This window comes from Corylus avellana, chromosome ca10 (assembly GCF_901000735.1).
Source record: "Corylus avellana chromosome ca10, CavTom2PMs-1.0".
Lineage (NCBI taxonomy): Eukaryota > Viridiplantae > Streptophyta > Magnoliopsida > Fagales > Betulaceae > Corylus > Corylus avellana.
The window spans coordinates 19,322,373-19,393,516 of record NC_081550.1 but is presented as its reverse complement, the minus strand read 5'-3'; the positions used below and the strand labels follow the sequence as shown (position 1 = coordinate 19,393,516).

General features: G+C 35.3%; 7 protein-coding genes and 1 non-coding gene across 8 annotated transcripts in view; 4 read left to right on the top strand and 4 right to left on the bottom strand.

Annotated features, from left to right (window-relative positions):
• Positions 1-12,694: 12,694 nt before the first annotated feature.
• LOC132163100 (receptor-like protein 6) lies at positions 12,695-14,051 on the bottom strand. The gene is made up of 2 exons (XM_059573297.1): positions 13,334-14,051; positions 12,695-13,233 (listed from the first exon to the last, which is right to left on the bottom strand). Exons 1-2 carry the CDS (start codon positions 14,049-14,051, stop codon positions 12,695-12,697), a joined length of 1,257 nt encoding a protein of 418 aa, XP_059429280.1.
• A 12,422-nt stretch (positions 14,052-26,473) lies between these two features.
• On the top strand, positions 26,474-28,768 carry LOC132163696 (pentatricopeptide repeat-containing protein CRR2, chloroplastic). The gene has a single exon (XM_059574064.1). The coding sequence runs from the start codon at positions 26,652-26,654 to the stop codon at positions 28,620-28,622; it is 1,971 nt and encodes a 656-aa protein (XP_059430047.1). The 5' UTR covers positions 26,474-26,651; the 3' UTR covers positions 28,623-28,768.
• Positions 28,769-29,186: 418 nt separating this feature from the next.
• TRNAV-CAC (transfer RNA valine (anticodon CAC)) lies at positions 29,187-29,260 on the bottom strand. The gene has a single exon. It is a non-coding gene; the product is annotated as a tRNA-Val (tRNA).
• Positions 29,261-29,349: 89 nt separating this feature from the next.
• Positions 29,350-36,169, top strand: LOC132164341 (uncharacterized). Its single transcript, XM_059574838.1, has 15 exons — positions 29,350-29,520; positions 29,663-29,750; positions 29,836-29,882; positions 30,478-30,567; positions 30,693-30,746; positions 31,209-31,286; positions 31,378-31,446; positions 31,522-31,674; positions 31,756-31,882; positions 32,698-32,738; positions 33,366-33,455; positions 33,539-33,643; positions 35,262-35,411; positions 35,639-35,748; positions 35,857-36,169. The coding sequence occupies exons 1-15, from the start codon at positions 29,479-29,481 to the stop codon at positions 35,930-35,932; spliced, it is 1,320 nt and encodes a 439-aa protein (XP_059430821.1). The 5' UTR covers positions 29,350-29,478; the 3' UTR covers positions 35,933-36,169.
• Positions 36,170-42,776: 6,607 nt separating this feature from the next.
• LOC132164413 (uncharacterized) lies at positions 42,777-46,351 on the top strand. The gene is made up of 2 exons (XM_059574920.1): positions 42,777-43,203; positions 45,702-46,351. Exons 1-2 carry the CDS (start codon positions 42,870-42,872, stop codon positions 46,235-46,237), a joined length of 870 nt encoding a protein of 289 aa, XP_059430903.1. The 5' UTR covers positions 42,777-42,869; the 3' UTR covers positions 46,238-46,351.
• A 3,133-nt stretch (positions 46,352-49,484) lies between these two features.
• On the top strand, positions 49,485-54,850 carry LOC132164527 (methylsterol monooxygenase 2-2). Its single transcript, XM_059575049.1, has 7 exons — positions 49,485-49,738; positions 51,201-51,338; positions 52,355-52,500; positions 52,665-52,784; positions 52,888-53,100; positions 53,204-53,284; positions 54,440-54,850. The coding sequence occupies exons 1-7, from the start codon at positions 49,709-49,711 to the stop codon at positions 54,519-54,521; spliced, it is 810 nt and encodes a 269-aa protein (XP_059431032.1). The 5' UTR covers positions 49,485-49,708; the 3' UTR covers positions 54,522-54,850.
• Positions 54,851-59,015: 4,165 nt separating this feature from the next.
• Positions 59,016-61,168, bottom strand: LOC132163544 (probable protein phosphatase 2C 24). Its single transcript, XM_059573864.1, has 4 exons — positions 60,489-61,168; positions 60,076-60,381; positions 59,616-59,721; positions 59,016-59,525 (listed from the first exon to the last, which is right to left on the bottom strand). The coding sequence occupies exons 1-4, from the start codon at positions 60,993-60,995 to the stop codon at positions 59,200-59,202; spliced, it is 1,245 nt and encodes a 414-aa protein (XP_059429847.1). The 5' UTR covers positions 60,996-61,168; the 3' UTR covers positions 59,016-59,199.
• Positions 61,169-65,863: 4,695 nt separating this feature from the next.
• LOC132163361 (tropinone reductase homolog At2g29150-like) overlaps positions 65,864-71,144 on the bottom strand; it is a 10,245-nt gene continuing 4,964 nt past the window's right edge. Inside the window, exons 6-10 of the mRNA XM_059573623.1 lie at positions 70,840-70,895; positions 67,287-67,494; positions 66,982-67,201; positions 66,803-66,909; positions 65,864-66,286 (exon numbers count right to left, since the gene is read on the bottom strand). Of these exons, the coding sequence (XP_059429606.1) occupies positions 66,104-66,286; positions 66,803-66,909; positions 66,982-67,201; positions 67,287-67,494; positions 70,840-70,895 (774 nt within the window). The 3' untranslated portion in view covers positions 65,864-66,103. The remainder of the gene's footprint in view (positions 66,287-66,802; positions 66,910-66,981; positions 67,202-67,286; positions 67,495-70,839; positions 70,896-71,144) is intronic.

Here is a 71,144-nt window from a genome sequence, read left to right as displayed (position 1 = left end):
CGTTCATCTCATCTAAACGTTTAAAATAAATCATATTTTATCATTTAATAAAGAAGTTACTCTAAAGGAATTTAATAAATCATATTTTTTCATTAAATACTGAAATATGATTTATTTTAGATGCTTAGATAAAATGAACCGTTAAAATTTATAAATTTAAAAAAATCAAATTTTAAAAAAATTTTAAGACATCTCAATGCATTAGTGTACGGTGTATACCAAAAGGTATGGGTGCCAGTGCGCCACTCCCCTCGTGGCCGGTGGTATCTTTCAATACAGGAATTGACAAGCTGGGTGGGAAAATAAAAGCCTAATCCATGCAATAAAGGTTGAAGATACAGTTGATAGACATCTCAATGGATTAGTGTACCAAACGTGGCGCACTGGCACCCGTACCTTTTGGTCAGTGGTATCTTTCAATACATGCAGCAAGGTGGGTGGGAAAATAAAAGCCCCATCCATGCAATAATGCAGGTTGAAGGTACAGTTGATAGTTGGATGCATCAATGTTTTAGTTGTTATTGAGCCTACCAATATTAAATATTGTAAAAAGCAAAGCCCACTGAATTAATTGGCTTTTAGCTGAAAACTACCAAATAAATATTCTGAATATATATGTCGAGCAAATATGAACCGCTTAATTCTTATCTTTCTATCTCGAAGCCAACTTATGTGACTGTGGCACCGACTAGAAATTGGTGGCCGTCAATTGAATCCATCTAACAGTTCGCGCTTTTGTGAAAAGAAATGTTACACGAGCTCATTCTTACAACCTCAAATATATAATTTTTAGAAATAAATGTAAAATTAATCTTTGTGATTGACTTAAATTATAAATCAGTCCATATAGTTTACAAAATAATTTGTAGGTATTTGTAGTTGACCTAAATTATAAATCACTTATTGTGGTATAAAAAATACTTATATAGATCCTCAAGGTATACCAAAATAACATTTTACTCTCTGAAATCAATTTCCGTTAAATAACTTAACAAAATCTGTCTCTTTGTCACTTTATACCTAGTGTTATTATTAATTTTTTACTTTCAAAAATGACAATTTAAGATTTTTCACATCATTTTGCGAGACCAACTAAGATTACACATCAGGCATCAATCCATGTCGTACGACTATAGTAAATTAATCTAATATCTTATATTCCCAAAATTTTCCTCCGTGCATAACCCTCCCTCATCTTTTGCTTTGTCAGCACTTCACAAAATACGACCGTCAAATTCTCGCACAATGCTTCTAAATCGTGATGAGGAAGATGAAAATGAGGGAGGGTTATGCATGAAGTGAAATTTTGGGGATAGATGCGATTAAGTTAATTTTCAGCAGTATAACGTGACAAAGTAATAGATTTTGTTAAGTTACTTAACGAAAATAGGTTTTAGGAAATAAACTATTATTTTGGCCTACCCCGGCCCAAGTACTTATAAATTATTTTTTTATACGAGGAATATATAAATTATTTGTTATACCACATGAAGTGATTTATAATTTAAGCCAACCACAAAAACTAATTTTATATTTATCCCTAATCTTTAACGTTATCCATCTAAAATTATTATTAAATTTAAAATTTAGGACCAATTTTAACTATTGTGTCAAAAAAATTGCATTTAAGAATATAAAAGTGAGAATTTATGTAGCATTTGTCGTGCGCTAATCCGCTGAAGATTTTCACTACCGTCCAAACACAACAAGACACTGCCATAGATGCAGGATACTACTAGCTAGAGATGCTTTTTTTTTTTTTTGTTAAATGCCACCTTAAAATAAGATATTGCAATTAAGGACAATGATACGAAGAAGACAGGCAAGGATAATGCCAAATTGATAAAAGCTGCTATAGATCAGAAGTCGTAGGACACTAATATTTTATTGATAAGCACTACATTAGAAGGACCTTTGCATCATAATTTTATAAATGATTTTTTTTTTTTTTTTTGGGTGCGTGTTTAATTTTATGTTTTTAACACTTCGAGCCCAGGCTAATTTTGGAATTTACGAGCCAAAAGAGTTACGAGACGAAAATACTTACCAGATGAAGTAATATTATAAGTTTCTCTTGTATCATTTTTGTATTCCTCCAAACATGACAGAACCAACAAATTTTATAGGAGGGGACCAAAGCAAATTTATTTATTTGTAGCGTGTAATGAATTAGTGATTTTTTCTATTTTTTTTTTCTTTTTCTAATCACTGGTACTTAAATACTATGAGGAATTGAACTTAGAATTGTGTCATACTCTCCAATTAAATGTTTAAATTCTAACAAACAATATTCTCAATATTTAATAACCATAATATCCAAATTACAAGACCACTTAGATTAGGAATTGAGCTAAGAGTACTAACCTCAAAAAGTGCGACCTACATTGAGTTATTTTGCACCTCGTTGATTAACATGATATTCTCATAAGTGACACACAATTCAGGATCAAACTTCAATAAACTTTGTGCTTTTTTTCTTTTGAAATAGTCAAGTATTATATTTGACTTTCTTATCATCTACAAAATAAATTTACATGATCATTTTGAGTCTTTAGAAAATAAAGAAAAAATAAGTGTAAGCTCACATGAATAACATAATCATCACATAGACTCTAAGTTAAACATTACACTTTAACCCTATAATTATTATTATCTTCCTATTACATTGATCTAGCAACTTAACCCAAATTTATACTACTCATATTCACATACAATAATAAATATGATTATAATATGACATATTAGAAGCTAAACTCCATGGGCATCAATTTCCATTGAACTCATAAAAGTTTAGGGTTAATTAACGCTTTAAATGTAATTAACTTATCCAATTAGTAATCCTAGTGTTCACAGACTAAAAGCCCTAATTTAATTCATACTATACAAATTAGGGTTTATGTCCATACTATAAACAATAATGAAATTAAAGCTTTTAAACCCATTAATCTAACAACCCGGATCTTAAATCACGCATAGAAATTCACTACACACAAAAGTCCCTAGTTAATTTTAGGAATTTAGCTTCTTACTAAAATTCCCCTAAATTCGGACCTAATCAAAAATTTCCTAAATCATTATGATTTCAAACTTGAAATCAATGGGTAGAACAAAAACTCAAAGAGAAACTAGAGATTTCTCAATGGCATTAGTTATAAAAACCCATCAAAATAAAACCCATAAAAAATTATCATACGGCCATACCAAATCAAGAACCAGAAATCCTCATAGAGAAAATATCCAAGATTTACATACATACATAAAGAAAATAACAACAAAAAACACATAAATTTCCAATTAGCAACAGGAATTTCCAAGTTTCCAAGCCAACAGCCAATCTATGAAGGGTTAAAAAAAAAAAAAAAACTTTCAGATTCTTAACCAAATTTCCAAGCCAAACAATCGAAACGGTGGAGGAGAGTTACGAGACCTATAAATTTTTTTTTTTTTTTTGGGGGGGGTGGGGGCAGTATTTTTTTTTTTTACTCCTTAAAATATCTTTTTTGAGGAAGTGGGTGGAGGGGACTATGACCCTAGCTGGTCCCCCCTCCCTCTGTCTCTGTGTGTAAGCAACGTCATTACAAACGTGTATTAATTATAGAGACTTTTTGGAAGGTAGTTATAACAATTTGAATAATCGGTAATATCTTTTTTGAGGAAATGGGGGGGGACCATGGCCCCAGCCGGTCCCGCCCTCCCTCCGTCTTTGCCTCCAAGAATGTAGGGGGGGGCAGTACTTTTTTTTTTTACTCCTTAAAATATCTTTTTTGAGGAAGTGGGTGGGGGGGACTATGACCCTAGCCGGTCCCCCCTCCCTCTGTCTTTGTGTATAAGCAACGTCATTGCAAACGTGTATTAATTATAGAGACTTTTTGGAAGGTAGCTATAACAATTTGAATAATCGGTAATATCTTTTTTGAGGAAGTGGGGGGGGACCATGGCCCCAGCCGGTCCCGCCCTCCCTCCGTCTTTGCCTCCAAGAATGATGTACCTCTTAAAATCACAATTGAGCTTGTGATTGATCATTATTGAATTTTGATTAAATGGTGATTTTAAAAACCACTTCATTTTTAGAGTGACACAAGAATGACTTCTAAAATTACTTGATTAATTGTCCGTTAATTTTTGTAGTTGGTGGAATTCAAGTGTCACTTAATTTAGGTTAAAATGCCAAAGTGGTGATAGATCAAGAAGATGGATCTTTGGTAAGTTATATAGGAAAAAGTTTACATACCCTTCTCAAACTATCATCAAATTGATAATGTCTCCCAAAAGTTTCAATTGTAACAATGTTTACTCAAACTACTAAAACATTGTCAATGTTCCCTCCAATGACAAAACTACCCTTAGTAAAATAAAAACAAAAAAATACTAAAACTTCTAGAAAACCTAAAACTATATATATATATATATATATATATATATATATATATAATTCAAGTGGTGGCTAATTTTTTATTTTATTTTTTTAAAAAAAAAATCGATTTTTTTTATAAAATTGATTTTTTTTTATTTAATAATTTTTTTTTATAAAAGACAATTTACTGCGAAGAAAGATGGTGAAGGAACCTTTTGGCCAAATTGTGAGAGGGAACCCAAAACAGTCTTGTATGCTCTTTTGGGATGCCAAGTAGCTACGGATGTATGGGGATGTTGCACTAGAACTTTCCAGAAAAAGTGCTACTGATGGAATTGATTTAATGTCTATGGAGGTGTGTTTTTGTTAATTGGGAAGCTAATGAGGTGGTACACCGGCTGGTGAAGATGGCTACTACAAATGTTAATGATAAAATATAGAGGGACTACATTTTAGATTGTATTAGTGATATTATATTGTTTTGATGGAGCAATTAGCTCCATCTTTTTGATCGTTTGTTGGAAACTTTTTTCACCTTTTGATTTTATTAATGATAACACAGTAATTTTTTTTTTAAAAAAATTTATTATTTAAATTGCTAATAATTTAAGCCGTAAATACGTGGTGACGTGGATCTCGTATGATTATCATACCATAAGGTATGGGCCGTCGGTGGTAGCTTTCAATACAGGAATTGACAAGGTTGGTGGGGAAATAAAAGCCTCATTCATGTTGATGGCGATCTTGTTTTCACTCCGGGAAATGTGCTTCTCTAACGTCAAAACATTCTTTCTGTCCCGGATTCTGCACCGGTACCGAAATATGCAGGCCATATATAGTTGGATGCATCAATGTTTAGCTTAGCCTATCAATATTAAATATCGTTGAAAGCCAAGCCCACTGAATTAATTGGCTTTTCGCTGAAAACTACCAAATAAATATTCCGGATATAAATGCCGAGCAATATCAACCGATTAATTCTTATCTTTTTATCTCGAAGCCAGCTTGTGGCACCGACTACAAATTAGTGGCTGTCAATTGAATATTGATACGAAATGTTACACACGCTTTCATTTTTGCACTCTCAAAGTATATAATCTTTTAAGAATAAATGTAAAATTGGTAATTATGGTTGATATAAATTATAAATCACTTTATGTAATATAAAAAATACTTTATAAGTTCTTGTAGTTGGTCTAAATTATATATCTCTCAGTAGTGTAAAAAATAATTTATAGATCCTCAATGTATGCCAAAATAAGAGTTTACTCTCTTAAATCAATTTTCCTTAAGTAATTTAAATAAAATCTGTCACTTTGCCACTTCATACCTAATGTTATCATTAATTTCTAACTTAAAAAAATAACAATTTAGGATTTTTCACATCATTTTACAACACCAGCTAAGATTACATCTGCCCTCACTTCACGTCATAACTCATACGGTTACAATAAATTAACCTAATTTCTTATATACCCGAAATTTTATTTTGTGTGTAACTCTCTCTCATCTTCATCTTCATTAGCCGCTTCGCAAATGTGACCGTAAAATTCTAGCAAAATGCTCCAAAATCGTGGTGAGGAAGATGAAAATGAGGGAGGGTTACGCACGGAGGAAAATTTTGGAGATAGATGAGATTAAGTTAATTTACTAAAGCATTATGACATGACAAAGCAATGGTTTTTGTTAAGTTACTAAACGGAAATTGATTTTAAGGAGTAAATTGTTATTTTGCCTTACTCCGAGGACTTAAAAATTATTTTTTATACCAAGGACATATAAATTATTTGTTATACCATATGTAGTGATTTGTAATTTAGGCCAACCACAGAGACCAATTTTGCATTTATCCCTAATTTTTATGTGATCCATCCAAAATTATAATTAAGTTTAAAATTTACTAGTGATTCATCCAAAATTTAATGATAATTTTTACTATTGTGTCAAAAAATATGCATTTAAGGATATAAAAGTGAGAGTTTATATAGCATTTGTGGTGACTTAACCCGTTGAAGATTTTCATCGTTGTCCAAACACAACAAGACATTGCCATAGGTGCAAGATACTACTAGAGATGCCTTTTTGGTTAAATGCCGGATCCGGATTCCCTCGTATTAGAGGAAGAATATGAGACTCATATTTTAATCTTGGCTGTCCAATTTGATCTAACGCTCTACAGAGTGCCACGTGTCCCACTAGAAAATAATTAATAAAATATTATTTAACTTTTAAAAAGAAAATAAAAATAAAAACAATGGGGTGACCGGCCAACCTATAGGGGGTGGTTGGCCACCCCAGTTTAGCCATGGGGTGGCCGAATGGCCAAATAAAAAAAAAAATTAAAATGTTTTTGGCCCGCGAGCCACCCTGGCCGTGAGGTGGCCGGTCTCTTCCTATATTGTTTTTATTCTTTTATATTAGTTTATTATTATTATTATTATTATTATTTTTAAAAATTAAATAATATTTTATTAATTATTTACAATGGACACGTGGTACTCTGGATTAAAAATATGAGAGTCACATATTCTCACTCTAATAGGGATCCGGATCTTTAAATGACACCTAGAAAAAGATATAGCAAGGACAATGATACAAAGAAGACAGACAAGGACGATAATGACAAATTGATAAAGGCTGCTATAGATGGGAAGTCGTAGGACATATGATTGGTAGAAGGACTTGTGAATAATATATATATATATAGTAGAAGGACTTGTGCATAATATATATATATAGAAAAAAATATTGCAAGGACAATGACACAATTATACAAAGAAGACAGGCAAGGACGATAATGACAAATCGATGGAAGGGCTTGTGCATAATATATATAAGGGAGAAGATAAATAGCCTGCTGCCTGACAATTTTTTTTTTTTTATAATTAAAATATTAAAATTCTTTTTTTCCTTGCTTGGCGTTGTTATTAAACGCATATTCTGAATCACGGCTTTATATATATATATATGCTATCTGTTGAAAAATTGGCTCATAGTAGACAAAAAGGAAAAACTTTGTCTCTTGGTCAAACTTGTCATGCTCTTCTTCTCCAATTACACCGTATGAAGCCTTCTCCAACAATGAAGTCAAATTGTTGAAAAGTTTGCATTAACTCTTTAGAATTCCTTTTGTCAACAAAAGAAGCAACTACATTATCTCCTTCATCATTTCTTCATTTGTCAACAAAAGGAGCAAGCCATTGTTTTTGACTTCTTGTACAATATGGTTATAGATATTCATTGGTTTTTTCTGCAAGAGAGGAGTCGAGAGAGGAGTCGAGAGAGTGTGCTGGTTTTTTCTGTAAGAGATTGAAAAATTTGTATTGCTCTACAGAAATTAGGAAGAACCAGTATTGTTTTGAGTGTGAGGAAGAAATTGGGTGTATTTGGGGATTTGGGTTTGTGAGTGTTTTAATACTCTTTTGTGTCTCCCCGTTTGAATAAGTGAAATCTCTCTACTGTTGCACCGTGGATGTAGGCAAGTTGCCGAACCACGTAAATCTTGTGTTCTTGTTGTTATTGCTGTTTATTTTTCTTTAAACATTATATCACGTTTGTTCCGCTTGATTGATTGTGTGAGAGATTCGCGACCTTTTGCACAACAAATTGGTATCAGAGCTTTGGGTTTCAACCTAGGCAATTGTTTGGGTGATTTAGTGTTTTATTGAAAAATTTGGAGTACCACGATGACGGAGGAATTAACTTCGAAATCTGGTGGACCTGCACCTGTGGTGAGATCTGTTGTCTCGAATGCAAAATTCGATGTTGAAAAGTTTGATGGACGAAATAACTTCGGCATGTGGCAATGCGAAGTTATGGATGTCTTGGCGCAACAAGAACTTGATGTGACTCTGGAGGACAAGCCAGATGAGATGTCAGAAGCAGATTGGAAAAAGCTTAATCGTCAAGCTTGTGGAACAATCAGGCTCTGTCTTGCAAAGGATCAGAAGTATTTTGTTATGAAGGAATCTATGGCAAAGGAGTTGTGGAACAAGCTGGAGGACAAGTATATGACCAAGGGCAGCGAAAATAAGCTCTATTTGAAGAGGAAGTTTTTCGGCTTCAGGTATGTTGAAGGTACTTCTATGCCAGAGCATTTGAATAATCTCAATAAAATACTTGCTGATTTGCAAAATTTAGATGTTAAAATTGATGATGAAGATAAAGCTGTGGTGTTGATTAATTCGCTTCCGGATACATATGAACATCTTGCTACTACTTTAATGTATGGTAAAGATACGCTTAAATTTGATGATGTATCTAATGCACTAACGAACGATGAGTATCGAAGGAAGGATAAGCAGGCACACAGTGGAACGTCAGGGGCCTTGACAGTAAGAGGCAGATCTGAAAGTAAGAAACCCTTGGGTAGGAACCGTTCTACTTCAAGGAAAAGAGGCACTTCATCAGACAGGAAATTTCTTGCGAAGGATGAATGTGCGTTTTGTCGTCAGAAAGGTCACTGGAAGAAGGATTGTCCTAGAATACAAGCTAAGGGCAAGGAGCATAAAGCTAATGTGGTGAGCACGAAAATTGAAGATTCAGATTCAGATGTTGCTTTGGCTGGAGCATTTTTTGATTGCCATTCAGAAGGGTGGATAATGGATTCAGCTTGTACTTTTCATATTTGTCCAAACAAGGAATGGTTTTCTAGTTTGGATTTGATTGATGGTGGAGTAGTTCTTATGGGAAATGACGTCGCCTGTAAGACGAAAGGGATAGGAAGAATCCGGTTGAAGTTGCATGATGGAACAGCTAGAGTTTTGAAAGAAGTTCGGTATGTACCGGACATGAAGAAAAATCTGATTTCTTTGGGTGCTCTTGATTCGAAAGGCTACAAAATCACTATGGAGAATGGAATCATGAAAGTGATTTCTGGTGCACTAGTGGTGATGAAAGCTGCTCGACAAAATAATTTGTATCATCTGCAAGGGACTACCATTATAGGAGCAACTGCCACAATTTCTGACAACTCTAAAAAGGTAATCCCTGATAGAAATAAATTATGGCATATGAAATTGGGTCATGCAGGTGAGAAGGCTTTGCAAGGATTAGCAAAGCAAGGTCTGTTGGATGGTGCCACAACAGACAAATTTGGATTCTGTGAACATTGCATTCTGGGCAAGCAGACAAGAGTCAAGTTTGGCACAGTAATTCACAACACAAAAGGGACTCTTGATTATGTTCACACAGATGTATGGGGACCTACGAAGGTTCCATCATTGGGAGGTAAACATTATTTTGTTACCTTTGTTGATGATTTTTCTAGGAAAATTTGGGTGTACAGCATGAAGCATAAAGATGAAGTCTTGGGAATTTTCTTGACATGGAAGAAAATGATCGAAACTCAAACTGGCAGAAAAATTAAAAGACTGAGGTCAGATAATGGCGGTGAGGACACATCGGATCCTTTTTTGAAGATATGCCAGGATGAAGGGATTGTCAGACACTTCACGGTCAATAGGACTCCGCAACAGAATGGGGTGGCAGAACGCATGAACCGTACTATTCTGGACAAGGTACGATGTATGTTGTCCAATGCCGGATTGAGCAAGAGGTTTTGGGCTGAGGCTGTGAATTATGCATGTCACCTTATAAATAGGTTGCCAACTGCTGCAATTGATGGAAAAACTCCTATTGAAGTATGGTCAGGTAAACCGGCTAATGATTATAATAAATTGCATGTTTTTGGTTGCCCAGCATATTTCCATGTCAAAGATAGCAAGTTGGATCCGCGAGCCAAGAAAGCTGTATTCTTGGGATTTAGCACAGGTGTGAAGGGCTACAGACTCTGGTGTCCCGAGTTGAAGAAAGTTATTCTTAGCCGAGATGTAACTTTCAATGAAGATGAAATGGTCAGAAAATGCAAGGTGGAGAATTCTCAAATTGAAGAATCTGATCATTCTACAAGAAACACTACGCAGCAGGTGGAGCTTGAGGTTCCAAAAGTATCTGTGCAACCTGAACAGATAAACTTCCCACTTGAGACCGAAGAGGAGATTTCAAATGAATTTGAAGAAGAGATCCCAACCCAAAGGTCTCTAGAGCATCCAGACTCTATTGCAGTCAGTAGACCAAGGCGAGAAATAAGGAAGCCAGCTCGGTATACTGACACAGTAGCTTATGCACTACCAATTACCGAAGATGATATTCCTTTAACCTACAAAGAGGCAATTGGCAACTCAGAGAAAGCTAGGTGGAAGGAAGCCATGAGTGAGAAGATGCAGTCTCTTTACAAGAATCAAACTTGGGAGGTGGTTCAACTACCAAAAGGAAAGAAGGCAATTGGGTGCAAGTGGGTATACACCAAGAAGGAGGGGTCTACAGAGCAAGATGGCATTCGTTTCAAAGCCAGATTGGTAGCCAAGGGTTACGCTCAGAAGGAAGGTATTGACTATAACGAGGTGTTTTCTCCAGTTGTTAAACACTCTTCCATACGTGTTTTATTGGCTTTGGTTGCACAGTTTGATCTTGAGCTAGTGCAGCTAGATGTGAAAACTGCTTTCTTGCATGGGGACCTAGAAGAAGATATTTATATGACTCAGCCAGATGGGTTCAAAGATGCTGGTAAAGAAAATTTGGTCTGCAAACTGAACAGATCGCTGTATGGTTTGAAGCAATCTCCTAGACAGTGGTATAAGCGATTTGATCAGTTTATGATGGGTCAAAAGTACACAAGAAGCCAATTTGATCACTGTGTATATTTTCGCAAGTTACAAGACGGTACTTTCATTTATTTACTTTTATATGTTGATGATATGTTAATTGCATGTAAAAGTATTGTGGAGATTGATAGGTTGAAGGCTCAGTTGAAAAATGAGTTTGAAATGAAAGACCTTGGAGAAGCCAAGAAGATTCTTGGTATGGAGATTAATCGAGAGAGGTTGAAAGGTATTGTTTGCCTAACTCAAAAACAATACTTGAAGAAGGTTTTGAAGCGTTTTGGTATGGATGATAATACCAAACCTACAACTACTCCATTGGCGCCACACTTCAAGCTTAGCGCCGCTATGTCTCCGAGTACAGATGAGGAACATGATCACATGACTCATGTTCCATATGCAAATTTGGTGGGTAGCTTGATGTATGCTATGGTGTGTACAAGGCCTGACATTTCGCAAGCAGTCAGTATGGTGAGCAGATATATGCATGATCCAGGAAAAGGGCACTGGCAAGCAGCAAAGTGGATTCTACGGTATATTCTGGGTACTATAGATGTTGGTTTGAAGTTTGAACGAGTTCAGAATGGACTTGATAAAATTTTAGTTGGTTATGTGGATTCGGACTATGCTGGTGATTTGGATAAAAGACGATCTACAACAGGTTATGTCTTTACACTAGCAGGAGGACCAGTTAGCTGGAGGTCAACTTTGCAAACTACAGTTGCTTTGTCGACTACTGAAGCTGAATATATGGCAGTTGCTGATGCCATAAAGGAGGCAATTTGGTTACATGGTTTGATTGAGGACTGGGGTATTCTTCAGAAGCATGTGAAAGTTTTGTGTGATAGTCAGAGTGCTATTCATTTGGCGAAGAACCAAGTTCATCATGCTCGAACAAAACACATCGATGTCCGTTTCCATTTTGTTCGTGGAATTATGGAAGAAGGAGACATTCTTCTTCAAAAGATTGGAACTGCAGATAATCCTGCAGATATGCTAACCAAAGTGGTTACTGGAGCTAAGTTCAAACATTGTTTGAGCTTAGCCAATATCGTGAAGATTTGAAGCAAATTGGGAGTGCAACAGTGAAGTAGAGAATATTCGCCAAGGTGGAGAATTGTTGAAAAATTGGCTCATAGTAGACAAAAAGGAAAGAGTTTGTCTCTTGGTCAAACTTGTCATGCTCTTCTTCTCCAATTACACCGTATGAAGCATTCTCCAACAATGAAGTCAAATTGTTGAAAAGTTTGCATTAACTCTTTAGAATTCCTTTTGTCAACAAAAGAAGCAACTACTTTATCTCCTTCATCATTTCTTCATTTGTCAACAAAAGGAGCAAGCCATTGTTTTTGACTTCTTGTACAATATGGTTTTCAATATCCATTGGTTTTACTGCAAGGAAGGAGTCGAGAGAGTGTGCTGGTTTTTTCTGTAAGAGATTGAAAAATTTGTATTGCTCTACAGAAATTAGGAAGAACCAGTATTGTTTTGAGTGTGAGGAAGAAATTGGGAGTATTTGGGGATTTGGGTTTGTGAGTGTTTTAATACTCTTTTGTGTCTCCCCTTTTGAATAAGTGAAATCTCTCTACTGTTGCACCGTGGATGTAGGCAAGTTGCCGAACCACGTAAATCTTGTGTTCTTGTTGTTATTGCTGTTTATTTTTCTTTAAACATTATATCACGTTTGTTCCGCTTGATTGATTGTGTGAGAGATTCGCGACCTTTTGCACAACAGACTGTTGTCTGACAAGTTCAAATAGGCCAATTGTGTGAGGCTCGCAATTGAGCTTGGAATTGATCCATTCAAATTGTTGTTTGACAAGTCCAAATGGGACAATTGTGTGAGGCTTGCAATTGAGTCTGGAATTGATTCGAAATTGTTGTTTGACAGGTCCAAATGGGACAATTGGGTGATACTCGCAATTGAGTCTGGAATTGATCCATTGAAATTGTTGTTTGACAAGTCCAAATGGGCCAATTGTGTGAGGTTGGCAATTGAGTCTGGAATTGATCCGTGGAAATTGCATCCCACAAGATCTATTCTTGACAACATTTTAAGTTTACTGATAGAAGGTGGCAATGACGAAGAAAAATTTGTATAGCTAAAAACCATGGTTTGAAGAGATCCATTTGGGAGAAATTCTGGCAAAGAAACTTCAAGTCGAGAGTTATATGACATGTCAAGCGTTTGTAGAGTTGGAACCTGGAATATCTTTTCTGGAAATTTTCCATTCAGCTGACTATCAAAGAAATCCAAGGATGTCAAATTTTTGAAATCTGCAAAAAAATTCTGGAACTGGAGCAGAAAAATTGTTACCAGACAAATTAATAATTGAGAGGAACTGAAGATTCCGTAAGGAGGAATCAATAGGGCCCAAAAGATTAGACCATGACAAGTCCAACTCTCTCAAATTTGGCACTGAAGATGATAAAGCTTGACACCACTCTTTACCATGTGCTGATAGTAATACAGCATCAAGATAAAGTACCACAAGCTCCGGAAGGTTTTGAACAAGCACATTTAAATTTGGATTCAGAAGTTTCAGCGGAGATGAATAGGAAGATAAATCAAGATGAACCAACCTTGTCAAGCGCGAAATCGCAATAGGAATCTGCCCTACAAAGCCGGCGTTGAATAGACTTAAATAACTCAAATTCGCTAGCTTGTCAAACTTTGATGGAATCGGAGAATTGAAGTTGTTAACAGCAAAACTCAGGCTCTGGAGATGCTCAAGACTAAAGAGGCTGCTTGAATTATCAAGTCCACCCGAGATGAATTCAAAGGACAGGTCGAGACCAATAACACGTCCCTCGTTGCAGGTTACGCCATCCCAAGAACAGCAATCGACATTTTGGTTCCACTTAACAAGTTTTGTGGACAAAGTAGAATCGAATATAAGGGTCTTCTTCAATTCGAGCAACAAGAACCGTTGATTGCCCAAACATTGGTGAGACACCACAAAGACAGTAGAGAAGTTGAGGAAAAGTGTGCAGATGGGCACCAAGACGAGCCACGAAAAGAAGGGAATTCTCATTTTGAGGATGTAGTAATTAAGAGACACTCGTAGATTAAAGAATTGAAGAGGTATGCCATTTATAGTGTGTCGTGGGGAGGGGGTGAAGTCCCAGGAAGACTTACAATTTTGGCCCGTGGCTCTGTTTCCGGCCACTGTCAAACAAATTTATTTCGAGAAATGTGGGGTTGGTGGAAGACTCTGAAAAGTGTATTATGAAAATGAGAGTCAACAGAAGAGGGAGGATGAAACTTGCACTAATTCGATGACTAAAGCAATTACACCCCCAAATATATATATATATGTATAAATATATAAATATATGTATATATCGCCACTAACATTTGTCGCCTAATTTGCTTTTGCGAAATTTATGAAAAGCCCGACTTCATGTCATCCTTATAAAAGATAATTGACATCATGGGAGACCATATCGAACATAACAAGGCAATTCACATGTATGATGGAGCCTCAAAGAATGGAGTCTTTCCATTGGGTTTTTCATGGTTTATTGTCTTTGCATTGACACATTGGGTTTCTCATGGATTTTCATTGGACGGACCAGCATATTAAATGTGACTTCTTATTATATTTCTTTGGATTTATCACAGTAAATCGAAAGTGGATACTCAAAAGGTCCATATTCATTTTTTCATATCACTAGATTAATAAAGTATTATAACTTAAGATTTTTACGAAGGAATACCAGATCGTGTTGAGATAGAATTTTAACTTGAAATTGATTTAGTTGGTTTAAATCGAATAATATTAAATTCATTATTCGTATCTAATATTATCAGATATGAAATTTTTACCATTTAATCAACCATGGGCTTCAATTTTTTTTTTCTTTTTTTTTTCACAAAATCAATATTATAAGAATAAATTCTTCGGTAAGTACTTCAAAATTAGTACTTAATTTTGTGAGTAAGGATGGAATTATAATGTAATTGTTGATTTATAAGAAAAGAAAATGGAAGGGAAATAATGAGAAAACAACCTTTTTTCTCTATGATTGTTCATTTAAAATGTTGTTTTCTCATCTATTTTAATAAACATTTTAAGCTATCAACTTTCAAATATTTTAATAGACGGAAAAGTCCACACATTTTTTTTTTCCTTCAAATTACCACACAAGGACAATATCTCCATAAAATATTGTGCATGCATGGTGGCCTCTCCCCTAATCTAACAAATTTAGGTCAAATCAGGAACTTACCTCAGCCAATTGACGTGCTAGATTCTGGTTTGCTTTGTGATTTACTTTGGTTGGATCCCAGTAGAGATGTCAAAGGCTGGGGAATGAATGACCGTGGAGTTTCTTACACCTTGGGTCCAGTAAAGTGTCAGAATTCTTAATGACGAATGACATGGACCTTGTTTGTCGAGCACATCAGGTTGATTTGCTTCCGTGAAAATTTATTAGTTGGAAATCATGGCCTTATCGAACTTAACATGCAATTTACATGTATGATATGATTGAGACTCAAAGCTTACAGTCTTTGCATTTGCATGCAGATCAAACTTATTTCTCATAGTCTTTTGATTTGAGATAACTGAAAGTGGACGGATCAGCATACCAAACATTCTTTGCATAAAGTTCCTAATGACCATTTTCTGTCTATATACACTAATTTTATGGGTATCGTAAGCGATGCTCCAAGTAATTAGAAAGAAAATGAACTAATTAAAGTGATTAATTTACATGATCAGTCTCTAAATTTATCTAAGGGGAAAATTACAGTTTACCCCTCCAAAGTTGACTGCGTTTTTCAATTCGAATACTAAAGTTTCAATTTTTGCAATCTACCCCCCCCAAAGTTTCAAATTTTTGCAATTTGACCAATTGTATCCAAAACTTCCCACATTGTCCCTAATTTTTATTTTTTTATTTTTTATAAAAAAAAAAAAAAATTAAAAAAAAATTCAGGGTGGCCGTAGCCACCCCTTTGCCCATCTAGCCATTTTTGCACCTCTAATTTTTTTTTTTCATCAAAAAAAAAAAATCATGAGCAATATGGAAATTTTGGGATAATATTGGTCGAATTAAAAAAAATTGAAACTTTGTGGGGGTGAATTGCAAAAATTAAAATTTTGATATTCGAATTGAAAAATACTGTCAACTTTAGGAGGGTAACTGTAATTTTTCCTTTATCTAAATTAAACAGTGAATAGGGACACTTTGCCTTGTAGACGACGCTAAAAAGGTATGGTCAATAAGTCTAATTTGTGTTGATTTATCGACACCCAATTTATTTGAAGAAATGGCCGACAAGCCTTGGCCTTGGTGGAAGACTCTGAAAAGTGTATTATGAAAAAGAGAGTCAACAGAGAAGGGAGGAAGACCCAAGTCTTCTGAGCTTCCTTTTCATAGGTAACCTTTTTCTCTCTGCAAATTTTCCACATCGATCCAAATAGTATTTGTCGCTTTATTTGCTTTTATGAAAATTTATAGAAGGATTGACTTTATGTCATCCTTGTAAAAGCTTTATTGATTATTAGTTGGAAATAATTGACATCATGGGGCCTCTATCCAACGTAACGTGCAATTTACATGTATGATCGAGACTTATAGCTTATAGTCTTTGCGTGGATATTAAATTTATTTCTCATAGTTTATTGTTTTTGCATGTGAGATAAGATTTAAAACCCAAAGTAGACGGATTAACATACCAAACATGACTTTTGTTGTTTTTCTTTGGATTTATTCTCGGTCAATCAATCAAGAGTCATGAGTACTAAAAAAGTCCTCACTCCTTTTCTCACGTCAGGCATGACCAAAATATTATTACTTGAGCTTTCTACTAAGGGGTATCATAATGTGTTTAGATAGAATTTTCTATTGAAATTTAATGACTTCTATAATTAGGGGTGGCAATTTGTGTTCGCGTGTCAGATTTGAGTTGTGTTAAGTCATAGGTTAACCCTAACCCTTTAATTTTGTATTGAGTTTATGTCGAGTTCGTAGGTTATATAAAAAATTGTTAGCTCTTATGTCACATTTTGGGTTTGAGTCTTAGTCGAATCTATCGATGCATAAGTATAAAAATATATAAATTATCCATAACCTAACTCAATTTATTACAGCATTACAGCATTCACATTGACCTTTTTCAATTTATTTAAAAAAAAAAAAAAATTATTTAGTTGATTTAGCTAGCCAGTTTCAATATCACTAAATATTGAATTCTTTAAATATTTCAACACTTTTAACTAAATATTATATTTTATTAATGAGACAAGCTTTTGGACTCTTTACATTATAAATTACCCAATGGTTTGGAAGAATTTCCTTGACCTTATATTATGAGAGAATTTAAATTTTTTACCAACACAAGATTTTCATAGGATAAGTACTTGTAAGTGATCTCGATCGTGTCATGCCAACGTCGTCTACCTACTACTGTTAATTCTACTTCCATAACACTCCTACTAACAGCTTTCTTGATTATTAGTCGCAAATAATTGACATCATGGGGCCCTATGGAACTAATAATTAACAGGGCAATTTAAGGTGGTGTTTGGTAAATGGGTTGGCCTAGACACTGTAGTTGATGTAAATTTATGTGGAAAAAAAAAATAATAATATTTTATATAAAAAAGTGAAAAAGTGGTATGAAAAAGTGAAAATGTTTTGTTTTGTAGTTATTTTTTTTTATTTGAATAATAATAAAAAGTGAATGATGTGATATAAAATGTAAAAATGTGAAAATGTTTTAATGTTAATTTTTTTGGAAAATGGTGATGAATAGTGTCTAAGCCAACTCCAACCCCTTTACCAAAGGGGTTGGACATCAAATTTATGGTTAGGCCTTAGGCATGGAGGCTTTGTATGGACATCAAATTTATTTCTCTTGGTCTATCATTTTTGCATTGAAATAAGTTTCAAAACCCAAAGTGCACGGACCAACATATTACATATGACCTTTTCTTTTCTTTTTCTTTTTTTCCTTTAGATTTATTCTCATAAGAGTGGGTATTCAAAAAGTCCTTACTCTTTTTTTCACGTCTCAACATCAATAAAGTATTATGACTCAGGCTTTCTATGAAAAGATACCATAAACGTTGAAAAATGATCATCTCTATTTCATTTGAAATTGAGAGTATCCATTTAGTGCATTTGAAATGGTAATATTGTCCTTATCTTTTGAGGGGCAAATTTTTTAGACAAGTATGTCCTTCTAAATGCACTAAATGAATACTCTCCATTTCAAATGAAATGGAGAGGATCCGTTTCCAACTTGTTGAGACAGAAATCTAAGTTGAAATTGATTTAGTTGGTTTGAATTGAATGATATTAAATTCATTATTCATTTATCTAATATTATCTTATATGAAACTTTTACTATTTAATCAACCACTTACTTAATTATTAATGTTTTTCACAAAACCAAGATTATAAGAATAAATTCTTTAGTAATTAAGTGCTTCAAAATTACTACTTAATTTTGTGAGTATGGATGGAATTGAAACAATTGTAATGTGATTGTTGATCTTTAAGGAATAAAAGTGGAAGGGAAATAATGAGAAAGCGACCTTCTAATTGAAACCTCGAAGAAAAGGGTTTGTTATTTTCTTTCAATGAATGACTTGTACAATACGCTTCAGTGCCTTCTTATACAGATTTTACAACTACAATTCAATTGACAAATTAATTCCTTTGGCTATGTAATAAGCACTCATTTACAATTACATGTAAAGAACTTGCCCCTAATTAATTATTATAATATTTTTTGATTAATTAATTATGGAAAAAATACTAATAAAAAAAAACTCTCATGTAGCCAATTCCAATAAAATCTCATAAAGTGATAGACGTGACTAGAGATGGATGGAGGGGGGAACCGGGGTAGCCCATGGTCCCCCCCCAAAATAAGGAAAAAAAAATTATAAGTAAAAAAATAATAATAATAAAGTAAAGTTTTAAGTTTAGTCATTTGGCCTCCCACTAAAAAAAAAAAATTGGCCCTAGTTTTAATATATAGGTGTTGGGTCTCACCTATATATTAAAATTGAGTTTTAGCCTACACGTGGGAGAACGTTAAATATTAATTAAGTGATTAAATTTACCTATACCTATCAACTTAAAATTTTTAGGATAACTGATAATTTAACAACATATATACTTGCAAATTCAAACCATAAAAAAGGCACCATACAATTACAATTACAGGACAAGAGAACATACTAGGGGTGTCAAGGCGGTTACGGTTAGTGGTTATTGGCAATAACCGCTAACCGTAACCGCCTTAGCGGTTAGTAGATTTCACTAACCGCAATCGTTAACCGCCTAGCGGTTAACGGTTAGTGAAATAGATAACCGCTCGCTAACCGCTTTTTCAAAATTGGGCTTTTTGAGCTTTTTTTTTACCTTGTGTCTTCTTGGGCCCAATTGCTATAAAAAGAGCCCATATTGAAAAATCAAAAATATTTGACCCAAAATTTACATTTACTTGTACTTTAAAAAAATTTCCTTAAACATTAAATCATAACCGGTTAACTTAAAAAAAAAAAAAAATTCAACACAACATATAAAAAAATGTTCAGAATTCAGACAACTGTCACAACATATAATGATAATACATTAATACTTAAATTGTGTTTATAAGTAACACATTGGTCATTGTTTAATCCAATGTAAATTATTTAATTTGATATTATACGAATCATATCATTAGTGTACATTAATAATATGATTCAATTGAAGTCTTGAATAAAGTATTTGAATTGTCATTGAATCATATGGTTAAGTATTGATATTATATATTTATATTATTCATATGTATATGTAGACTTATATAGACTTATAACATATATAGACTTATAAGTTTATAACATACATTGAAAATAAGTCTCTAGATATTTAATTGTTGTATTACTATGAATTGGTATACTTATGAGTTATGTCATATTATATATGTATAATTTGTTATTATATAATCAAATGATTTAATGATCAATTGATCATGTGATATAATCATATAAATTATAATGATAATATATTAATACTTAAATTGTGATTTAATTATTTTTTAAAAAAAATTGTGATTTAATGATCAAGTGATTATATGATACAATCATATAAATTATAGTGATAATATATTAATACTCAAATTGTGATTTAATTATTTTTTAAAAAAAATTGTGATTTAATGATGAAGTGATTATGTTATATGTATAAATATTTTTATAATTATAATTATAAAAATATATTATATAAAAAGACGGAAGGCGGTTAGTGGTTACATAGTAAACCCAATAACCGCTAACCGCTAGGCGGTTATAGCGGTTAGGCGTTTAACGGTTAATACGGTTAAGCAGTTAGCGGTTATAGCAAAAACCGCCCGCATTGACACCCCTAGAACATTTACACCCAAAATAAGGCATGCCTTGGCAAATGCATCATCAGGATGACAATTATCCAGTGCGAAAACGATACTTGTCTGAGAAATTAATCAATACCACACACAGTCGGAAATAAAAAAATAAAAAAATATATATATAGTAAATGGAATTCATCAATACAAAAGGAAATAGTAATTCAAAGGGGCTGACCTTTAATGGCCTATATATCTATGACTGGAAAAATTGGTTCCTTCGCGAGCATTAGAAATGGAGCAACAATATCTTCAATTCCAGGGTCGTCCAATCCCATCGTCATAACTGTGGACTCACGCCCAATATGACCCTTAATTGTAACATTAGCTTCACCTAAAATATGCAAACCTTGATTGAGTAGAGCGTCATACGTACAGTAGCGGCTCATCTCAATTGGTAAAACTGCTACGTCCGCAACACGCCTTTCAACCGCCTATATGTGTGTGTGTGTATGGGTTTGATATTATATATCGGGCCTTTAGGCAAACGCCTCACTCGTCTAGTGGTCTAACTGGCCTTGGGTTTGTCAAAAAACCTTATTTTATTTTTATAAATTCACTTCAAAAGTTATGCTAACTTAAGTATTGAAGTGTTATCCCGGTCCCTGCTATTTTGCAGGTAGCTCGTCCAGAAAATTGGATCTACAAAATACAACTTAATTTTAACATGGAGGCATTGCGCTTCATAACTATGACTAGTTTCTCGGCCTCTTATTTCTATATATACGCTTGTGACGGTATTCTTTTCCAAGATACAATCGAGGGAGCATCTTGAAAAGAAAGTCGTCAACATGTTTGTAATACATATCCTCCCTCTCTTCTAGAACATAAAAAGGCCAATGATAATTCTAAAGCCAAAAACAAATCCCAGTTCCACACTTATGTAATTTCACTTAATCCCACCACCAAAATTCCAATGCTTTTTTTTCATATGTTGGAGGTGACAATCGTGGTTCCTCATATGTGCAACGTGATTTCAAAGGGAAGCCATGTAATCCTTCATTCCCTTCCTAGGAAGTTTATGAAAATGTAGCAAATTGTTTACCAAATGGAATTTGCCCCACTAATTGATTGAATAAAAGATTGAGAACAGATAGGAAACTAAGACTATCGGTAAGTTGCATAGGAATCTTAAAACTAATCCCATTCTTAAATAAGCTTATACCGTGGGTTTCAGGGAGGGTTGGTGCAATACGGGCGGTTTTTGACCTCCCCTAACTTATATATATATATATATGTGTGTGTGTGTGTGTGTGTGTGTGTGTGTGTGTGTGTGTGTGTGTGAGAGAGAGAGAGAGAGAGAGAGAGAGAGGCGGTGAAACAGTGAACCGTCACTAATTTCAAATTTTGAAATTTTAATTTTAATTTAAAAATTAATGATAATTTTGATTTAAATTTGAACAGTGTTACACTGTTCAACCGACACTTTAAGGTGTCTGTTACCTTGAGGCGAGGGTCGGCGACCTTCATACGAGCTTGAAGCGGGGGTCGGTGACCTTGAAACACGAGTCGGCGAACATCAGGCGAGGTCACTGGCGATCGTGAGCGAGAGCCGGCGAGGTTTGGTGAACTTGATGCGAGGTTGGCAAACCTGGGCTGAGACCGTGGTGTTGTTGACAGAACTGAGGGTCACAGAGAATGGACCACGTCGTAGATGGCGATGCCGGGGCGTGGGTCAAAGACCACAGAAGTAGTAGGTCTCTGCAAGAGAGAGCTTGGTGATCCTACGTAAAGTGGAGGTTCGCCGGAGTCATTGGCGGAGAGAGTTTGGCGGCTCGGAGTGACGATGGCGGAAAGGATGAGTTGCCAGTCTGAGCGCGAGATCGATGTGTCCTTGACAAGATGCCGCTGGTTACCAGCAGGGGCGGTGAGTGGTTCGTCGGCGGGACCGGTGGTCCGCTTGCGGACCTCATTCTTCTGCAAAGGAAAGAAAGAGACAAACGGCCAATACGGCGGACCTCTTTCTCCGTCAAGTGCGCTTTTAGTTAAAAGCTAATAAAATAATGGCAAAGTAGTAAATTTGAGTGTATAATTTTTTTTTTTTTTTTTTTGACATGTCCACACAAGAGGAGGGAGGGGGATTCGAACTAGTGACCTCAACTTTATTAGGCGTGGTCCCAGCTGATTGAGCTACCTCTTGAAGACACATGGCATAAGAAGGCACATGACAAGCAAAGAACTTTGACCATGAATGTGCTTCAATTAATCGAATATATGGATATGATGAATGTAAACCCCGGTTCAATAATGTAAGCCTTTGGAAAACCTTGATGAATTTTTTATTAATTGGATTTTTGATAGAAAGAATCAAAGATTAGTTTGGATTAATGATAGAAAGAATCAAAGATTAGTCTAGTGAAAAATAAATAAATAAAAATAAAAATCAGGCCAGCAAAAAGAAGTATCATAAACAATTGTAATGTATATGGCCTGTATTACAAAATAAAAAGGGCATTCCCTTCACACAAAAAAAAAAAAAAAAAAAAAAGACATGTAATGCCCTAACACTTAGAACGCACTAATTACTATACTAATTAATATTTAATTTTATACCAGAATGGGGTATGCTTTTCGTAGGTGCCAAATGTCCTCATAGAGACATATTCAGTGACATCCTTCTGAAGCTGCTCCAGCGCCCTCTTTGCCCGATTATCGACTATGGATGCATCAATTTCCACGTAGCAGAAGTAGGTTTGGCCCACTTTGTCAATAACGGCACTGGTAATCTTGATCTCCCAAAACCAAAATATAGAAACCAGCATAGGTAGGAGAAAAAAGCAGAAAATCATTGACAATAAAGACTACACTAGTCTTTATCTGCCTGCCCGTTTGGTTTTGAGGTGTGAAAGGCTCTCGAAGATCGTTGATGGGTTCATCTTGGATGCCGTCCACCAAGATATTCAACTCGTACATCTCTGCAGTATGGAAGCTCGCAATAACACCCGTAGGTTTGATACCGGTGTTATTGCAAGCTTCCATGCCGCAGAGATCTACTGGTTGAATATCCTCGTAGACGGCATCCAAGTTAAACCCATCAACGATCTTCGATTCATTGTTTTGAGAAAAGTGTCTTCCAAACCTCAAATCCAAACACGCAGGCAGTTAAAGACAAGTTTAGTCTTTTTTTTCAATGATATTCCTCTTTTTCTCCTGCCCAATATCAAGATTACGAGCGCGGTTATTGACAAAGTGAGCCAAACCTACTTATTCTACGTGAATATTGATGGATCCATCGTCAATAATCGGGCAAAGAGGACGCTAGAGCAGCTTCGTAAGGATTTCCCCGAATTTGTCTCTCTGAGGATATTTGGCACCTACGAAAAGCATACGCCATTCTGGTCTAAAATTAAATATTCTGTCTCACGGCAAGCCCATTCCTCTCACCAACGCCCGCAAGCCGCTCAAAATCAGAGCGAGCTTTGAACGGTTCATCCCCTGGCTGGCCCATCCACTGGCTGTATTTCGCATCCTCTTGTTTCAGATCTTATAGAGCACTTCACCATGTGCAGCAAAGAAGGGTGCAAACACAAGTGACTCAATGGCCATTAGTCCAGATGTATCTTTGAGTGGCAGATTGCATTCTCTGAAGCACCAGCCTATGAGCCCAAAATGAAATTCAAACATAAGCTATGCAGTAAATCAATATATTTTTATATAAGCATCAATGGTGGAGAAACACAGGTAGCATAATAAAAATGAGACGAAAACAGAGAGCGACACCACTTACAGATCAAAACAGAGGCGGGCAAGGTTTGGGATTTGTAATATGAATTCAGCTAAATGTGACCTAACACACTACATAATTCATCATTTCAGTACATATTCACATCATACAAACAAACATTGATTCATAAATATACACACACTGAAATACACAAATGCACGAGTTCAGTAAGGATACCTCAATGATGTACTGCACGATATCAGGTTGAGACAGAGTACTGCCTAGGCCTCTTTGATATTGAAGCTATATCAGAGTATAGAGAGAGAGAGAGAGAGGAGGGATTTTGGGCTCATTGTGAAAGTACTTACAAATAGGATCTTTAATTACCATACATTTTCTTTTCTCTTTTTTTTTTTTTTTTTTTTTGGTGGTTTTCCATTGATAGTGAAAGCTAATTAAGACATGGATTTGATCCAGGAGGAACAAACCCAATTGAGGTCAATTAGGTATTTATGAGTTAATTAATGTAGAGTTAAAGTTAACACCAACTTTGACACTACTAAAAATGTAATTGACATATGTTCTGGTCTGAAATGGGTAATTAATGTAATTTCAGGACAAATACTATTTACAAAAAGTATTCATACGGTTTAAGAAACAAAACTCAAAAATATCTTACCGAAAGAAAAAGATAGCTATAGGAAAGGTATACAGTTGGATTCGAATGTTTAGTAATTTTGTGAGAGAATCTTTATAGATTCACATGTTCGAGCAAGAGACAGTTGTTCAAAATATATTCGAATAAATGAGTATTATATAACTCTCTCATATTTATTATTCGAATTATTAGTAATTAAAAAGACAAAATTAGTGAATATCTCCATCCCATATAGTGGTTGTTAATGCTGGTGAGTTGCAAGGAGGTTGGAGGAAGGAAAGTTGAATTGGGTGACAAGAATAGATAATGTTTAGAATAATAGAACTTTATCTTTCTCTTTTTCTTATCTTGTAATTTTCCTTTGGCTTCACTATTCCGTTGATCTTTAAAGACAACTCAACCCTTTAAGACACCCAAAGAACACATTTTAGTAACATTTTTTTTTTTAGAACAATAGAAACTTTTGTCTTTCTCTTCCTCTTATCTCCTAATTTTCAAAAAGCATTTGACTAGCTAGATTTGCTCACCATAGGCAGCGAGGAAGACTACCAACATGTAAAATTATGGACTGATAAATATGTAAAAGTGACACGTGTTCTTTAAGTATGTAAGAATATTGAGAAACACATTTTCTTTTTGTGTTTATTGTAGCATAATAAAGGCTCCGTTTGATAAATGATTTTATTCACCTACTCTCCTTATTTTTCACTTCTTCCACAAAGAATAAATTTTTATTTTTTATTTTTTATTTTTCTCTCACAAAAGTCAACACTTTTATATCACATCAACAACTTTTTATTACTGCTCAAACAAAAATCTTACAATAAAAACATTTACCAAACACACCCAAAGTTTAATGTGGAACAAGATCCTCTCCAGTCCATAATGGACTGGAGAATATTCAGTTCATGGCCAGGATTTCTTCTCAGAAATCCTATGGCCACAAATGAGACACATATCCCATCAATAAAAATAATAATAAAATATTATTTTAAATTAAAAAATAAATTAATAAAAAATAAAAGGAAAAGAGTTGTTTGGCCTGTGGGGTGTGGAAATACCGGGTGAATACTGATGATGGAGGCCAGGAGATTTGTGCCACCCCATCTTGCAAAGGGGGGTGGATAGAGCCACCAAAGAATATGAGTACCCCAAATGGAGGGTTGGTACAGCCACCTATAATTCATGCCCCTTCTTCTTTTTTTATTTTTTTATTTTTTTTTATTTTTTTATTTTTATTAATTTGTTTTTTAATTTAAAATAATATTTTTTTATTATTTTTATTGATGAGATATGTGCCCCATTTGTGGCCATAGGATTTTTGAGAAGAAATCCTAGCCATGAACTGGATATTCTCCAGTCCATTATGGACTGAAAAGGATCCTGTTCCGTTTAATGTAGGAGGTAGTTAAAGGGGACTAGCTAAAATTTGGTTAACAAGTTGTTTTAGCTTGCTTATTGTCAATGCTCTAATTAATGCTTTTTAAGTAAGTTGGATATTTTTATGAGTAATTAATAATTTTATTAATTATTATAATTATTATAATAATTAATTAATTATTAATTATTATAATTAATAATTAATTATTCTATTTTTTGAGTAATTAATAATTTTATATATTTTTTTGGATGTCAATAATTTTATAATTAGTTTTGTTTCAAATAAACTCCTTCAAATTTTCAAAAAAAAAAAAAAAATCCTTCAAACGAATAGGATAAGTTTTTCAACGACCACATTTTTCAATGTCGATTTTGTTCACATGAGTAGAATTATCAAATACGTAAAGCTCTAGAACCCTTTCTATTGAAGGTCCAACAGAAGCCCTCTGGCCAACTAGAATTGCCATCAACTAGGAGGAGGAGGAGCAGCATTTGAGGACCTTAGAAACGAGAGAAGCAGACGACAGCAGAATTCTCATGTGATGTGGGCGCTTCACACTCCCCACAATTTCCAATCATCTTCCGCCTCCACTCACTTCCGCTTCCCAACTCGCACTTCTTCAAGACAACCCATTTGCTCCCTCACCTTAAACCCTTCAAACCCAACCAAAACAGACGCAAACTACAACCAGTTAATTCAGTCTTTATGCAAACAAGGCAGTCTCAAGCGAGCCCTTCAAGTCCTCCCTCATGAGCCCGACCCAACCCAACACACCTATGAGCTTCTTATCCTCTCTTGCTCCCGCCTGAACTCCCTCTCCGATGGCCTCGATGTTCATCGCCACCTCGCCGATGCTGGGTTCGATCAGGACCCTTTCCTGGCCACCAAACTCATTAATATGTACTCGGAGTTGGACTCCATTGACAACGCACGGAAGGTGTTTGATAGAACTCATAAGAGAACGATATATGTTTGGAATGCTCTCTTTAGAGCGCTTACGTTGGCGGGTTATGGCCAAGAGGTCTTGGATTTGTATCACCAGATGAATCAGATTGGGATTCCGTCTGATAGGTTCACGTATACGTATGTGCTCAAGGCTTGTGTTGCTTCCGAGTCTTTGGTTTCGCTTATCCATAAGGGAAAGGAGATACACGCGCATATTTTGCGACATGGGTATGACGCGCTTGTTCATATTATGACGACTTTGGTGGACATGTACGCAAGGTTTGGGTGTGTTTCGTATGCAGGTTGTGTGTTTGATTCGATGCCAGTGAGAAATGTTGTTTCATGGAGTGCTATGATTGCGTGTTATGCGAAGAATGGGAGGCCCTTTGAAGCTTTGGAACTATTCCGTGAAATGATTCTTGAGACCCACGATTCTATTCCAAATTCAGTGACAATGGTTAGTGTGCTTCAAGCCTGTGCAGCTCTTGCTGCTTTGGAGCAAGGGAAGCTGATTCATGGCTATATCCTTAGAAGGGGTCTTGACTCGATCCTGCCAGTGATTAGTGCCCTTGTGACAATGTATGCGAGATGTGGTAAGCTTGAATTGGGGCAACTGGTTTTTGATCAGATGGAAAAGAGGGATGTTGTTTCCTGGAATTCCTTGATTTCAAGTTATGGGATTCACGGGTTTGGAAAGAGGGCAATTCAAATTTTTAAAGAGATGGTCAGCCATGGAGTCTCACCAAGTCACGTATCATTTGTTAGTGTCTTGGGAGCATGTAGTCATGCCGGGCTTGTGGAGGAGGGGAAGATGTTGTTTGCATCTATGGTTAAAGAACATGGGATATATCCTAGTGTGGAGCATTATGCTTGTATGGTGGACCTTCTTGGCCGTGCCAATCAGTTGGATGAAGCAGCCAGGATCATTGAAGAGATGCGGATTGAACCAGGACAAAAGGTGTGGGGTTCTCTTCTTGGCTCATGCAGGATCCACTGCAATGTGGAGCTTGCGGAAAGAGCAAGCAGAAGGCTTTTTGAGCTTGAGCCTATGAATGCTGGGAACTATGTACTCCTAGCTGATATTTATGCAGAAGCTAATATGTGGGATGAGGTGAAAAGAGTGAAGAAGCTTTTAGATGCTCGTGGACTTCAAAAGATTCAAGGTCGCAGTTGGATAGAAGCTAAAAGGAAGATCTACTCGTTTACTTCTGTTGATGAGCCTAACCCACAGATGGAACAACTCCATGCTTTGTTGGTCAGATTGTCTACAGAGATGAAGGAGCGGGGCTACATGCCTCAAACTAAAGCTGTTCTCTATGATCTTGAGCCAGAGGAGAAGGAAAGAATCGTATTAGGCCATAGCGAAAAGCTAGCTGTTGCATTTGGACTCATCAACACAAGTAGAGGGGAAACTATTAGGATTACCAAAAACTTGAGGTTATGTGAAGACTGTCATTCCGTTACCAAGTTCATTTCCAAGTTTGCAGATAGAGAGATTCTGGTTCGAGACGTGAATCGATTCCACCACTTCAAAGATGGGATTTGTTCATGTGGGGATTATTGGTAGTTGAATGCCAAATGTTATGCTAATTTATTTCATTTTTCCCAATAATTTGAGGTGAGAAATTGTCGTCAGAGATTTGAGCGTCCTCAAATGCTCTCAAATGTATACTGACAATACCAAGTTCTTTTCACATTTATATAAATTTCTCTTGCAGACTCTTTCCTGAATGGTCCTTTTATCTTCTATACCCATTACCATTTGTTTGATTACAGAAGAATAATGGTATTTTTTACACCTATTGATCATACTCACATCACATTGGTTGATATGACGTGTTTGAAGTAGTTTACAATGTCAACCTTTTTTGTGTTATGTTAGCCATGTTACATGAACGTGTGATAAATGAGCGCATATGATAGCATTACTCATTATAGAAACTTGGCTATGTGCCAAGGCAAAGTTGAATCGGTAACTTAATGGTGTGTACCAATGATTAAGACGAAAAAGAAAAATTTATGATCATTAACCGGAGAAAACTTTTACTTTCTTTGAAATAGGGGGAATTTACAATCTGACAACACTGATAGAGAGTTAAAAAAAAAAAAAAAAAGCAAGATATGAGAGATTTGTCTGAGCCCGGGTTCGAACCGGGGACCTCTAGTGTGTGAGACTAGCGTGATAACCGACTACACCACCCAGACGACATATTCTTGTTGATGACGGTTAAGGAAAAACATATTTACATAATTAGTTTTCTTGCAAAAAAAAAGAAAGAAAAAGCCGTTAAAAGTTACAGGGGTCAATTCGTTTCGTTTCCTCTGGAAATCTATTTCGGTTTCGGAAGAGTTGTTAACGAAACGCCGAGATCTCGGCCGAGGAACGAAAAATCGTTCTCTGCGATTCGACCTCGCTTGCCGCCATGTCCATGGACGCCCGCCACGCATCCTTAGGCCGACGAACGGTACAGATGTCATCGCTCATCTTCACCGTCCACCATGCTTGTCTTCGCATTTTTTTCATTTTCTTCAATTTCGAAAATTTGTTTCTTGGATTTCGTATTTTTCCTTGTGTGTGCGCCACTTTAATCCCAATTTTTTTGGCAGTTGGAAGACATTCGGCAAAAGAGAGCTGCCGAGAGAATTAGCAAAACTTCTTCGGGGCCAGATCTCAGCACAGCCTCCATTCAACATGGTCTTTTTCTTTTTTCTTTTTTTTTTTTTATTAATTTTAATCGTATGTTATTACTTTTTTTAATAATATTATTTTTTGTCTTCAGATATTATTGGGATGAAAAAATCGGAGAGCGCAAATCGACTCATGGAGGTAGGAACTGAGTTTCCTTAGTTTAAATCTAAATTCTTTATTTTTCTATTGTTATGATTTTGATGGTGTAATAGTTTTTAAAAAAGTTTTTATTTTTCCTATTTGTAAAGATTCTTAAACATGGAAAAAATTTCAATTTTTAAGCGTTACGTCCTGTTTAGTTGCTGCGATAGTTTAGGAAAAGAAATTAAAGAGAATTTGTAATTTTGTGTGCCATGTATTTGGTTTCTGGAAGACGGGGCTTTGGTAACTTAAGATTTCTGACGAAGCATTTAAGATTGGAAGTTTTTCTTTTTGCCGATGAGCTCTGGCTCAAATCACTCCTTTTCCACGCGCATAAGAAGGTGAAGTCGTTGGCTAAAAACCCACTTGGTGTTAACAATAATAAGAAGACAAAATTGTTTATTTCTTTTTGTTACGTTACATATTGTTGGCTAATCAAAATGGGGCATTTGGTACCATTTTTTCCTATGGGTGAATTAGGCTGGAAGCTATGGAGAAGTTTTATTTGAACGGCTAAGTTATGGACATATTTTCGGTTGTATTTTGTGTAGTTTCGATTTAGATTCTCAACGCTTCAGAGTTACTGTTGCAGGCAGATGTTAGTGGTTTGGTATCTCAGATACAAGACCTACTTAAGAAGAATGCGGAGTTGGAGGAAGAGAATAGGACATTGACTTCTAGGGTAAGACTACGAAATTATATATCTTTATGTATTTTGTAACTTGTTTATGATGTACAGCTAAGGAGGCTTTTTGGTAACAAATTATGATCAATTACGCTGATGAGTTTTATATTTGTCTGTTCCAGCTTCAAACAAGGGAAGCCGAGAATGACATGCTACAGAAGCGTTGGACTGAGCTGGTAATTGAAAGGCCTTCTTATTCTTTACTTTGTTTTGCAGAGAAGAGTGTTGATTAAGGTCCTTTTGTGCATTGTCAGTTGTGTTTGTTATTGGTGGACAAGCACATTACAAATTCTTGGCAAAAGAGTAAATTACTCAAGTTTATGTTTTTCCACCCACCTATTATTTTGCATTCTTTTGGTTGGGAAAGTCCTGGGAGGGATCCACAATAGTAATTTCTGGACTAGAAACCTATTTAGAAACTCAAAAAATGATGAACCATCCAGCTAGATGTTTATAGAGCAAAAACATTTTCTGTCTTCCTTTTCTAGGTCTTCTAAATTTTTTTGATGTTAAGATTTGTTCTTTTTTTTGCCCATACTTTGATTTTACATCTAAAGTTTTTGTCATGCAAAACTGTTCTAGATGTCTGGGTTTAATTTTTTAAACTGAGCTTGTTTTATTTTTGCAATCAATTGCAGGAACAAAACACTGTACCCTCTTTGAGAAAAGCTCTAAAGGATGTGGCAATGGAGAAAGATGCAGCAGTTGTTGCACGGGTATGGACCATGTGCACTAGATGTTGTCCTCTCATGTTACTTATTAATTTCCTCCCATCCTGTACCCACAAAGTCTCATCTATTAGTGTAGGAGGATCTGTCTGCACAGCTTCGTATGCTCAAGAAACGGATAAAGGAAGCAGAGGAGGAACAGTATCGAGTATGCAATCAGTTTCTATGTATACGAAGGCATAATCATGTTTATTTCTTGTTCTTACTAGTTCTCTTGCAATAGGCTGAGGAAGATGCTGCAGCCTTGAGAGCAGAGCTGAACTTGATACAGCAACAAGCAATGAATCAACATGGTGGAATCAGCTCAATGGAAAATTTCCCAGATCATATAAGAACCTTAGAAAAGGAGCTAGCTAGCTTAAAATCTGAGTTGCAGGTTAGAATTGTTTATTTGATCTTCTTATCTTTCTTCTAAGTGTTTGTTTATGAGGGTCTCATGATGGTTTGAAATTTATAGCAAGTGTCAGTATTGAGGCAGCAGGAGCAACAGCGATTAGCAGAAGAGCAGGCCCGAACTTTAGCTCTTGTGTCTGAAAAGCAGGAGTTGGAAGAGAAACTGACAGCTTTATCTAGAAGGGCTTCAGGTACCATTCCTGAAAATTTTGTAGATTTACTGTTGGATATACAATGGCTTCAAGATTTGTATTGGATGGTATTTACTGTTGTACCTGGTATTTGTTTGAACATTGGCCCTGGATTTGCAAGAGTACATAAGGGCACACTAAACCAGAAATTGGTTTATAACAATTTTCATTATGACATCTACTGGAATCGAGAAAATCTCTAATGACAGATTCCAGTGGCATTAGGGCTAAACGGCACTTCAACCTCCCATAAGAATGGGGTGGTGGTTGAGGTCACTGTTTCAAGTCTCATTAGTTGTGGGTAGTCTTTACCAATAATAATAATAATAAAAGAACATATCTAATTACAGCCTAGCTGCCAAATTGGGAGGATTATTATGAAACCTCATATGATGTACAAGGTGCAAAATATCACCTCAATGATGTCTCCATGCTTCCAAATCTCCCTGAAAGCTGGTACTGAGTCTTGAGAATGCTGTTTTGTATTCCACCCTTCAAGGATGAGAGGAATTTTAAGATACTTGTTCATATTTTGTTTTGTATAGTATGTAGATGACCAGTTGGCTGTTGGAATTCCTTTTTGCCATTTGTTTTTGTGTTAGAGCCATGTTGTATTATAATCATATACCTTGAATGCCTTCAGCATGGTTATGATTGCCTAGATTCTTTGATGATTATGTTATCTGCAGTTTTCATTTCCTTTTAATGTGTGAAAAATCTTTAAAAGATCTTTTCTACTAGTGTTTTGTGAGTAGTTTTCTGTTTAATTATTGTTATTTTTTTCCCTAAGTCATTGAACCATTTGTGCCATGCAGAAGAAGTCTCAGAAAAAGCAGCTCAGAAGGGGTTTTCACTGGTAAGAGAATTTCTAAGCTTGATTACCTTGTTTATGAAACTATATAGGTGCAATGTCATGATGTTCAACATACCAAGTTCTCAAGTAATGCTATAAGTAGGACTTTTATGCCCCAAAAGTGATGTGACTTTTAAAATCACCATTGTATTGGAGTTGGATCACTATTGGATTTTGATCCAATGGTGATTTTAAAAATCACGTCACCTTTGCGGGATAAAATGGGGATAAAAGTTTTACTTATAGCTTTACTCGCAAGTTCTCTCATAATAATTGGGTGAAAATGTTAATCAATTTTTTTTACGAATAAATCGATTGTTATTAATTAATATGTCTGCTACTGCTCTTTTGGCAAGTTTATATGGATGTAGCGCAATACGTCATGTGTCATTTTTAGTCTTAGGGCCGATCTTGCATGCGGCAGCTTTAGTATGCAGGGAACACAGTTTACCATTACTATAGCATATGAACTTATCTCCTTATTTTATTTTTCTTTTTGCGTGTTGCTTATTTGATTTGTTCATGATATTTAGTTTATTGATTGTTGCATCTAAGTTGAGGGTTAGTATTTGGGAGGTTTGTGTTCTGTTGTTATAATCTTTATTGCTTATTTTTATTTTGAAACTGCAGGAAGACAAGGAAAAACTTGAGAAGCAGTTGCATGACATGGCTGTAGTGGTTGAGCGATTAGAAAGTAGCAGACAGAAACTGCTAATGGAGGTTGGTCTTAGCCTTCTCTATTATCCTTCAGTAAAAATGTACACTCCATCTGATGGCCAAGATGCTTCACTATGTTTTGGCAGATTGATTCTCAATCTTCAGAGATAGAACGTCTTTTTGAGGAAAATACTAATCTCTCAAGTTCCTATCAAGAGTCAGTGGGCATAGCTGTGCGCTGGGAGAATCAGGTACTGGCCAGAAGGCCCTATGGAATCTGGTTTGTGAAATTAGGACTTTTCTGATTCCTGTCTGCATATCTTATTCAAAGAGCATGGTATATTTTTCTCTTCATCTACAATAAAACAGTTAAACTGGTTTTTTATATAGATTAGACTAAAGAGTTGGTCATCAGTATATGTGGCACAGTGAGGCTTCGGTTATGAACATGCACTTTCTGTTTGTGCTGGGCTAGTAAGTGAGGCCCATGTACGTAATGTCTGCAGAATTTAAAACAGCTCGTATGGAGGCTTTAAATATGATCCAGTTTACTTTTCCTTTTTTTTCTTCTTTGGCCCCTGTTTATATTCTATCGTTCAATATGCCTACAGTACGGAACTCAAAAAAAAAAAAAAAACAAAACAAAACTCATCATAACATGATTAATTTGTTATTACATGTCTTTCCTTTAATCTTTTTTGAATGAATTGAGGAGAGAGAGGGTGGGGGAAGGTTTGATCGACTGAGTGAAGAAGTTTCCCACTGAAAGTGTTGGAAGGTCTGATATCTCAGTGTAGAGTATAATTTTCCTTTCTTAGTCATTTTTGCATTATTATGATTTATTCTTTGCATTTTGGGCCGTAAAAGCATATGGGAATCTTCTTGTGACAAAAAGTTCATTATGACTTATGTGAATATATGTATGCTTCTATCAACGGATATAAATTTATTGCTTATTGGTACTCAATTATGTTGACCTGGTTTATTGAACACAAACCACAAAGTTGAGTTTTCCCTTGAACATGTCTTCCACCATGATTGAGTGAACATTTTATGTTTTGATTACTAAGATTTTTCTTAGCCAGTGTAGAAGTTGTAGAAATAACACATGTATGTCTCATGTGTCTATGTGATCTTGTATGGTACACTGAACGTCTTTGTGAAGATCTGGAGTAGTGGTGAGTTTAGATAATTCTGATAACAAAACTACTTGAAGAAATAGAGAAGAAAGCAGAAGTACCAAGATTGTAACTATATTAGATCTTTGAACTCGTTGTTGTAAAATGATGGCAAATGGTTAAATTATGATCATGTCTACACCAAAGAGATGTTAACTATGAAGGCTTCTAGCTGACTGCATAACCTGTTTAGTGTCTTGAAAATCTATCAGCAGAATGAATCAATATCTTGATCCTTGAAGTTGTGCAATGTTTTTGCCACCTCCTTTCATTCATATGTTGGTTGATACATCTCATTGAGCATTGGTTCTCGTATTTGTTTAGTCTACTTTTTTCATTTCTACTAAACAAAAAAGGACACAGGGGGGCAGCCATATGTGGCATCTGTTCGTGGGAAATCAGTCAAGAGGGGCCTAGATGGTAAGGTGGTCCACAGGTTCTCCCTCAAGATGAATTTACAATAGCCTCACTTCACCCCACCAAACCTTTAGTAACATCTGGTGAAGGTCTCGTGGATTGAACTCGAGAAATAACTCTCATAGGTCTCGGAACAACCATTAAATGGGGGCCCCTGATGCCACCGAGCCACAAGGCTGGGTGGCATTTGCTAAATATGCTTACTCTTTCCAAGAGTTGACATCATCAATTCTATTTCTAATAATTTTAACCTGCCTGACATATGGCTTTGCAGGTGAAAGACTGTCTTAAGCAAAATGAAGAGCTCCGTGAAACTCTCGATAAGTTGAGAACAGAACAAGCTGGCTTGCCTGAATCAATGTATAGAGATGGGGTAAATGAGACCACTTCCATAGCATCTACTACTGAAGTTTTCTCCCTCAAGGTTAGTGGTTGATTTAAGGACAAGGTGTCTAATTCCTTTTGTTATGTGGACGTGAACTGAGGCAGGGCAAGTCCAATTACTACACAACAAACTTATAAATCTGATCGATGGGATTATCAGGATGAACCATTCAATAATCTGTTGAAGATTTTGAATACCACTTTGGTTTTTTAGGGCCCTTCTACACTTGTGTAAAACTGCTTGTCTGTATTGTTTTGTGTTCATAGGGCCAACTTGCAAAAGAACAGAGCAGAGCAGAAGCACTGTCAGCAGAGGTTATGCAGCTCTCAGCACGGCTTCAACAAGTCACGCAAGCATATAATGGTCTTGCATATCTGTAAGATCCAACTCTCTCTCTCTCTCTCTCTCTCTCTGTTGCGGTCAATTCATTCCGATATTGAAGCAAAGATGATCTGTTGTTGATTTCTTTCAAAAACATTTGCAGCTATAAACCGGTTTTACGGAACATTGAAAGCAGTCTCATCAAAATGAAGCAAGATGGATCTATGACCGTGCGGTGAATGCAGAAAAGCAGTTTTGTGGTGATATTTTTGTGTGAGCTCGTCAAACAAGAACATTCATTTGTAAAGGGTTTTAGAGTTGGGCCGAGCATTTTTTCCATAAAGAAATAATACCATAATGATTGTTGACATGGCTATTTAAAAGGATATTGATGAGATGATTTTGTATGACAATACCCTATTAAACGAAAAAAAAAAAATGTAGAAACCACAATTAGTGGGTTTGGTTTCTTCTTATTCTGCACTGTGCAGTGTGCACTGAAATTTCGAATGAAGTGAGTTCATGTGACTGTAAAGAAAAAGTCGAGATTTGGCTGGTAAATGTGTTTTAGTTGATTTTTGTATCATAGATTTTCAGATTTTGGGTTGTCAATTTTCGATACAATCTGCGAACTCGGCACGAACCTAATACAAAATTAAAGTATTAAAATTGAGGGATTTGACCAGTTTACTTAAATAGGTCGTGTTAAGGTTAGAGTTAACTTATATAGTTTTATATTCATACTCTAACATGACTTGAGCTCGATATAAGAAGTGGCAATTTTTAACACAACCTACAAACTCGATACGAAAACCACATGAAATTAGCAAGTCAAGTTGAGTGAATTGACTCATTGAGTTAAATGTGTTGAATTATGATTGACTTATATATTCTTATATTTATGCTTGGACACGATTATGACCTCATACCTGAATGCTAATTGAGGTAGTGTAATGCTAAATACTATACTTCTATCTAACATTCATCCAACAAAGCTTACTGGCACTCTCAATTAATCATTGGATTAATTCTTATTTTTTTTTAAAAAAAAATATGAAGATCAGATGCTTGATTTGGAGTGTCATGTTAACATTATTGGATCTAAGCTCTAGCTCAGGTGGGATAATGGTGGCTGGGTAATATATAGGGGTGGAACCGTGGAAGGGGGTAGATCTGAAGTGTAAATTTGACCAATCAATCAGAAGGAAAAAGAATTTGAAATGTATAAAGTGTAAATATTTACAGAACTAACATGAAGGTTTAAAGGGGGAAAGAAGAAAAGAAAATGACAAAATCATTTAGTAATAGACAATGAAATGTTAAGTTTGTCAACAGCCTGTCAATTAGTGGTGAAACGTGTACATCCTGTCATTAATCAGAGAAAAATATGCCTCATAATGCTCTGCTTTAGTAAGATTAAACCCAAATCCTTCTGTGGTTTTCAACTTTTTTTTAAGGAATCTTTAGCTTTATTAGTATTATTGCAGAAGCTTTATAGCACAGGATTTATGCTCAACCCCTGGCTAATTACTATAGTTCACTAAAAGAAGATGTGTCATAAAAACATTTGTTTTTTCTTGCATTGCTGGCTGGCATGTAACCGTTGATTTTCATATAATACATGATGGAAATCAGTGGGTGAAAAAGCTTTGTACTGAACAATAGAAAAGGAAAAACATATAAAGAAAAAGTTCCCCAAGCAATTCTTTTGTGTTTTTTTAACAAATTCCTTGGTTTATGCCAACAACACTTATTAACCAAGCAATCATACTAATAATTAAAGTTTTGGAACCTTTTAAAGTGCTTGTTATATAGACCAAAGACATGAGAAACAAGTACTGCATTGAGTTTTTGCTGACAATATTGTTCCAGTCATGAAGAGCAAAACCATATGCTTCTGCATCCCAAGCCGCAGGCACAAAGAAAGCATACAAGGAGACTCAGATAGTTCCTCCCGGCAAAAATCCTCCCATGACAAACCTCGGAAAGGCGGCAAACGACGAGGACATGCTTCTACGGCTCCCGGCGATGATGTTGGCAGCCATAATGGAGCCGCCAATGCTGGCGGTGCCGATGCCGGCATGGCTGTTGCTATGATGGGTGCAGCCCATGTGTCTACAATTGCCAGCACTGATGCTTGTGGTGATGGTAGTGGTCATGGTGGTGGTGGTGGTGATGGCTGCAGTTGATGCTATAATGAAAGTGGTATAGCTTTTGCCTTTTTGGTTCAATATTATTGTCAATTATGTTTATTTATTTTTCCTGAGAGGAGGGGAGGGCATGTTGGTTTTCTTTTACTTTTCCTCCTTTTTCTTTTCTTTTGCTTTTGGTGTTTGTGAGACAGTCGATTCTGTAAGGTGGTGGGGATAGATCAGGAACCATGATTTTGTTTGATGTGTGACAGATTGTGTAATAAGAGAGGATGTGAATCTGGATTTATACTTTGAATTTCCTAGAATTATAAGATAAAGTTTTTGCAGTTGTGAAATTTTTGTCCTCTTTACTCTGGCGTTTTTTTTTTTTTTTAGTGTAAATTTAAAATAAATTTACTAGTAAATGCACCGTTTCTTATCGCTCATTAGTTTTCGTAGCATTTATTTTAATTAATTGTTTTGATCTTTTCTAATAAATAAGTTTTACATCATTTTGCTACTTATTTCTTGGTAAAAAATTTAATACCCTTAACATTTCTCTACAGCTAAAGTGTATAAATCTTCCGATTGTTTCGTTGTAAAATGTTTTAAGCAAATCGTTTTTCCTATTTTTTAGTGTTTGGTATAGTGGAAAATTGTACTCAAATCCAAAACATTTTCGGCTGACTAGAAAAACCATTTTTAATTTATGGAAAATGATTTCCCTTTATTTAAACCCATGAACCACTTCCAAGTTTAAGATTCTATTTAAAAAAATTATTTTGCATTAGTATATTGTGAATAAAAATTGATTTTTATAGATTAATATGATTGAACGAAAAATATAAAAATATTTATGATTTTTCATACACCCAAACGCCAAAAATTATTTTTCTAAACAAATGAAACCTTAATGGGCTAAGAAATCACTCATTAATATTGGGCTTACCTATATATCACTTAGTTATATCTACAAGCCATTTTAGCAAATTAAAATTCGCAATCAATGGAATTTCAATTAAAAAATATTCTAACACTTTAGGGACTTCACCATTCATCAGAGTCCTCTTCATCAGAGTCAGAGACCTCATCATCTTCAGAGATCTCATCTTCTATAGCAGCAACAAATATAGAAAACACATCTTCTATAGCATCCACAGATTCAGAGGCCACATCTTCTATAACATCAACAGATTCAGAGGCCACATCTTCTATAACATCCACAGATTCAGAGACCACATCTTCTATAAAATCCACAGATTCAGAAAGCTTATCAGATGCAACCTTTTGGTAAACTTCTTCAACAATTGTATTGATGAACTCTGATTCATACCTGATCATTATATTAAAAAAAAAAAGTAAGCATAAAAAAGAAAGAATAAAAAAATAAAAATAAAAATAAAAATTCAAGGACTGATGAGCACTGTCATATTAGCCTAATGGAATGAAGTGTTTTTGTATTGTGTTTATTGTTTAGTAAAAGGTTTATTCATAAAAAAAATAAAAAAATAAAAAAAAATAAAAAAAAAAACAAAAAAAAAACTGGGTTTATAGAGTTTTGAGAAATGATTTGAAATTTCAATTTTGAAAAATGTAAAAATTAAGAATTGATTTGGTGTTGTAAAATTTTGAGGAGTATTTCTAAAAAAACAAAAAATTGAAACTTGTTTAAAATTATTCTTATTATCGGACCAATAACAATTGAGGTGGCTGCCACCATCATGGGAAAGGTGGACACCACGCTAGCATCTACCTTTTTTTTTTTTTTTTAATAATATGTAATAAAGCAGCTTCGGCAAATGAAAAAATTACCTCGGCAATCTTTATACTTACTCAATTTACAGTCTTTCATAGAAATTTGACACATTATGTAAAACCATCAAATACAATTGAGATGAAAATATCGTATTTTTAATTCAAATCAATTCTATGTACTTTTTTATTCATTATAACCAAAAGCCTTAACCTACCACCAAACCTCTCACCTACCTCCGAGCCTTCAACACCATAGTCTTCAAAACCAACCAAGATGGTGCATCCGGCGGTTTTGTCAATAAGTTTTTTTATCTGTAAGGTATTTTGTCAATAGAAAGAAAATTATTTAGTGTGAAGGGTTATATAATTTTTTAGTGTTTCAGACTTAGGTGTCAAATCCCTTTTTAGGTAAACTTTAATTTTGAGAAATACTATTTAGTAAACTACTATACAACTGCAATACAATTGAGGTGATAATAAAAATCAGTCATTAATTTTTTTTTTTTTAACATGCCCTTGTTAATCCAAACACTGATTTTTCCAATTGCATTACATATGGATAACCATATACTATATATATATATATATATATATAGCATTATTCTTTATATATATAATTTATCAATTTTTCTATTTGAAAAAAAAAAAAACAAAAAAACAAAAACAAAACAAATGAAGAGATTCAAGAAAAAGCACAAAGCATAATACCCATTTGCACAACTCTGGAGATCACGACCGGAACAGTTGGCAGCTTCAGTAAGAGCTACTTTCCACCTTTGCACCCTCTCTGTTTCCAATTGAAGCCGCCTTTCATGCTTAGCGAATGCTTCAGCAAAAGTTTCGGTTTGTCTTCAAACATCAGATGGGTTAACATGATAAAATATCGGAAAAAGAGTGCTACCTATGACATTCTTATAGTGCACGATATGCACAAGCTCATCAAGGCACCAACTAGAAGAAGCATATCCTTGAGAGAAAATCACAATAGAAATCCTTGATCCACAGATGGCATTGAGTAGTCCAAAAGATATGTTCTCTCCTCTTTCCAGGCCTTGGTTATCTCGAAAGGTGCAAATTCTGCGTCGTACCAAGGCAGAGTAGAGATGATCAGTGAAATTCTTACGTGTGTCTTCACCTCTGAAACTTAAGAAGACATCGTGTTTCCAACGAGGTTTGGATTTTTTGGAAGGTACTGAAAGGTTTGCAGCAACCATGGAAGGGCTGATCACCACGGACCAACAGATCAGAAGGAGGAAGAAAGTTTGTGCCTAAGAGGGGAGGATGAAAACAGAAGGATTTTAAGCTCATTGGAACCCTTTTTCGATCAACGGGGTTACTTTCCCAGAAGCCTCTCCTCCACAACGCGGTTGCCGTGTTCGCTGCTTTGAATTTTCCGGAAGCAATCAAGAGTCATCGTAGTCCATACGGTCAAGTGCATGGTAGTGGTGGTGATTGGCGAGCGAGTCACGGTCACCCCATAGTTTTGGGACTTCTAAACTCCACAAGGTCAAGGTCATCTCACTAAAATAAAATTTAAAAAAAAAAAATTAAAAAAAAAAAAAGAATAAAGGGTCAATGTTATCTAGAATCACCACCCATTGAAAAATAAGATTAATCAACAATGCCACGAAATGTGGTAATGGCCTATAAACACGGTCACATTAGTCTAATAGAATAGAAGTGAGACAAAGATCTAGGCTCTATTTGGTTTGCAAATGAGATATTCCATTAAGAAAATGAATAAGTACTACCGGAAATAAAAGAGATTGAAATGAAATAATTATTACAATTCTTTAGTTTGGTTGCAACACATGTCATAATTGGAATTGAACCAGAATTACTAAAAAACTCCATTTGATTTCTAATTTTTCTAAAACTCAATTTTTTAAAAAATAAAATAAAAAATTGTTGAATGTGTGGTGGCAGGCCACCCACATGATTTTTTTTGTTTTGTTTTTTTAAAAAATAAAAAATAAAAAAATAAGTTTAAGAGAAAATAAAAAAAAATTAAAAAAGTTTTTTTTTGGAAAACCTTATCCATTCCCTCAGGAATAGCTACTCCTCTAACTTTTTAGAGGAATAGTTATTCCTGTGTGTAATGGATTAGTGATTCTCACGAAAATAACTACTCATATGAATAGATTCTTACCAAACAAAAGAATGACATTCTAAGAGCCTATTATGGAAACCAAACGGGCCCATAGTATTTAATATTAGTCTTTTAAATAAAATGTATGTTTCTATATCTAGGATAAAACAAATGTATTATTAGTGAAATTAAATTTATCCCTAACCCTTAGCCTCCATGGTATACAAAATTTGGTTTTGCCTTCAATATGACCTTATAATTGCTTGGTTAAACAAAATTTAAAATTTAAAAATGAGGAGTGTTACATATACTTTCAAGTGTTTACTTGCTAACGTGACAATAAAACTCATTATTAGATGAAATAACAAATAAAAATACATGTAATATGTAATAATTATTTTCACTGCCAATTTCTGTGACAATTAAGAATGAACATTTGAGAACATGTGTAGCTAGCATTTACTCCTTAAAACACTTCACAGTTCACATGTTAACGTGTAAGCGAAGTATAATGAGAAGTCCTATATATCCAAAATTTTCTTCTTAAAAGTTGGTTCTCAAATGATGTATGTGTCACCATCTCATGAGATTTATTATTTAAAAAAAATGTGTCACCAACTCATGGGTTGACGACACATCATTTGGGAACTAACTTTTGAAAAAAAAATTTGGGATGTTTAGGTTGTGTTTGGAAATGGAATGGAAAAAGAGAGTAGATCGGTACTGTAGCAGATTTGATTGATATGAGAGAAAAAGTAAGAATGTTCTGTATAAAAAAGTGAATATATATATTGTTTTGTAGTGATTTTTTTATTTGAATAGTATTAAAAAGTGATTGATGTGATATAAAAAGTAAAAATATTATGATTGATTTTGAGAAGAATTTTTGGAGTTTTTAGGTCCGGTCTGGTCCTACCCTTTGCCAAACACAACCTTAGCATTTTTCAAGTATAATTTCCCTTAAATTTTGGGCCTTAAGCTAAAGCCATATTCAGCCCAAACTGGCAATAGGCCCAAACGTAATTTATCCGGTGTGACCGTCACAGCCTCTTGATCAACTACAGCCAATAGTATTCCACCACGTCTGCAAATTTGCAGTCCCATAGCTCAAAGAAACCCTAGCTAGCTCCAGCCCCAAATCTCTAACTCTCTGTCTCTCTCTCTCTCTCTCACACACACACTCTCTCTCAATCGAAGGTCATGGCTCCGGCGCAGCAAACAAAGCTCCGGTGGGGGGAGCTAGAGGAGGACGACGCGGAGGACCTGGACTTCCTGCTGCCGCCGAGGCAGGTGATCGGGCCAGACGAGAACGGGATCAAGAAGGTGGTGGAGTACAGGTTCAACGACGAGGGCAACAAGGTCAAGATCACCACAACCACGCGCACGCGCAAACTCGCCAACGCGCGCCTCAGCAAGCGCGCCATCGAGCGTCGCTCCTGGCCCAAGTTCGGCGACGCCGTCCACGAGGACGTCGGTAGCCGCCTCACCATGGTCTCCACCGAGGAGATCCTCCTCGAGCGCCCTAGAGCTCCAGGTCTCTCTCTCTCTCTCTCACGCGGACACATACACGTGTGCACGCTTTTCTGGAAGTGGTTTATTTTATATGTTTGATTTTTTGTGCTCTAGGGTATGTTTGTGTGGATAGTGAATTAGTGTTAAATATGAGAAGCTTTGATAGAAGATTGAGGGGTTGGTGAATTGCTTACAGAATTTTGTTATGGAACTGCTTAGGCGAAGTTAATAGAGTTTCTGGAAAAGGAGAATTTCATTTGAAGGTGGGTGTATTACAAAGTTATGACTTTTGCTTTAGTCTTTTAGGGAAAATTATGTGGAATTTTCTTAGGTTCTGTTTGTTTTGGTGGACAGAAGTTTTTGTTTTTTGGACAATATTATCAGGGTGAAGTTCTTTGAGACTCCAAATTGATGGGGTTGGTTAACTCTCCGGAAATATTTGGCTGGGAGTGTTTCAAGTAGGATTGTTATTTTTCATAACAGATGGAGCTCCAGTACTGACTCTTTTATTCCTTGTTTGTATACATGTCAGGGGAAAAAATTTCCTTGTTTTGTTCTTGGCGAGAATGGGGGAAAGGAGAGTAAAATGCGTAGGAAATGTAAATGTAAAAGCACATTAGGAAGCATTTTCCTTTCCTTTCCCTCATTCTTTCCAGTTTTTAATGGAGCCGTTTAGTTCAAAATGGAGCTCCACTTCTTTTTTTTTTTTTTTTTGTTATGATTTCCTAAATATGATTTCTTGGTAGTTTTGTCGGAGGATTTTTTTTGGTAGAGGGGATGAAGTGCATTGCTGGTGAAAGTGGCCAATCATCTTTTTGATTGTTCTCTACCTTAGCTAATATTTGTCAAAATGTACATATGAAGCTAGCTGGGAAGTCTAATCTAGTTATCCAAAATTGGTATCCCAAAAATAAAAGAAGAAACCACAATTCTTTATTTTGTTTTCATAAGGAAACTAAATGCCTTATTTATTTCCCTCAATTAATTTTCCGCACTTTGTGTTCATGAGCAAACTACAAGGTTAGTTTCACTGCTTTTCCGCTCAACCAAATGGCTGAAAAAATTATATCATTGTCAAGTTGAATGTATAGGTGTTAGATTGGATTCAGAATGAATAGAGCATCTTGAGTGTTGAATCTGTCATTTATTTTTATAGTTATTTGATTTTAAAGCTTTGTTTTATGCCACATTGGGACCATGCTGATGCGCTTTACTGATGGTTGTGTTTCATCTGTTGTTGCAATGACAAACCATAAGATTTGACTGTATTGGGAATTTCAATGATTCCTTTGCTGCACTAAAATTTGGGTGTAAGATTTTCTTGTCTAAGAAAAATCTGGTGTGACATTTACTATTTTACATTATCTTGTTACATATTGCTTCAGTTTCTTCATTTGAATGTCCAATATATTGTAAACCATTGTCAGATTCAACTGCCTAATGCCTTAAGCTCAAGTTTTCTATGGTCTTTGTCATATTTTTGTCCTTTTTCTTTTGTTGGTCAACACATAAGCTCATGGCATACTTCTCTATTCTTTCTTGTGTAGGTCTAGGCCATCACATACAATTAGTAGCATCTAGGAAAGTTTATTGTTACAAACTTCTGAAACATGATTACTAATCTTTAGTGAGAGAAGGATCTTATGAGTACTTAGGGTTCACTACAAAATAGAGTTCGGAAGCAGAATTGGGGATATATGGGGCTGTTTACACGATTATTAGAACTGTTGTTTAGAGAGCAAAACAGTTAGTAATAACAGAGAAAATAAAGTAGAGTGCGTCAAAAGAGAAATAAGAAGAGAGAGGAAGAAGTTTGTAATCTTGACTCATTAAACTACTTTTGGATGACTGAGTTGTATACAACATATGGGTTTTTATATCTGTAAGTGAATGACTGTCAATAAGCTAGTTGAATCCACTCTAAAGAGATATGCTGAAAGGTTTGTAATTCAAATTTAACCTCTACAAGATATTTTTATTCAAATGGGTCTAGTTTATGGTTTTCCTTGAGATTTCCTTGTCTATTGCATTCAATTGGGTATGGCTCAGCTACGATCATGTGTCCTTTAGTATGTTGAACAACCTGCCATTTTGCTTAAAGGTTTAGAGATTATTCTAACAATGGTGCTATTAGTACACAAATGTACATGATGAATTTAATATTGATCGCTAGTGCACTGTGTACACCAAGTGTATTTAGAAACAATTTGTTGTATGCCACATTTACACTTCAAAATGTATAAGCTATTTGTTTTTGGGCACAACCTGATGTGGGTATGAATAAGTATATTATATGGCTCAAGTAGTCCAAACTGGGCAAGTATTTTTCCCTGTTAATATATTACTATTGTTGTTATTGTTATTTCTTTTGGGGTCATCAACTTTAATCTTTCTTATTGCCCTATATGCCTTAAGTTTTGTTATTGATGAAATGTTGTTCTTAAGATTTTTTTTATCCATTCTTAATTAAATGGATAAGGTTTTTGTCAAGTCTATTGACAACTTTGAAACTGCGAACAGGTAGTAAACAAGAAGAGCAAAAGGTTGGAGGAGACTTGGCTCAACTTGGGAAAGGAGGTGCTACCCTCATGCTTTGCAGAACTTGTGGTAAGAAAGGTGACCACTGGACTTCAAGATGCCCTTACAAGGATCTTGCCCAACCGTCTGAGGGATTTGTTGATAAGCCTACTGCATCAGAAGCCGGAGCTGCTGCTTCTGGGCCAAGCAAGGGAACATATGTTCCTCCAGGCATGAGAGCAGGGGCAGAAAGGACCACCGGATCTGATATGAGACGCAGGAATGATGAAAACTCTGTTAGGGTCACCAACCTTTCAGAGGATACACGGGAGCCTGACTTGCTTGAGCTCTTCCGGCCTTTTGGTGCTGTAAGCCGTGTTTATGTTGCTGTTGATCAAAAGACTGGCATGAGTAGGGGATTTGGTTTTGTCAACTTTGTGAACAGAGAAGATGCTCAGAGAGCCATCAACAAACTCAATGGGTATGGTTATGACAGTTTAATACTTAGAGTCGAGTGGGCCACGCCAAGAACAAACTAGGTCATCAATAAATGAGGATAATATTTACCTAGCCTCATAATAAGACTTTTGGCTGTAAGTTACTCCTTTTCAATCTCTGTTCAGATGTTTTATGCTGAATCAATGTTTGCTCAAGATTCTTGTGCCTTTTGGTATTTAATATTCATGTGCATTATAATTGATAAGTTATTTACATGATCCGTTGGTGTTTTTTTTTTTCTCGAGAGTTGTTTCTTAGATGATCTAAGATTAAGCATTTAGAAGATGGTATGCTCTAAATTTGACTCACAAAAAAAGGACCGCTATGCAAATATTTGACCAAAAGGTAGTAAGTAAAGAAGTTGAGGGAAACATGGTTGATAAAAATGCCTTTGATTTTACATTGTGTGTGCGCGAGAAGAGAGTAATTCTATTAGTCACTCGTGTCACTTTTGTGTCTCTAAAAAAATGAGTTAGCTTTTAAAACCACTATTTGATTAAAATTTAATAATAATTAATCATAAGTTCAATGGTGATTTTAAGAGCCACATCATTTTTAAAGGGATATAAGAGTGACACAAGATCTGGTGAGTAACTGCAGGATTGACTGCTGACACAACTTGCACCGACAGTTGTGCAATATGTTCTTGGATTGTTTGCATAATGCTTGAAAAATGGTGCTATTATAAGGGTAGCATGTGATTGAATCAATTAGAAATAATTTTCATTTAAAAATGATGCGTCTTCTTTATATATATATATATATATATATATATATATATATAATAATAATTAAAAAAAAAAAAACCAACATCTTTTTAATAGATTAGCATTTTGGAGCGACGCCGTTAGTTTCTTTAATTTTCCAGAGAATTCATGGTAATTTCGTTTACCTCTATTTATTCGCCAGCTCTTATAGTCCATTGTGGAGGATTTTCCATTAGAAGATGAAGACAGAACAAATTCGGGAAGAAAAGTTGGGTTCCTGTCAATTTTATGTCTCCTGAACTGTCAGGAAGATTCGTGTATGGCGCAGCATCAGCAGTGGGCCAGTGGCTTAAAAGTGTGGGGATAAAATTAAAAGACAAAGTTGATAAAAAAATTTCCTCTATTCCTAGAAGAATATCTTTGAAAGTCCTAATTGCCCACCCTCCAGCTTCATGAATAACGCCTACGTTCTGTTACCATTTCATGTGGTTTCTTAGTTAGGTCGAACCAGGTCACCAGGTTGAAGAAAATGGAGGTTGAAGATGAGTTGATGACCATAGATGTATTTATCTTTGACAAATATAGCTCAAAAAAATAAAAATAAAAACCAAGGATGGGACGCATCTGAAAGCATCGCCTTGGTTTACGTATAGGACTTGGGAGTATGGGATGATGGGACTTAAGTCTAAAACTTTACCTTCCTTTTTTTTTTTCTTTTTTTTTTTTTGTCTTTGTCTTTTGTTAAAGAAGCGGGAGAGGGGTATGTAATTAAAATTTTACATTAATTAAGCTTTTATATTTATATCTCTTTTAAATTAATTAATTAATTAATTATATATATATATATATATATATATATATAATTTGTTACACATTTTAATTATATGAAATATATAATTATAGTTACTTGATATTACAGAGAATAACAATATTCTATTGAACTCCAATTAAATTTCAAATGAGCTTGAGTCGAGGTAGATTAAGTAAATTTGTAAGTAAACCCTTCCTTAAGAAAAAAAAAAAAAAAAATCTAGACATTTTCAACGAGTTAAACATGATCTTTTAGAAACACAAGTTGGAAAAACATTGCGTCGTTTTAAACTTGTATGGTTAATATGCTAATTGGTTGAAATACAACATTGTTGAATTATTTATTTATTGCATTAGTTATATTCGCTTTAAATTTATTTTTTTATTCACGAAAAAATAAAATCTTAACCACCTGAACTGAAATCCTGACTCCGCCACCGTACATACATAATATGGTTTCGTGTAGTTTATTTCTTCTAGTGAAATATTACGTATAACGTGTTTAACGGTATACGTATAACGTGTTTAACCTTAACTAAACCATGTGGTACAAAATTTGCTTGCCGGTGGGTGCGTATAATCTGCCACCAAACAAGTGAAATAATGGTCGCCCTTGGACATTTAGTAGTTGTCCATATCTATTTTCGACCATATCTATTAATACTATTTACATGACAAAATCATAAAGTGCCCAAACAACCGTATTTGGAGAAAAATCCTCAAAAAAATATGACAACCCCAAAAATCTCGCCGGAAGAAACCGTCCTCCCTTGCTCAAACTCGTGTTAGATCTAGTCAACAAAAATATTTCTTTTATGGGTAGATAATTTGGATAATTAGTAAAATAATATTAAAAATAATATTTTTATTTTATTTTAGGGTAAAGTTCACGTGCCCTTCAAACTACCACTTAATTGACAATGTCCTTCAAACTTTCAATTGTAATAATTTCCTCCAAAACTACCAAAATATTGTCCATATCTCCCCAAAGCTAACAAAAAGATAAATATGGCCCTATAAATTTCTCAATCAGACAAAAATACTCCTATAAATTTGAAAAAAATAAAAAATGATTTTTTTAAACGATTTTTTTAAAAAAAAAATTATTTTTTAAAACGAAAATTTTTAGTTTTTTTTTTAATTTATAAAAAATATATTTTTTAAATAAAAATTTTCAATTTTATTAAAAATAATCAATTTTTTTTAAAATTATTTTCTTATAAAAATGGTTATATATATATATATTAGCCAACCCTTGGATTTTATATATATATTTTTTTGTTTTATGTTTTTTCTAAAAGTTTTAGTTTTTTTAATTTTTATTTTATTTTATTAAGGATAGTTTCATCATTAAGGAGGATATTGACAATACTTTAGTAGTTTAGAAGACATTGTCATAATTAAAAATTTGATGGGACATTATTAATTAGGCATTATTTTAGTAGTTTAAAAGACATTGTCATAATTAAAAATTTGATGGGACATTATTAATTAGGTATTTGAGAGAGTATGTGAATTTTTTTTCTTTATTTTAATGTAATGAATTAATAACGAGAGAAAATATTTGATATCATTATTCATGACTATTAAAGTAATATTAATACATTTTTGTTTCGGTTTGGTTAATTAATCTTTCGGTGGGAATAAAAAAGAAATAGTCTTTTGGAGTGACCCCACGTGGGGGTCAAAAAGATGTGCAGCTCATTGGTTGGGGTGCATTTATTATATATAGGCACAAGCGCTACATAGATAGCAACGACGTGAATTCAGATCCTCTCCTTTTGCCACCCCAATCTTCGTTTTCTATGCTATACATATATATAAACCAAACAAGGGCCCAGATTCCATTAGACAGTCTGTCTCTTCTCGTGGGTTGCCCCTCTCTTCTCCATAGCTTCCTTACTGAAAAACTCTCTCTCTCTCTCTCTCTCTCTGAGTATTATATTTGCATTGCTCTGTGCTAAGCAGATCAAGTTTTTAGTCACCAGGCTTTCAATGGCTTCGATCATCGAATCTGGGTGGCTGGTACTGCTTTTTATACCATTTCTGTGACAATTTTTTTTTTTTTTTTTTTGTCGCTTTTTCTGTTCGTCTTTAGTTCTATTTGATAGTCTAAGCCTTAAGCTAGATTTATTTCTTTGTGGGGGCATTGTTTGTCTTGGAACTTGTATGTGTGTTTTGTGTATAGTAATGCAGGTCCAATTATGGGGGTTTCTTGATTTTTTGTTTTGTTAAGTGTGTGAGGTAAAGATTTGATTTTGGCAGTGCTTTTGGAAATTCTAATCATCTTTTCCACGATTTGGGTTTATAGGTTTTACTCATTCGCTTCTCTTTTTTCTGGGCCCTTGTTTTGGTCAAGGGTCGTGACAATGGGAGCGCGGTTTATTTGAAAGTGTATATATACCTTTTAGGTCAACGCTGGTAATCATAGAATGCGTCGATTGGATGTGAAGCAAAGTTTTTCTTTTTATTTTTTATTTTTAGATTTTGGTGGGAACTACTGTAGCTAATGGTATTTAGAACAGGGAAATGGATACTCGTATGGAAGAATCTAGAATCAAGAACCCTGATAATGGGGGATTTATGATCCTACGGTTGAGATGCTCTTGAACTGTAAAATCTGCTTTGGGACAGAGAAATGGATACTCGTTGAATCAAGAACCCTGATAATGGGGGATTTATGGTCCCACGGTTGAGATGCTCTTGAACTGTGAAATCTGTTCTGAAGATCTCTTCGACCCCAGAATTTGAAATTGAAATATGTGTTGTTTGCTTTTGTTTTTTATTTTTCGGATTGGGTATTTAGGAGGTTGAGCTCTAGTAGAGATTCGAAGTCCCAAGTTTGTAATACGACACCTGATAGGCTTTAGCTGAACTGGATCACACAAACTCATTTGTCCCTTTAGGCATAGAAGTAGTTTCTAATCAGATGATATGACTGGAAATCATTACATTATCAATCATATGTTTGTTTCTTCTTAGAAGAATGGATGAAAAATATTCAAAATATTGGCCTTTCTTGGATGTTACAATTTTATGAATATGCCAAATGCGTTCATTTTGTTTCTCAGACCTATGAGGACTTGGTCTGAGGCTTAGACACAAGAATCTGTGAGTTGCATGGGGCCATTGTCCTCTATCCTCTATGGGCTTTAAGGATGATGAAATTATTCTTTGTGCTTCCCCTTTCTTTTCAAGTTGTGTGTGTGTGTGTGTGTATGTTTTTTGGGTTAAGGTATTAGGAATATAGTCTTAAGTTGAACCATTTCTTCATCCGTATGAATGGCTATGGAACTAATTCTGCTGGCATACGTTTTAAGTATTTTCCAATGGAAAAAGGGAAATGTATCTGATTTTACTGATGTGATTTGTGCAATGATGATTTTGAAAGCTACAAACATTAAGTTGTGTTTCTCCATGCGCTGAATTGTCTTAATTGTTATGTACTATTTGTTTAACTTTGTAGAATTTCCTTTTGATGATGCAGTATCTGATCACACATTTCAGTGACTTTCAACTGGCATGTCTTGGAAGTTTCTTTCTCCATGAAAGTATCTTTTTCTTTTCCGGACTTCCTTTTATATTTCTTGAGAGGGCAGGTTGGCTGAGCAAATACAAAATTCAGGTTCAACTCTTTTACTGTGCCATTATTCTTGAAGTAGTTCAAAATTTTTTTACTTCTTCAAGCTGAATTGGTGACCAGTTTATACTCTTATCAAGCATCAGACTAGCCAGTGGTATATGGCAGCAGACACTAGCAAAGTATTTCAGTGCACATTAATTGTTAACTACATAGCTTGCTGCCCTTCTGGGCTGTGTTTATTTGGACAATAGATGCTATTGACATTCTTTTTGTTCGGTGGAGATCGCTATGAAACTTCAATGTTTGCTTCTCTTTTATAATGGCACTCTTGTCTGATCTAACTCATGCTCCAACCATGGCAAGAATTCTATTTCAATCCTATTTAAAAGTTCTTCTGAGAGAGTAATTGCTTTCTGGAAGTAGAATTTTGTTTTTATCAATTCTATGATGCTTCTTCTTCATTCCCATGGTGCATAACTAGTTAGTGATCACAACATTGTATGAATGAGGTGCTTCCTTTTCTATCCTTTTTCCTTTTCCTACACTCTTGGTTTTAGCCAGAGTTCAACATTATCTCTGGAATTTCAAGCTGTTGTAGATTTCTATTTAGGGTCTTATCATAAGGAGTAACCCCTCTATCGAAAAGAATCTTGTCACTTTTTGGTACTTGCATACAGTGTATATTTATGTATGTTTGTATGTTTTACTGGAATGGGCTTTTTGCATTTGTTGGTACTTGCACAAGGGTTTTATTTATTTATTTTATATTTAGGCTCTTACCAACACTGCCCCTTGGTATGTGATAATGCTTGTTAGTGATGGCATAACAGACACAATTAATGCGTAAAGAGTGGCTTTAAGGAAAAAATGCTCCAATTTGTCTTCAGCTATGGTCGTGCCAAAATTTTCCATTTGTAATTTCTTATAGCTGCTACCAATTTAGTGCATATAATATATACGTTCATCCTTCTCACTTGTAATCAACATTATTGGTTTTTATGTCTATTATCTGAATTTATATCATTGGGGGTCATTACTTGTTTGTGTTTCTTATGCAGACAAAAAATAACAGCCCAGCAGCTCAGGAGAAATGTATTACTCGCCTACTGCTGTATCATTTTGGTGTCAATCTTCCAGTTATGATCGTCTCATATCCTGTCTTCAAATTCATGGGCATGCGAAGTAGTCTTCCATTGCCGTCCTGGTATTTTCAGGTTCTTTATATACTAAATCTTGTTTTCTCAGATATATATATATAAAATGCTAATAATATTATGTATGAATGCTCGGTCCATATTTCCATGGACATGTAAAATTTCCACCTCGTCTAAAGCATAGTCACCGAGATTTTGCTTTTCGATTCTGCAGGAAAGTAGTTTTAACGCAGATAATATTCTACTTCATCCTTGAGGACTTTGTATTCTATTGGGGACACCGGGTTCTGCATACCAAATGGTTGTACAAGCATGTTCACAGTGTCCATCATGAGTAAGTGTGAGCTTTAAGTGCTTTATCAACTGTTTAGTTTTATAATAATCTTTTTTGCTAGCCACTTTTTTGGGTGCTCTTATGGGCTTGTTAACATATACAGATATGCTACGCCTTTTGGACTGACTTCTGAATATGCTCACCCTGCTGAGATACTGTTCCTTGGCTTTGCTACCATTGTTGGTCCTGCGATCACTGGGCCTCATCTGATGACATTGTGGTTATGGATGGTACTAAGAGTCATAGAGACAGTTGAGGCACATTGTGGTTACCATTTTCCATGGAGCCTTTCAAACTTCTTGCCTTTGTATGGGGGGTAAGTGTGTCAGTTTTCCTTCTTGGTTCACCTAGCGTTGTGTTTGTGGTTAGTGTCCATATTTTACTCGTTGTTCTGAAGTGGTTGTTTTATTATTTTCCAGAGCTGATTTTCATGACTATCACCACCGTTTGCTTTATACCAAATCCGGCAACTACTCGTCAACTTTTACTTACATGGACATGTAAGTTTTTTTTCCCCCACATACTGCTTAAAGCATTAGCATGTTTCTATTGTTTGGTTAGACTGTATACCATCTCTATGTCCCTATGCCAAGATTGTAGAAAGTAGATGGATTTGATGTTGAAGTCTTTTTCGTTTTTTGTTTGTCGATTGTAATGGGTCTAAAGTAGATAATTGGGTGGAACAATATATTGTATTGTAGCCCATTAATTGTAACCCATGAGGCCCAGTAGTTAGGCCCAAGTCGTAGCTGAATTCGAGACCAGCAAATCTCCGAGGAACGAGTCTTTTCTCTATATTTCTTTTTCATACCTTTACAATTATCTAAAGAGTCTTTTATAGACTCAGCCCTAACTACTTGGGCCTAACTACTGGGCCTCATGGGTTACAATTAATGGGCTACAATACAATATATTGTTCCACCCAATTATCTACTTTAGACCCATTACATTGATATAAAATCAACCTTGTGTCTACTTTAGTTAATTCTTTTTATTTGTAGTCAGTAGGAAAGAGAAAAGAGGGCAAAAAGGAGGGGAAAAGAAGAAATGTCACATGGAGCATGTTACAATGATTTACATGAACCCCAGTCCTTGACCATTTTGCTAACTGTGGATTTTTCTAAATATTTGCAATTATAAGTTGTTGTGGCTGGAGTATGGTCTGTGGCATCAGATTTTTAGTTCTATGAGTTGTGCAGAGTTGTAGAGAGTCAAAGAAGGCCTAAATAGTGTCTGGCTACCAAATAAGTTGTTGTGGCTGGAATATGGCCTGTGGCATCAGATTTTTAGTTCTATGAGTTTGTGCAGAGAGAGGGTGAGAGAGAGAGAAGGCCTAAATAGTGTCTGCCTACCAAATGTGGTTTTTGTACAGACCTTTGTTTGCACATATGCATGAAACGAAAGAGAACTGGAACAGTGACATGATTTTTGAACATCTTACATCATTCCTTTGTTCTGGTTTATTTTTATTTCTGTTTTCCTTTGTAATTCCAACTTGGTTTCCAATAGAAATTGAGGAGCAGGTTGGACACATCCTATTTAAATTGTAACATGCTTTTGGTGCTTAAATCTTTTGGGTCATAGTAAGAAACAGCTGGAGCGTAGGATGAAAGTATGCTAACCACGTGTCATGCATCTTCTCCATGAATTTTCAGGGTATTTGGAACCGATAAAGGTTATAGAAAGTTGAAAGCTATGAAGAAATCCGGAGTTGAAGATGTTGGCAAGCAAATGTAACTACCGGACGTCAAGACATTGCTTTTTTCATTTAAGGCCATCCTAGAGGTCTCGTTCTGTCCATTCCTCATCTTGTGTGCGACCACCTTTTTGTATTTGATTTCTGTTTACAGAGCAGTTATGTGGAATCAGTGGAAAGCTTTTCCTTAGACATTTTTTGTCCTGCTATTGCTTACATACATGAGTGAAGTAGCTCTCTTTGTTCCCTTCTCTTTTCTCTAGCCGGACGCCAATTCCACATAGATTGCTCCAGAAGTGACCCATTTTATAATAATTTGATGTAGGATCATGGAATCTTCTTAATCGCCATTACCATGGACTTCCTAGATTGTGAATGCGTATTTATTTATTAGTCATTTCTTTAATTTTTGTTTTCAGGTGGGGTGGATTCAATGCCAAAGGTGGTAATATAAGAATCTCACATTCTTTGTGTTTATACCTTGCGATTATAATAAAATCTGAATCGCGATATCTATTCGCGAATGTTGAAATGTTGGTTCTAAGGTATTTTTTAGGTTTGGTTGTGAAAAATGCTTCCATGATTTCTCTTTTATCAAAGCCCCACCAATGGTGGGAATGTTCTTTCCTTTTAGGGTTAATCTAAATTTATTTCCATTAAGATTTGCAATGTTGACAACAATGAAAAATACCATTTACTATTATTTGGGATTTTATGGAATTTTCAAAATGGCTTCGAGATGGCTTGTCTTGTGGTTCTGAAAGCTTTGGAGGCCAGGTTTCTGTGCATGAAAAAAAAAAAAAAAAAATTCCTTTGATTCTTCTCTTCAAAAGCCATCTCAATTGGATTTCATGAAGTGGATTTCTTTTCTTTTATTGAATTAAAAAGTGATATCACAAGGGAATCTTTTCTTTTATTTTAGAAGTTTTTAATTAGATAAGAAATAGTAAATTTAATTATTTAATTAATATTTTCATATTTTTTTAAAAATTAATTTTTTTTAAATACGTAAAATATTTAATTAATATTATATTAAATTAATATTTATAATTAGGATTCTCTTTTAATGACATTTTTTTTTTAAATAACCAAAAGTCATGTCAGTGACTCTTCCCAAAAAAAGGAAAAAATTTAGATAACCAGTCACCCCTTTTAGAGAGAGAGAAAGGCAACTAGCATCAACTGACAGTAAATAAATGTTGGGATTCCTCTCTCGTGTGGTGATTTGACAATTGACAGTCACTCCTCTGTCACCAGACTCACCAGTCACCACACAATTTCAACTGCCTTGGGTTCGAAACAACATTTTTTTTCCCATGTCTGTTTCACCCATCTCCTTCAAGGATATATCCGTGATGACCATTAACAGTTAATTAATTTTATTTTGAAGTTTAAGACAATTAATTTAAGCAAAAATTTTTTTTTATTATTTTTTTTTATATATATCTAAAATGTTAATTAATTTTTTTTTTTACAATTATTGAAAGTTTAATTAAAGAGTATTGACTATAATTGGAACCTTAGATTTTTTTTTTTTTTTTTTTCATAAATTCGGTTTGGACCTGGGCTACAAAGGCCACCCCCAAGGGCCAAATAAAATAAAAGTGAAAGGATTTTTTTTGTATGGGGATGGCCTTGGAGACAATAGATTTTTTTTTTTTTTTTTTTTTTTTTTTTCAGTTTGGACTGGGCCATGGGGTGGCCGGCTGAGGATAAATAAAAAAAAAATTAACATTCCCAGCCCTTAGAGTCGTAGGACCACCCAAAGGGCCTATGGGCGGTCACGGTGTATCGACTCTAGCCAAGTTATTAACCACCTTAGTTTTTTTTATTTGATTTTAATTTTTTATTATTTTCTTTTTAAAAATTACTTAATATTTTATTATTTAATTTAAGCAGAACACGTGGCATTATATGGGCCGTCAGATAAAAATAAGAGTTAAGTACCTAATACCCCCTGGGGTTTAGGAACTTTATTTTTACCCCCCTGGAGTTTCATTTTTATCACAGGACCTTCCTGGGGTTTTGATAAAGGACCAACTTAGTCCATCCGTTAGTTGACCGTTAGGCCTGACACGTGGACCAATCATATGTTGACACGTGGCACCTATTTAATTTTTTTAAATTCTTTTTTTAAATTAAAAAAAAAAAATCTATGTGGCTCGGCCGCCCCCATCCGGCCAGATGGGGGTGGTGGGTGGTTTGACCACCCCCATGGCCAAAGGGGGTGGCCGAGCCACCCCCAATATTTTTCCTTTTCCTTTTTTTTTTTTTAAAAAATAAGTAAATAGGTATACGTGTCAACTTATAATTGGTTAATAGGTTATAGCGGTCAATATGAGGATGAATTAAATTAATGCTTTTATCAAAATAGGGAAAGATCCTGTGATAAAGAAATAAAGCGCCGAGATGATAAAAAATAAAGTTCCTACACCCCAAGGTATTAGATACTTAACCCTAAAAAATAAATGACCAAGATTGAAAACCGAAAAATCTCCGATCCTCCCCATAATGGGAGGGATCCTCATCCGTGTGTTAGCATCCCTTTTGAACTTTTTTTTACTTCTAAATCCCCGTTTGGGCCCAGTCTAGTGATTTTCTGATATGACACATGATATTCCCTCCTCTAGAGGTGCCCCATTGCTAAAGACAGCTCCATACCTTTTTCTTTTTTCTTTTTTCTTTTTTCTTTCGTTCTTTTTATTTTTTTTTATTTTTTTATTTATTTTATTTTTTATTGGTATTTCCTTTGATTACTTGGATTTATCCTCTTACTTAGTTAAGCTGTAAGTGAAAAATGATGGATGGATAGTAGTTGGATCCAACAATTAGGTGAATCATAATTAATTAGGTAAATAATCATTAAACCTACGTTTGACAGCTGGTTCCTTCCATGAAGCCACCATTGAGGTATACCTGCCCATTGGGTTGGAGGAACCCAGATCCTTAGCCTACAGGGTTGCCAACAGAACTTGCTTGTATACTATTATCTCAATTCAGTACAACATAAACTTAACACACATTCTAAGCAATATTCATACAACACCAACATCTAACTCTTGAGAAATATAATTTTTTATGAATCTAAAAACTGAATAAATCCTCATCTTTCTGAGATTTTTAATTTTTTTACCTTTTTTTTTTTTTTTTTTTAATTTTTAAATTTTAATTTTTATGGTGTGTGTGTGTATTGTACTTTATAAAATAGAGGGCTGTGAGAGGATCCAATCCCCTTGCCCATTCCATTTTGTGTATGAAATTTGTGCTAGGTTATGATGAGAGGGCAATCAACTTGTTTGGTTGATGACATTTTATCAAAGATAATGCCGTTCTATATGGGTTATTGGGTGATAGCAGTTATCCAGGTCCCCAGCAAATATGAAAAATTTCTTATGAAACTTACTTGCCGAATACAAAAGGCCAACAAGTTATATAAGACTTAGCCTGGTAGATGAATTTCATAAGAACTTTTTCATATTTACTACTCCGATTGCTAGATTATCATATCCTTCACAATGGCTCAAAATAGAAGCAAAAGAATGTTCCAATCATAATCATCAAGCCAGATTCAATAATCTGGAGACGTACGAGGATCATTTTTTTTGTTGTAGTGGTTGGTTTAAAGTAAGTTCTAAGGCTTCAATCATTCCTTCCTCTATCTTTTTGCTGGAAGGCTTTAATTACATTTCAATTTAATACTCCCTCCCAGACTATCTCAGGGGAACAACCAATTAAACTAGATAAAGTATTTGATCATCGCACCTTTCCGATCACAATTTGAATTTTCATGGTTTGAATGAAACTAAAATATCACCCATACCTGTTAGATTGTTTGAATAAAATAATTTTTCCCTTTTTTCTTAAATTCTTTTCCATCCCTTTTATGTATCTCACTCTGTTTGCATTAAAAAGTTAAAAGAACTTTTAGTCTTTTATAAAAGATGGGCATAAATTGTTTGTAACTTTCGTCTAATAAGTGTCGAGTGTCATCTCTAACATGTCTTTTCTATTTAAAACCCAACATCTAAAAAACTCAAAAAATCAAAGTATTTCAGTAGTTTCAAAAGGTCATGGTTGCGTAACAAATAATCAATTATTAATGAAGCAAGAAATAAAGAGTAGCACAATGATAGAAATGGTCATTATAGTTGAGAATTACAATATATAAAAGTCCTCAAAGAGTAACTCAATCAACAGTAGATCACGTCTCATAAAACAAAAATTACTCAAAAAGTAACTCAATCAACAATAGACCACGTCTCATAAAACAAAAATTACTAATTCGAATCCAAAACCCTACTATTCTATTTCAAAACAAATTTGGACCTAATTTCTTGTTAAGAGTGTTATTTTTTTAAAATTATATAAAAAAAAAAAATACTGCAATTTAAAAGTAAACTTGTTTTTGTATTTTTAAGTAGTGTTTTGTATTTGAGTAATTGACTTATTTCTATTTATCTTTTTCTTTTTTCTCATATGTAAATATTTAATGAACAATAATTAAATTGCAAGATCTCATAAGAAAATGCAATTGAAAAAAAAAAAAAAACCAATATTGGTATCGATTTTCCAAGTCCATTCCTCACTCCTTTTCTACCATTTCAACTCCTTCCCAACAAAACAGTGAAAACACTACCCCACTCCCCTGAAATAAAACTAAAAAAATATACATTATATAAAAAAGAAAAAGAAAAACCCACAATAATCCATGGCGTTTGGTTACGTGGCCTTTCTAAGGTCCACCACGACCACGCTAACGTTGTCAGTACTGTGCCTAGCCAACGCCAGCTTCGTCAGCAACATCGACGCGTCCGAGCACGCCTTGTCGGACGTCTCCGACGTAGCTACTTCATCCTCCATCGGCGAACACAGGGGCGCGTGAGCCTTACCTCGAAGACACATACGCGCCACCCCACACGCCGTTTCATTGGACACCACGTCCCACAGCCCGTCACTCGCCAGGATCAGACAGTCGTCCTCCGCCGTTCGATCCGTGACCGACACCTCCGGCTCGCAGCTCACGTAGGGTTTCAGATAGTTATCACCTGCGGTAACAAAAAACGTTAATGAATAATGCTATTGTACGCCGCGGAGTGTGGAGAGATATAATACATAGCTTTGGCGTTGGTGCTTACCAATGGCTCTTGACATGGCGAGAACTCCGAGAACCCGTGGGCCGTCCCAATATATAACCCGGCCACCGGCGGCCTGGATCCGGTTCAGCTCGTCCGGACGATCCGGCTGTTCGCACGCAACACGAGAAAATAATGCTTAGTTAGCATGCTTCTCATTGTGACTAAAATAGAAGAGAAATGCGTCTAATGAGCTACAACAATCAGAATCCTCAGATCAGGCGATCCGACGGTCACTGTTGCGAAGCGCACAACATCACATCGGACGCGGGTGAAGTGGGTTTCCTTTCATTTTTTTTTTTTTTTCTTTTTTTAAAACGTTAGGCTAATGCTTAAGTAAAAGAGAACTGGAAAAGTAATATGCCTTAAGTACCGTTTGGTTACTTGGCTCTCTCTCTCTCTCTCTGAGAAAGCAGTTATACTAAAAGCTGAAGTTAATAGATAGAGGGAGCGGGAAGCTAACCTTGTGATCAGACGAGAGAGGAACAGGCTTGCCGTTCCGGCAAAGCACGGCTCTGGAGTCGCCGCAGTTGGCGACGATTATCTTGTCGGACGTTACGATGGCAACGACCGCAGTGGATCCAACCGCATCGCACTCGGGAGACTGGAGCTCACACCTGCACTTGGCTCCCAAAACGGTATCGTTCCATGTAATCGCCTCCTTGTCCATGCGCCAGAAGCTTTGCTCCATCGCGCTCTTCCATTCTTCCTTGCTCTCTAACTCTTCCTTCACCAGCTCGTGCAACCGCTCTTTACACTTCGTCGCCACCTAAAACAAATAATTTTTTTTTAAACTCTAAATTCAAAATCAGAGTAAAAATTCGATTTTTTTTTTTTTTTTGTTTGGTTTATTGAATCGAAAAGCAAGACTCGTACATGAGAGCAACCGTGGCCGTCGTAGACTCCAAAGTAATGCAATTCAGTGGCGGTTTCCGCGTCTCGGCGACAAAACGAAGGGTGGATTGCCACCGCGTCTTCCATGTCTCTCCGCCTTCCACACACCGACGCAACGCCGAACTTCGGGTACTCCCTGGAAGCCTCTGGAACCACAGGAGTCGACGGCGAGAGACTCCCCGTCGAAATTGATTTATTCGAAGACTGATTCGAAATTGAAATGTCTTTGCTCTCGGATCTTCCAGTGTCCGCCACAAGCACTTGCTTTTCCTCCTCCGAATCCGAGTTCTCCACCGCGTTCCAGCAGTCCCGAGAATAAACCTCTACCTTCTGCCGCTTCGGCCCGTTCTCCGTCTCCGGCGAAGAAACGCCGGAGACGAATTTAAACCGTCTGATCTCCATTCTCCTCCTCCTAGCCGCTCGCGAGCTCTGTTCACACGGTGTCGATGCCTCGCTCTCACTCACCACTCCGCAGCAGATATCCGCCATTCTTAAAAAAAAAAAACCCTTCAATTCATACCACAAACCTCTATCAAGCCTCTGCTGCAAAATCTCGAAATTAGCGACGAAGATGATCGATTGCGTGAGCTGAAAAGCAAATGGAAACAGCGAGATGAAAGAGAAGCCTCGCGCGCTCACAAGGAAGCTTTAAAAAGACTCCCATGGCCTTTCTTTTTACGTAGGTATTTGGTTGGAAGCGAGGTGCTTAGCTGCCCGTCACTGTCACGGGCAGCCCGGACACGTACTGTTGTGTGTGACGCACTGCGACTCTGCCTAAACAATCTGATCTCCACCGTTGATCTTCACCCATCTCTTCCCTCTCCTCCGTCAATATCAAACACGTGTACCTACTTCGGCGGGGTACGAACGTACGTGGTCCAATAGAACTTTAACACCTTGATTAGGTGAACCTCCTTTCCTGACACGCATGTGGTCCTTGATTAGGCGTGGTTCGGGGTTTAAATTTTTCTCATTTCGGATTTAGAGTTGGTGCCACGTGTCTCCATCATGGAGTACGATATTGAACCACGACTTTTCATTATTTAAAAATTCCCGACTTTATTCCTCTCGGCTCTTGTGGTCCAATCAAATATCTCTACGTATCAGTCTCCGATTTTGACTGTGGGCCCAGGTGTCCACATCGTTGACGCCAAACAGAATATCTGAAGGCGGTTACCGCATCCTCTGACACGTGTCGTAATCGTAGACTTCCTCCATTGACCCGAACCCGGTGGTTTCTCTAGAAAAAGCTTTCAAACACATTCACAATTGTGAAACTACACTAATCGAACGACCCAACGAAATAAAATTTTGATTGGGCCCCTCCTTATTCGGTCGCTAAAATGTCCAAAATAGCCTGAACCGTACACGTCAACAATAAAGCTTTGGTTCAGGTTGGCAGGAACATAATCACTAAACTAGATTTCATAAACACGTGGTATTGAAAGAGTGGGTAACGTGTAGAGTGACAGACGGGACAGTACGTTGAGTGGGGGCCACGGCTGAATAACTCAAACCGTAGGAAGAACTCCACGTGGAAAATCTGGCTGGCAAGCAATTGTACTATATGGGGTCCACGAAACTGACAGGAGGCAAAGTCAGTGCCACGTGACGAACAAGACCCTGCACGGCTTTAACCCTTGTCTCCGAACTTGGACTAACCGGGGTTACTTTTTCTTTGCCTTACGGGAATGTATGGTTTGGTTAGGATAGGTAATCACTCATCACTCATTTCTTCGTCTTTGATTTGAAACCCTACCGAAAAAAAAAAAAAAAAAAGAAAGAAAAAAAGTGAAATCCCACCAAAACTCTCTCTCTCATGATTTAGATTTTTTTTTTTTAACGTGTTCTGAGCATACTTAGGGCTTTTTACGTGCGGTGGGATGAGCTTTGGATGTGAGACACGTGGAAAGGGGTTTGTGTTGTGATGTGAGGCTGAGAAGAGTGCTTGGTGGAGAGACACTAGACACGTGTGAACTGTATCAGTGACTCGTGTTTGGTTGGTTCTAGCGCTCTGAGGTGAGGGAGAAGAGGGGGTTGGGTTACGTGGCAGACGCGTAGAGGTTTTGTGGGGTGGTGCATGGTGAGAAGGCTGCACGGTCTGCACCTGCATGCGAGCGTAGTGTTCAGAGCTGGGTTTGAATTACAATTGGCGCCGTGAGATACACATGCATGCAGGGAAGTAGTGGTTCGACGCATCGACTGTTGAACCGCTTCAAAGCTGTTTATCTCGCAGCCGAAATCCGGGATTTCGGCATCCAGGATTTCTGTTCAGGAGATCTTTTGCTATTTTTTTATATTTTTTACTTCCCATCTTTCTTCGATATTTTTCTTTGGGAAGAGAGAGAGAGAAAAGAAACAGGGGGGGTTCTGACTTCTGAGATCGTTGAGCTTGGAATTTACCGGAGTTTTAATGTATCGGAAGTTACAGGTAGAGAAGTTGTTGATTCTGAGCTTAACAGAAAGTCTACATACAGGGAACATGGGTTACGAGGATGACATGCGACTGTTTTTGCGGCGGCCGGGGAGGATAGACTAGAGACGGGAGTTTTATATATATATATATATATATATGGTTGCTTCCTTTAATATTGTATCACTCTTTGAAATATTCAATGAGATGAAAGCAAATATCTATTGCTCAGACAGAAGATATTTAGAGTTATTCTCTTCCCATATAAAAATGTTTAGGGAGTTTTGCTGTAATAACAGACACATTTAGAGTTATTATTATCGTGTCAAAGTGTTATAGTCTACAAGTAATCTTTTTTTTTTTTTTTTTTGAATTAATCTTGTTAATTTAGATTTTGGACACAGAATTAATATCTTCGGATCTAAAGATAATTTTTCATTTGGGTTGCATTGAATAGAAAAAAAAAAAAAAACTTATAAAACCATTATCAAACATACTATTAGCTTTTTACGTGTTTAATTTTCTTTCAAGGAAAAAAATAATTTGAGTAGTAGGACTTTTCAACAAGTCATTATCAAACATACTATTAGCTTTTTATGTTTGGTACGCTAGTTTCAACAACAGCATAAGTATTACTTAATCAATTTAGTGATTATTGAGGTGAGAGATTCTCTTAAAATAATGCATCAAAACCAGTACCCCATCACTAAGCTCTTGCACTCTTAATGCTTTACGCAAAGTCACCCCCAATATTTTCCCAGGTTTGAGAAACCCTTTTCATTATTTTCAGCATTAAGAATGGTAGCTTTCTTATCGACCACTCGATCTGTCCTCACTAATATGATAGTATTGTATTGAAGTCAAATCGGGCAATATATATATATATAGCCCCCATATTATTGATGTTCTCATTGTGTGTTAGATTTTGGCTCATAGTCTCTCAACGGATTATGGATGACATTATCTTAAGATGCGATCAGCACCTCTTGTAGGAGCACATCTTGTAGGAGTCAATCCGCTCAATTTATTGACAGAAGTACTTCCATACTTCAACTTTAGTGTTTTTCGCATATCTTGAACTGCTGGATACACCTAAAACTAACTATTTTTATTTTATTTTGTTTTTCTAATCACCTAAAACCAACTAATTAGATTGTTGTGCATGCTGCTTAACATAGTAAAACACACATTCATCCTTTTTGCGCCAATTTTCAAAGGCTGCAAAATCCCTTTTGTGTTTTTCAGCAGCCCCTTCTCAGGCTCAGGTAGTGATCAATTGGTCAAGGTCGCCACCATATGTCATAATTTTCACCATCAAGTTTTTACTCCTTATTCAAATCGGCAACAATGCCTTTCGAAATCATTTCACTACAAAAAAATTGTGCAAAAAAATACTACGCACATCCAAAAAAAAGAAAAAATTTCTCGTTAGTCAAAGTAAGATAAAGATTATTAAGATGCAGCATGATGGAAAATTCGTTAAGCTTCCTAATCAACTCTTGCGCCCCACGTGTCAAGCCATTAATATTTAACTTAATCTTTGAGCAAAATTATGTATGATCGAAAAAATAAATTCAACCCAATCATACACCTAGCTACTTAGGGTCCGTTTGGGATTGCGGTTTTAATAAGTTTGAAATCGCTACTTTTTAAAATTGTACAAACATTTGGTAAAACATGTTAAAAAGTTTTTTTTTTTTTTTTTTTTTATAAAATATTTGTTATGCGAAATTGTAATTTTAGTTTAAATTCGCTTTTTTTAAAACAAGCACCCCTAACCTACTTATAGAAATCACATATTTTTTCCTTATTTTAAATTAAGTGTTTTTTAATCGTAATGTCAAATCCCTTATGATTTGCAATATCTTTAAAAAACATAGATTATTTTTTACGAAATTATAATCCCAAACGAACCCTTAATCAAAATAATCTAAGAATTTTTGTATTCATACATAATGAAAAAAAAAAAAAAAAAAATGCCTACAAAAGTATTTAAAACATGCAATAACATATAATGAGAGAGCTGTACTCACCCCCCACACCCCCTCCCCCCCCCATTTTTATTTTTATTTTTATTTTTTTAAAGTTGTCAAATGGGTCAAGCCGTTCAAGTTTAAAAAAAACATATGCAAACCCAAAGCAAACAGACTCCAATTTTCACAGCCCTCCACTCCATTTACACACACAGTGGTCGCTATTCATGTGGCTGCCACCACCGGAGGCCACCGCACTTGCTCATGCGGAGGCCCAGCTGTCGTTGGTCGCTATTCTCCCCTTCTTTATTTTCTTGACATGCAGCAGTCGTAGCCGCACCATGCTTTTTTTCCACATTGTTTAATTTGAAGTCGTCAGTAATATCAGGAAAAATATATGGAAGTGCAGGAAAATAACGACGTCGTTTATAGGAGGCCAATATAGGTTTTCCAGGAATGTTTGTAAATAGATTATTAATTAGTTGCATTGGGCGAAGTGGGGAAAATTCAAAGAGTTATGATCCAATTATTTCCCATATTTTTTACTTTTTGGATAATTGTATGTATTGGTTTGATATTATAACAATAGTACAACTTAGCTATTTAATTTGAAGTAATGCTAGAAATTATATTTTTACCCTATAATTATTTTATAATACTGATGTGACCAACAAACAACCATTAATATTAGATTAGTCATTGTTTAAAAAAATAAATAAATAAAATCTAATAATTGGTTAGTAACAGTCACATTAACATAAAAATGTAGTTTCTACTATTAATATTTAATTAATTTGATTACTATATCATGATATGTAATTCATACTAAGAAGTTGTCTCATTTTTCAATTTATAAAAATATTTATTATTTTAGTTTATTTACCTGAGAGAGAACAAATAATTCGGATGACTTGGCTATTCTCAATTTAAGTATGTTGATGTACTAAAAAAAAAAAAGAAAAAAAAGTCACTTCTTCCAAATTCATATACTTAAAACACATAAAAAAAATATTGCTTAAAACCAAATTCATAAGTTATAATATTAGTATCAATAAAAACCCCTTGCATGCATATATACAACGGGGCTACACAAGGGCGCACACACATAGATATAAAGCAAACTGATGCCTTATTATATGCAATACTGCAAAGTCTGCTACTAGCTAGGGAAACTGGCATGCATTTGTTTGCTCATATATATATATATATGGTCATGGGACCAATAAGCAACTCACTGTGACCCCTCCGTCAACGCAGATTGTCTGCCCGGTTATGTAAGAGGCTGCCGGAAGACAAAGGAATGCCACCAAGGACGACACTTCTTTTGGCTCCCCAACACGTCCCATGGGCGTTTGAGAGATAATCGAGTTAAACATGTTTTCATCAGTAAGATACTGCAATATTTATATAAAACAATCAGAAATGAGAAAATCTCGATATATTAAGATAATTATTTTTAAGAATGTCATTATCATTTAATTAAGGAGTAACTTCACTTTAAACCTCTGAATTATCACGTGATTTGATAAGCTATCATCAAACTTCAAAATCTCTCAAATTGAACCCCTGAACTTTCAATTGCAATCAATTTGAACCATTTTGTCAAATTTTAAACGTTAAAAGTGAGACAGTGACGTTTATACCCCTAATTTTTTTTATAAAATTCCAAATTAAAAAAATAAATAGAAACGAAAATCAAGAATATTTTGGTGTTTTTAGGTATTTCTGTTAGAAGTTAATGGCTAAATCTGATGGAGGGAATTCAAATTGACTGTAATTGAAAGTTCATGGGTTCAAATTGAGAGATTTTGAAGTTTGGGGGCTTGTCAAATCGTGTAGTAATTCAGAGATTCAAAGTAAAGTTACCAATTTAATTAATTTAAAGCAGAAGGATGCGAAACGGGTGTTACAGGCTCAGCAAGGGGGGTCCAAATAAACCATGGTGCAACACAGTTAATCCTTATATTATCTTTTGCCCACTCGCATGCCAAACTCCTCGTTAGCTGATTCATTGCCCCTGCACAAATATATACGAAAATTCACACTTTCACAGCCTTCGTATTAGCAATAATAATAAGAATAAAAATACCTTTAGTTGCTGAATATACTGATCCCACATTCATTACTGATATAACACCACAAACTGAAGATACAAATACAATGCTTCCAGCTGATGAAGCTTTCAGAAGAGGATGTGAAAGTTGGCTCAAATGGTAGGCAGATTCGAAGTTCGTGGCCATGATAAATGAGAAGTCTTCTACTGTGTACTCCGTGGTCGGTTTTGTTATGTTTGTCCCGACATTGTTAACCTAGAGCCAAATACTCAGAACAATGAGAAATTAGAAAAACTCTTCAAAATGCTGCCTTATACATAAGTGAGGTGGCTGGACTTACAAGGATGTTGAGTTTTCCATTAAAGATGGAGGAGACAATGGTTATTAGCTTCTCTCGCTCAGTTCGAGAGGATACATTGCACACTGAACCAGTGACTTGAAAGCCTTTCTTTCTCCACTCACTTAAACATTCATTCAGGTCGGCCTCATTCCTAGAGCATGTATGTACAATCGCCCCAAAACCTGCAAGTTCCTCCACAATAGCATGCCTGATGATCACAAAATAAGGTGGATTAGTTTTATTAGGAAGATAAAGCAATTGAGAGCGTGGTGTAAACTACCTTAATTGGAATTTTTTTAGAACATTATTCTATTAAATCTTGTTTACCGACCTCAGATGTGTTTTCCACGATTCATGGACTTTTGGTCACTTAACAAAGCTAGCTATATATGATAATGGTGCGTTTATTGTTCTACCTTTCATGTGCATGCCATGATAATGTATCTCATATTTGTTAAATCATAAAATCAATTTCACGCTATTTGATGCAATTTTTTTTTTTTTTTATAACTCGCCATTGAAAATTGACTTGTAAAATAAGGATGTCCAAAAACTTATATATACATAATTAAAATTGTACTTAAGTCATATATGTTAGAATATACGATAAGGATACCCAAATATATTACCTCTATTTTCTCCTTCTGTTATTTACTTTATTTTTCATTTTATTTTAAGTTTTTTCATGATATCAGAGGCATTTCTCTCTCTGGACTCTCACCACAAAAAAAAAAATTATATGTTCGAAACAAGAAGTCATTTAGGGGATTCGGCAGACATGAACCTAATCGACAAGTTGTTTAGCTCCTGCAAAAACAAATTAAATAAAAAACAAAAACAAAATAAGTTAAAAAAAAAAAAAAAAAAAGGCCTAACAATGCCTATAATTGACCCATGTGGCCCATCGATCTGTTGGCCCTATTTGTTGCCCCAATTATCTACCCAAGTTGGCCCATAATTGGCTTTGCTTTAGCCCATTATGGCCCATTTTCAGCCTATTGTTATTAAATGCCCATCTCTAGCTATCATCGTCGGCCGCCAGCATCCATAGAGGTATTTTTGTTAAAGGAAAAAAAATTAGTATTATTATTATTTTACGCATTTACAGGGGTATTTTTGTTTTATTGAAAAAAAACAAGAAACAAAAAAGATTATTTTTGTCCTTTTTTTGGGCCTTAAGGGACATTGTCAATTTTTTGGTAATTTAAGAAAGGACATTATCAATTGAGTAGTAGTAGGAGGGAATATATGAACTTTTTAATTTTTATTTTGTCTGTACCTATCTATATAAGCTTAATGGCCTAAGATTTTCATAAGACCTAGAGGCTAGATTTCATTATTCTTGGAGAGTTCACTAAACACCTATGCTGAGCCTAGATAGATTCACTTTCTCAATCAAACTACAAAAAACAATTATAATGATCATTCACTTGAAGAGTCATCTTGGACTATGTATTGATTAGATCTTGAATTTGTACTCATCACAACTAAACAAAAGCTAGCTACCTCCATCTGACCCCTTTCTATTGACCACAAATTACTAACAACTACCGATATTTAGCGTTATAAAATTTGATGATGATGTTTTAATGGTATACTAAGGGCATGTTTGTGTGTGCTTTTGAAGGGTTTAAAAGTGCGTTTAACTCTCAAAAAGTCAATCGGTTAGGGATCACGTCTTATGAAGCGGAGGTCACTAGTTCGAATCCCCCTCTTTCCCCTTGTGTGGACATGTCAAAAAAAAAAAAAACTCAAAAAATCATTTTGAAGAAAAAAATACATGTTTGGTAAAAAAAAATGAAAAGTGCTTTTAAAAGTCAAAAAGCCTAAAAATAACGAAAATTCACTTTTGGCAAAAAACTTTTTGCCAAAAAACGTTTTTTAATTTAAAAATTATATTTCTCAAACACAATTCTTAATATCGTTATATCTATATAAAAAATCAAGCGAAATTGGTTCAGACATGGCCTAAATTATTGACTTCTACTATATATATATAGAGAGGATATGGTGTTCTATCAAATCAAGGCGTCCATATCAATATTTAAAGTACACACTAAGGGCATGATTTTTCTTAGAGTAGTGATATAGAGCACACCAGCATGAGTGAACAGTGCTCATGCTGGTGTACTTTATAATAAAAAATAATATTAAAAAAAATATTGAAACAGTAATATTAAAAAAATAATAATATAAAGTACACCAGTGTGAGCACTGTTCACTCACGCTAATGTGCTCTATATATATCATTACTCTTTTTCTCATAATCCCAAGATCAATGATAATGTTATTTCTTTATTTTTACTTCTCCAATATATATATATATATATATATATATATATTACTTTTGATCTTATTTCTTATTTCACTATATATCATATTAATTATTTATTATTACTATTCTAAGGAAAAATTCACATTAAAAAAGTTGATCAAACAACCCCACCACGAACTTTCATTACTGGCGGGGGCATATCGCTAGAATTTGGCATATAAGTTTCATTTTGATACTATTATAGATACAGTAACTCGTGTAAGATAATAGACGTAAACCATGTTAGTTTTTATCTATACCATTGATTTTGAATTAAAACTAGTAGTTAACAAAAGTATGCATAAAATGTATGCAAATAACACTATCTCTTTCCAAATCATATAAAATAAGATATCTTTTCTCATAGAAAAATACCAAAAGTACTGTGTAAGGCACAACTAGCTTCCATGAATTGCTTAATTACAAAATTCGTCTTCAAAGAATTTACCCAAATTTAATTTGGGTGCATTTTGTATTGTAATTTCATAGATAATGAATTATTTAGCATTGCATTTTTTAAAAATTGTGATTTGAAAACGTAGAAAATATGTGTTTTTACATTGCAAGTAAGAAGGTATTTTTTAAAAAAACACACAATTTTAAAGTTTAAACTATAATTTTAAAGGCTAAACTGTGATTTTGTCAAATGCTTTAACTTTATTTTTAAAAATTATGTTTTAAATCGTAAATCTTAAAATCACTATTTTTAATCATACTTTTTGAAATCACAAACTTATATAAACCCTTAAACGAGTGTTGAGACCACTCAAAACACGCACTCACATATTCTTGTTTGATTGTAGTGCGGTCGGACGCGAGATTACACCGGATCTTAATCCTTAATTTCCAACTGATGATGTTGGATCAGGAAGCAAGAAGAGGATGGATATTTTTAATCAGATCAGGTCGATGCCCACCTCTAGGTTCTAGCTCAAAGAGCCATAAAAACCCATAGAACAAGAGAGTGCAATTACATGCATGCATGGGCATGCCGGCAGGTCCGGCACTCATGGAAGCTAGCTAAAGAACACAGCTGAGCTAGCAATCCTAATTAATGTTTTATCGACAGTAAATTAATTTGACACACACTATGATCTTGATCGATCATCTGTTTCTCTTTTTCCATCTTTCGTCTTTTGAAACAAAACAATTAACGATCATGAAATTGATAGTCTATATAGCTATGAGTCTATGACAGATTAGTTTGAAGATAGAAAGAGAAGGCCAAAGAGAGCGAACCCTATTCCTTTTGTTCCGCCCGTGACAAGAGCTGTCATCCCCCCAAGGCTCCATGCCTTTTCTCTGCTACCCACGTCTGCTGCCTCAGCCATCTCTCTCTCTAGATATCTTTCTCTCTCTCTCTCTATCAGTGTCTTGAAATGTCCTGGATATTCGTGGATTGGCTGTCATTTCGATCTTATATACAAGAGTTATCATGTCCCTTCTAAAGGTCGTAATTCTTATCATTTCAAATTAACTAGTGGTTATAAAAAGACTTGAGGTTTTATATGGATCACTCATGAATTTAAAGATTTAATGATAAT

Excerpts from the sequence above, each read along its gene's own strand:
- LOC132163100 (XM_059573297.1), bottom strand. The coding sequence starts at position 14,051 with ATGAGAATTCCCTTCTTTTCGTGGCTCGTCTTGGTGCCCATCTGCACA. Across the intron at positions 13,234-13,333 it reads CTCAATTATTAATTTGTCTG|AAAAGATATTCCAGGTTCCA; the intron begins GTAACAATTTTT and ends GAAAATTTCCAG.
- LOC132163696 (XM_059574064.1), top strand. The coding sequence starts at position 26,652 with ATGTGGGCGCTTCACACTCCCCACAATTTCCAATCATCTTCCGCCTCC.
- LOC132164341 (XM_059574838.1), top strand. The coding sequence starts at position 29,479 with ATGTCCATGGACGCCCGCCACGCATCCTTAGGCCGACGAACG. Across the intron at positions 30,568-30,692 it reads ATAGGACATTGACTTCTAGG|CTTCAAACAAGGGAAGCCGA; the intron begins GTAAGACTACGA and ends TGTCTGTTCCAG. Across the intron at positions 31,447-31,521 it reads CAGAGGAGGAACAGTATCGA|GCTGAGGAAGATGCTGCAGC; the intron begins GTATGCAATCAG and ends CTCTTGCAATAG.
- LOC132164413 (XM_059574920.1), top strand. The coding sequence starts at position 42,870 with ATGGCTCCGGCGCAGCAAACAAAGCTCCGGTGGGGGGAGCTAGAGGAG. Across the intron at positions 43,204-45,701 it reads CGAGCGCCCTAGAGCTCCAG|GTAGTAAACAAGAAGAGCAA; the intron begins GTCTCTCTCTCT and ends AACTGCGAACAG.
- LOC132164527 (XM_059575049.1), top strand. The coding sequence starts at position 49,709 with ATGGCTTCGATCATCGAATCTGGGTGGCTG. Across the intron at positions 52,501-52,664 it reads AGTCTTCCATTGCCGTCCTG|GAAAGTAGTTTTAACGCAGA; the intron begins GTATTTTCAGGT and ends TCGATTCTGCAG. Across the intron at positions 52,785-52,887 it reads GTTCACAGTGTCCATCATGA|ATATGCTACGCCTTTTGGAC; the intron begins GTAAGTGTGAGC and ends TAACATATACAG.
- LOC132163544 (XM_059573864.1), bottom strand. The coding sequence starts at position 60,995 with ATGGCGGATATCTGCTGCGGAGTGGTGAGTGAGAGCGAGGCATCGACA. Across the intron at positions 60,382-60,488 it reads ACGGCCACGGTTGCTCTCAT|GTGGCGACGAAGTGTAAAGA; the intron begins GTACGAGTCTTG and ends TATTTGTTTTAG. Across the intron at positions 59,526-59,615 it reads CGCCATGTCAAGAGCCATTG|GTGATAACTATCTGAAACCC; the intron begins GTAAGCACCAAC and ends TTGTTACCGCAG.